The following is a 51,423-nucleotide window of genomic DNA, read 5'->3' on the forward strand; positions in this document are numbered from 1 at the left end:
GTACATCTGGGTATAGATTATCCATAAAAACAAACTTTGTTTTTAAAAGTCATATGATACATATACTACACCACAGTCTCACCCTGTCTCAGCTTTGTTGGCTGGCACATTAGGAGCAGAGCCAAGGCTCACCCTATCCCTGCCTGCCCACTGACTTTGGGAAGAAGGGGGAGTAGTGAGCATACAGTGCCTTCCTCCCCTGTGTATCTGGACTCAAGATTTGGGTAGCCATCACAGGAGTATAAGAGAAGATCTAACCCATAATGTGTAATGATAGCAAAAATAATGTGGATAAATGACTCTCAATAAAAATAATGTAGCACTGATTATTAGTTACATTAGTTTGTTGCTGTGAAGATGTAACATGATGGTACATTTTGTTTTATTATTACCAGACAATGGATTTAAATAGATTAAAACAAATTTTAAGCTATTTTTTTCATATTCTGCAGTTGTAGTTGCATCTGACTGATTTGAGGGTTCATTATGGCTACAGATTGGTGCTTTTACTATTATTACACTGCTTTTGATCTTGATTCAGGAAAACATCCCTGTTTAGGAAGGGTACTTAGGTATGCCCAGAGTTAAGTATGTGCTTCAGAACTTTCCTGAATCAGGACCTTTATTACTAATACTGTGGCTATGAGTCCTACTTCTCTGTTATTACTAGTATTGATCCATTACTGCTATTATTATTGCTGTTGCTGAGATTAACTGTTACTATTGCTTCTGCTGCTGTATTCTGACTACTACTGTTGCTATTTTTGCTCCGCTCTTCATAGTATTCTGATTACTGCTTTTCTTGTTGCTGTTGTTCCTAACCCGGCTGTTGCTTCTGTTATTACTACTGGTATGTTGCTGTTGCCAGTCTGGCTCTTGCTGTTCTGGCTACTACCACCCGTCCCGCTATCCCTGTCATTGCCACTGCACTGCTGTTGTTATCTTGCCTACTGCCAGCTCCGAGCCGCATCCACATCACTCACTTTCTAACTCTCGGCCCTCTCCCTCTGGAGGGGAGGCTCCGCCCCCTTCCCCTTTGACCCAAGTGTCTCAGCGTTCCGTCTTCCTGTTCCAAACCACGTGGGCGCGCTGGGCACTGCCGTGGGGTCTCAGCGGCGCCGCGATCGCAGCAGCGCTCTAGGGGCGGCCGGGCGGCGGCATGGCGAGCCAGCAGCACTCTCTCAGCTATGTGGGGTGCAACTTTTTGCGGCAGAGGCTGGTGCTGTCCACGCTGAGCGGGAGGCCGGTGAAAATCCGCAAGATCCGGGCGAAGGAGGAGAACCCCGGCCTCAGAGGTAGCGTGCGGCTTGCCTGGGCTAGGGAGGGCTTGCATGGGGGTGGCATGTAGAGGGGTGGATCGAGAGAGGAGTTCTTTTAAGGGGGCAGAGGGCTTGGAGCGGGGCGGGCGGTGATTTGGGGGAGGGTGGGACGGGTCTGTGTGATGGAAACAATCTGAATCTGGGATCGGTGTTGGGGGAAGGAGCCTTTGTTTTTTAAAGGAGGCACTAAATCCGAAGTGCGGTTTGTTTTCGTTCATAACGTGCATGGGAGGGGGCAGCAGATGCGGGTTTGTCCTCCAGACAGGGAGTATGGGTCCCTGCCACCCCAGCACGCTGTCAGGGATTTGCATGGTGTTCTTGGAGCAGGAGCTGAACCCCGTGTTGTTGGTTCCCCTAAAGAACTTGCCGTGACCCGAGTTCCACTGTGAAGCCCTTTCCGGAGAGCATGCTTGATGTACTGTATCTACCTTTGACAGAGTCCTAAGAGTACTTAGAAAAGAAAAAAACAACGCATCGGCAGCAATTCCATACCTTGTGCCAGTGAAGTTCTTTGAATTGAACTGCTCTCCCAGTGCTATACCTTCTAATAACAGGAGCATGTTCCCGAGGTTTATTGCAGATCCCAAAGTGAACATTGTTTTAAAGTTTGAAATAAGACTATCCAGGAATCTACTAACAGCCTGGTTGGAGCAAGGTTTGGCAAGCCAAGCAGGCCCATTTCTGAACTGATGGATCTGGATGGACCAGTTATGTGTCCAGTCCCTTTATCGATGCGGTGTAACAGGAGGCATTGATGGATGTACTGTCTCTGGCCCCAGGCACTGCAGTTAGTCTCTTGTGAAATGTTTTAACGAATTGGTGAATTGAGATGCAGATGCTGTGAAACATGGTGTAAGTCACAGGAAATAGATGCAGGCATCATGACTATTTGTAAATGACAAAAGCATTTTACTAATGATGTGAAATATAAAGGCCCTTAATCATGTGTTCAGTATTTTTACATATAAAGCTTATTTCTCCCATATGATTCTATTTAGTACAGATATAAGGAATTTGACCCTTAAATCTTATGCATCTTCTCTTGGACTTCTCTCCAGGAATAGAGGATGAACACTTATAGCTGGCACTGTGTTTTTGGCAGCTTCTTATCTTGTGGAGTTTCCTGATCTGTTAATCTGAAAGAGCTCAATGGAAATTATTTGGCTGGCAGGTTTCTTCTTCAATCTAAACCTCTTGACTTCTGCCAATGCCACTTCTCAGGCTGAACTGCAGTTATTTGCACACCAAGGGAGAGTGCTTTGTCATGACCAGGGACCTGTTAGTGGTGATGCCATACACATTGCTGAGTTCTGAATTAACTCTTAACCCCTTGGGTTAAGAGAGCTGGGTGTTGCTGTGCACAGTTCAAGGAAAACATCTGTTCAGTGTGTAGCAGTGCTCAAACACCCTCCCTAGCATTAAGTTGTATTTAAAATGAGTTATAAAGTAATCCAGAAAATGGTATACTGCTATTGAATAAGACTGGAATTTTTTGTAGGAGTCTAAAATACCGAGATATCCAACTTCAACTGAAATTCACTGGAATTAGAGCATCTAGGTCCCTTAGGCTTCTTTGAAAGATTTGTCCTAAATCAGTGGATGGCTGCGAATTGGAACACTGTGTTCAGTTCTGGTCCCCTTAACTCAAAAAAGATACAGAAGAGAGAAAAGGGACCAAAGTCAGGTGATGGACACAGTTTAAGGCATGGAAGGACGGTCCCTGTGAGGAAAAGAACAGGCCTGTGTAGTTTAGAGAGGCGATGAAGAAGGATTGGTCTACACTACAGAGTTATGTTGACATAAGGCAGTTTACCTCAACCTAATTATGTCATAGTCTACACTAGAATGCTGCTTCCGCTGAAGTAAGTGGCCTGCCGCACCGATGTCATAACTCCACCTCTGTGAAAGATGTAGTGCTTATGTCAGTATAATTATGACCAGGCAGTGATCTTATAGACACTGCGTTACTTACATGGGTTGTTGGCTGTCAATTTCACTCAGTAAGGCCTCACAACTGGAATTGTGAAATTGAAAAGAGAGGCTGGTAGGCTCCCTGCTGTGAAATTGAGCCCTACATCAGGCTGACAGCCCTACTTCAGTCGGTGCAAGTGCTCCCGGTGAGGACGCACACCACTGGCAGAGGGAATGTAGTGTGAACACCAACAGCCAAATGAGTTACTGCTGTGGCTGTAGGTCTACTTAAATTAAGTCAACTTAATTTTGTAGTGAAGCAAGCCCAAAGAGCTGTTTTAGAGGTGCTGTGCATTGTGTGGTGACAAAGCAGGAGAAAATGGGGAGAGGGAAAGAATCAGAGGACTTCCATGGGATGCAGGTGGACCCCCATTTCTCTGTCTCTCTTCTTCTTATGAGAATTGTCATAGGTGCACTTGAAGTGGGGAATTCCCTATGATTTTGCAATGAATTTGAAAGCCTTTACATTCTTCAGTAGGGTAGCATTTGACCCCTCTTCCAATGAACTAGTCCTTGTGGTTAGGCAAACTTCATGAGATTGCTGTCAGAACTCCCTGTCATCTTCCAAGCATCTTCATTCATAGACCAAATTGGAGCCGGGTTCCCCCTCCCAGTGACCTTGTTCGCTCTATCTCGCTGTGCTCTCCTCTGGGCCATTGGTTAGCTCTGGCTATGTAGGCAATGGAAGATTATTTTGTCTGTTCTGTGGCTTTTGCTGCTGCAGAGAGATCAATTGATACTGTAGAGGAAAGGGAGAAGATGCCAAGAGCGAAGTGGCATGGATGATTCTAACACCCTGATTAAACAGTACACAGATCTTGGGAGACAGACCAGTCCTCGCTTACAGACAGGAACCTATCCTTGCAACAAAGCCCATTGCCAACTCTGTCCACATATCTATTCAAGGGACACCATCATAGGACCTAATCACATCAACCACACCATCAGAGGCTTGTTTACCTGCACATCTACCAGTGTGATATATGCCATCATGTGCCAGCAATGCTGCTCTGCCATGTACATTGGCCAAACCGGACAGTCTCTACACAAAAGAATAACTGGACACAAAGCAGACGTCAAGAATTATAACATTCAAAAACAAGTCAGAGAACACTTCATCCTCCCTGGTCACTCAATTACAGACCTAAAAGTCGCAATACTCCAACAAAAAAACTTCAAAAACAGACTCCAGTGAGAAACTGCAGAACTGGCATTCATTTGCAAACTGGACACCATTAAATTAGCCTTGAATAATGACTGGGAGTGGATGGGTCATTACACAAAGTAAAAACTATTCCCCTATGCTAATTTTCCCCCTGCTGTTACTCGCATCTTCTTGTCATCTGTTGGAAATGGGCCATCCTGATTATCACTACAAAAGTTGTTTTTTTTTCTCCTGCTGATAATAGCCCACCTTAGTTGATTAATCTTGTTATAGTGTGTATGGCAACACACATTTTTTCATGTTCTCTGTGTATATATCTCTTTTTACTGTATTTTCCACTGCTTGCATCTGATGAAGTGGGTTTTAGCCCATGAGAGCTTATGCCCAAATAAATTTGTTAGTCTCTAAGGTGCCACAAGGACAACACATTCTTTTTGCTGATACAGACTAACATGGCTACCACTCTGAGTGCTTGCTCACTAGAATTGCCAGACCTAGGACTGGGTGCTCCAGGAGCCATTCAGATTCTGGATCTGATGGTCCCACTCATTGACTGCTGGTGCCAGCGCTTAGTTCTGCATGCCTATTGCTTGTTCAAGCTGTGCCTCTGCCTCCCGTTCTTAACAGTTTTAATTGGTCCTCTTTCACTGTTTGCTGTCATCTTCCCTCTGGCCAAATAGCTGCAGCTAGCTGCAGAGATAATGGAAATAAATCCATCTACTAAAGATTTCAAAAAGCTTCCCTCAATGTGTGTAGCTTTAAGAGAGAACCCGGAGCTGTTTAGGGCAGAAACCCATCTCCATTCCTGTACAGCACTATGCACATCTATGGCACTGAAGAAATGCATTGTTAAAACATCTAATTCCAGTTGAGTGTCTTAAGATTTCTTTGCATGTACAGTTCCTGAGAAATGAGTTTTCTGGAGAGTTTTTCAGTCTAGTTCTGGGTGGAAGTTACAATAGACACCATCATAGTTGTGCTAGTTAACACCCTTGCTCAATGAATGGATGAATGGTCATCAAGGGTAAGCCACCCCCTCTCCCAAAAACTCAGTTCGTCTTTTGTCAGGGTTCAAGTACATGAGCGGAACTGTGTGGGGAAGCCTGCACAGCTGTGCCTGACAAGTAGGAAACTTCAGTCTACAGGGTGATTTTAACCCTGTATCTGTCATGACCAACAGGTCTTAAACCTGGGTCAATTCAGTTCCCAGTCGGCTGTTGGCTCCCTACTCCCACTCAGCAGTTCACTACTGGCTGACTGCATGGAGAAGTCATGAAACCTGAAGTTCCTCTGGGAGGCCTTTCTGGGTCCTGACTGGAGGAACACCAGAACCTCTGATTGGTCAGGACTAACTATTTAAACCCAAAGAGAAGCCCAGGAAGTTGTCGGCACAACTGGGCTCTACCTGGTTGCTACATTGGTCTTGCCTGATTGCCTTGCCTTGCTCCTGATCCTTGGCTTGACTCCTGCTCCAACCACTGTACCCAGCCACCCATGTCCCAGCCCCAACAGTATCTGTCAAAACCACCAAATGCTCAAATATTAGTACTTAGGTTGAATGCTATGATACTATTTAACTATGTTATTGCCCCAGTCAGATGGTTGGTGGGAGGTAGAGCAGGTGTTCTTAACCTTTATCTTTCTGAGCCCCCCACCCCCATGCTATAAAAACTCCCCGGCCCACGTGTGCCATAACTATTTTTCTGCATATAAAAGCCAGGACCAGCATTAAGGGATAGCAAGCTGGACAACTGCCCGTGCCCTCACGCCACAGGGGCCCCATGAGGCTAAGTTGCTCAGGCTTCAGCTTCAGCCCTGGGACTTGGGGCCTCAGGCCTCAGCGGCTTTGGCTTCTGCCCTGAGCCCCAGCAAGTCTAATGCCAGCCCTACTTGGTGGACCCCCTGAAACCTGCTCACAGCCCCCCAAGGGCCCCCAGGCCGCTGGCTGAGAACCACTGAGGTAGAGTACGTAGCTTTTACCGCTCCTTTTAACAAGATACAGCTTTTATTGATTGGTTGGTTGCCAAGGTGGATTAATACTTGAATTGTGACTAATGCAAGAAAAGTGTTCAAATGAAAAACAGTGAATTTGCATTGGTATTTGCAACCCCTTTTATTTGATTTTCATGACTGAATATTTGTGCAAGTGAAATCTTGTCTGCAAGGCTGTTCTCAGAAAAGGTTGTAAATATTCACATAAACACACATTCGCCCTGGAAATCATCACAGTGCCATCTTGAAAGCTTTGTGAATGTAAGAGTCATCAAAGCTGAGAGTGGAACCAACACCATGTGACAGCAACCATCTACAGCATGTAAATATTGATTAATGAATGGTGAATAACTGGAACAGTAGTTGTGGCAAATAGTTAATGGTTTATGCAACCAGTTTGATCAGTGGATGAAATAATTCAGTAGAAAGCAAAATATGGTCGCAGTTTGAAAAGGAGCTATAGTAATTTAATAACTTGTGAGCTAGAATTGCACAGCCTGCTCACAATTAAGAGGATGCTTTTACTTTTTCAAACTGACTGGATTTTAAGTTTAAATTCAACGTAGTTTCAGGTTCTGCACTTGCTACTGAATCTCCCTTCATATGGGGTGAATTGGCTATATTCACTTTAAAAACAAACACTTCTTTCTTCCTTGTTACTGTTTAAGAGAGTCCATATATGGGAAATTGAGCAACTAAGTCTGCCCAAAGTGCTGTAATGCGTAGAGTAAACAAATGGGAAGTAGGTGGGAAAAATAAATATTTTTCTCTAATCTTTATTATTGTCACTTCAGGTGTTTGTAGAAACAGCAGATTAAAAAACTTTTCAGACCTGAATGTTGATGGTGTCTATTTAATAGCTCTTTAGCAGCAGCACTTTGCATTTTAAAGTCGTCTTCTGTAACAGAAAGCTTAAAAATCCTTTAAAAAGAGAACTTATAATTACAGGAAAAAACTGGTGGTTGTTATTATTAACTTGTGGCCCATAGGTGTCCTGGTCAGGGCCCCATTGTTTTAGACGTTGTACCTGTACATGTAATGCAGAGATGGCCATTGCCTCAAATAGCTTGCAGTCGAAATATAAATTGGGAGACAGCAAACTAGTGAAGAGTGGAGGAGGCCCAGGTAACAGTGAAATGATTAGTGTAAAAAAAGCAGCTCAGCTGCCTAGGGCTGGTCTACGCTTGGGGGGATCGATCTAAGATACGCAACTTCAGCTACGTGAATAGCGTAGCTGAAGTCAAAGTATCTTAGATCGAGTTACCTACCGTCCTCACGGCGCGAGATCGACGTCCGCGGCTTCCCCTGTCAACTCCACTACGGCCGTTCGCGTTGGTGGAGTTCCGGAGTCAACAGGAGCACGTTCGGGGATCGATATATCGCGTCTAGATGAGACACGATATATTGATCCCCGATAATCGATTGCTACCCGCCAGTACGGCCGGTAGTGAAGACATACCCGTAGACTCCCCTTTCCCACTCACTCACATGGACACATGTACTTTTTGTTTTGCTCTTAGCATTTTCCAGTGTCTTCAGTAATGGCTTTTCCATGGAGTCTTAATGAAAGAGGGTTCGCTGGCAATTTTGTGTAAATTCAGAGTTATGCCATTACTGGGATAACATCCCAGCTATTAGATTTGATAAATGTATTAGGAATATTTCTCTTACCAGTGTCCATATGCAGAAAGAGAGAGGAGGTCCTTACCTCCAAGTAGCAGTGAACTCTTGAGTTCTAGTCCCAACCCTGATGCTGACTTCCTCTATGACCTTGAGCAAGTCGCTCAACTTTTCTGTGCCTCTGTTTCCCCATATCTAAAATTGGGAGTAATAGTAGCCAGCCGTCTACCTTCTTCCTCCCAGGGGTACTGAGAGGAGAGAGAGCTTTATCGGCATGTGTCTCGTGAAGGCTGACTACTTTTCCAGAATAACTTCCTAAAGAAAAGAATTTAAAATCAGTCCTTTTTCCACCCCAACAGATTTTGAAGCAAGTTTTATACGGCTGATTGACAAAGTGACCAATGGCTCTAGGATTGAGATAAACCAAACAGGTAAACTCTCTTCTTTTCTGTTCCTTTCTTCCATGGTATGTCACTTGGAGCTGGGAGAAGGGACCTGCTTGCTGGAGGTAGACAGATTAGATGGTGATCTGTTTCCAGAGGACCAAGTGTTAAATACACAAATGCTTTGAGATGAGTCAGAACGAGCCAAAGCCAGGAAGTTCTAAAACAGTGATTCACATTCCATTAAGTTTGCCTTCTGCTATAATGCTGTGGCTCAGAGAAATATGAATCAGTCATAACTTGGAATTTTCTGGGAGGGGAATTCTTGGTTTGTGTCACAACTTGAATTAGTGGCAACGATTCACTAGGTGGTTGTAGTCCTTCTGATGGGTTGCCTGCATCAGGAATTGCTGCACTGGTGTAGTTACCCCAGCATAGCTACTACATGGGTGCTGTTGCTAGTGATTTTAGTTGAGATGAGATGACTCTGCTTAACTCAAGACTGTAGCCACCCGAGGTGAACCCTTGATGATGTAATATAACATCACTAAAATTAACTTTAAATAAAAATAAAGGCTACAATGCAGTTTCCTCTTCCTCCCCCAGTATAGAAAAACAGGGGTAAGTTGCGCCAGTGTAAGCCCCATTTAACATCCGTCTAGGGCATCTGCATTGATGCATGTGCACAGGTACAGAAATCTCTAATGTAGGGAAGCCCTGAGTTAGTACTGACTTTATGCCCAGTATGGTGCAAAGGAGATACAAGCATCACTCTTTTTGTTTTATGTCTCATATAAAGGAGTCCTTGCCCTCTTCTTGCTTTTGCAGGGGCAGCTACTAGAATATACCTCCTCTGGGTCAGTCTTGCCATATTAGTTCCTATTGACTACAGTGTGAACTATGCTTGCACAGAATCAGGCCTGCACAGAATCAGTAAGGCAGCTGACCTACCAGCGTGAACTCCATGCTGAGATTGCCCTGTCCTGCTGGGCCAGTAATAACTCAGTTGCCTTGGAAGGTGAAAGCTGCTAGTGTAGTGTTCATTGGTCTTGATGCTGGTAATTGATAGATCCATTGGGTAAAACAGATACACAGTGTTAAAACCTGGCCCTCCTATTCCGCCGTCCTGGAGTGCCTGGAGCTGCAGAGTGAGTTGCTGAGGTAAGTGGGGTTGAGAGGAGTGCATAGGAATTGCTGCCCGCCCCTGTTGTAAATTCCTCTGTGCCCAGGAATTGACCCACTGTGGACATCATTGTGTATCAGAGTGTTCCCCTTCCTTCGTTTCTAGTTGTTGTTGTTTTTTTTTCTCTCTCTAAAGGTACCACCCTATATTATCAGCCTGGCCTTCTGTACGGGGGGGTGTTGGAACATGACTGCAGCCCCAGTCGTAGTATTGGCTATTATTTGGAAAGTCTGCTCTGCTTGGCACCTTTCATGAAACATCCATTAAGAATCGTCCTCAGGGGAGTAACAAACGATCAAGTAGACCCTTCAGTAAGTAACAAAGCGTCATTAAGTGCCCTGACAAGTCTTTTCTTCTTTCCATCGACAGAAACCCCCACTGTATTTTTAAGTAGATTTCACCACACACTATGCTACGTTATGTCTCGGGAGCCATCAGATTAATCAGGAAGTAAATACCACATTTCAGTCAGTGTATTCTCCTTCAGCATCTAGACAAAACTGAATTGGGATCAGAGAAGCTAGAAATGGAAGAGATTTTTTAGATCTGTACCAGGGTTTTACTGATCCAGCATCACACCCTGACACTGCCCTAGTTTTCCCTTTTAGGGGCTTCTCAAAAACTACACCCAGCCAGCTGCAAGTCAACTATTCCCCCTTTTGGGGGTGTGTGTGTCTGGTTTATTTAAGCAATATCTTAGTTCAGCTATTAGCATAAATCAAAATAAATCTTTCCCCCACTCCACATTTCTTTTATCCCCTTGCTAGGCTCAACAGCTCTTTCCAAGACCATAAGAACATAAGTGCTGCCATACTGGGTGAGACATGGTCTAGCCCGGTATCCTGTGTCCCACAGAGGCCAGAATCAGAACTTCAGGGGGAGTATACAGAACAAGGCAGTTGGAGTGATCCGTCCTTGTTTTCCCCTCCTGGTTTCTGGCAGTCAGAGTTTTAGGGTTTCCCCAAGCATGTGTGCCCCTTGTGACAAGATCATAGGGCCAGATTTTAAATATGCAGATAGGCACCAAGTGAGATTTCATAAGTGCCTCGTTGGCTAACTTCTACTGATTTGGAAAGAAATGCAAGGAAAAACCAAGAGAGAAAGAAGAATATAACAAAGGGAAGTAGAGCAGACACGAGCAGGGGAACATGACAGAAGGTGAGGAAGAAGGGAGATTACAACACCGAGAAATAAGGGTTGGTGGGTGACAAGGTAACACTGCAGACAAACATAAAATGAAGGGAAAGACCACTGACAGACAGCGAGGCCAAAATACAGCAAAAGGCAAAAAAATAGAAAAAGTGAAAGATGGAAAAATCAAAGCGAGGTAGACAGGACAGCTGTTTACAGAACATCTAATGCCAAAATATCCACAAATGGTTTCGTTCTGTTTCTGCTCATATGGCTCTCTTCAGATTATTGCAGTTATGGCACTTGCCATTCCAGCACCGCTCTGCACCTTCCCCTAGCCCTGCATCCTGTTCCCATCGCTAGCTTCTAACCCAGTTTCTGACTTCAGTTCTGTGCTGTTGCTGCTTCTCATCCTTTCCCGGGCAATCCTTCTAGGCTTCACATTGGGCCCTACCATTTGCCCCCCCACTAAGTTTGCATTTCCTGATCTTAAGGATGAGAGAAGTTGATTCTCCAGAGTACTATTAAAAGAGGAAATTGTCTCTAAAGTTTTGAGGGGCTGTTTCTGTGAAGTAGGAATGCTTCTTATTGTTTGCATTGTGCAGAATTATACTGATGCTAAAGTGAAGCCCACAGTTCATTTGAAACAAAGGTCATGCAACAGTAATTCAATTATAGTAGCAAAAGTGCTGTACGTAATTTACTTAGCTGCCTTACAGTTACAAGCCAGTGTGCAGAAAGGAAACAGCCTAATTGTTCAGAAAGAAGCTAATAAGAACACAGGTTCAAATGGCTCTTTGAAATTAGCCACAGTTGCCATGAATTGCATTAGGGACAGTTCAGTGCTCCATCTAAATAGTCTTATTATGGAAGAGGGGTGAGGAAAACATATGGGTAAAAATGCTGAGGTAATGTCAGTTTAAAAGCTATTGGCTGTGAGAAAACTGGTGTTTTCTTTCAAATGTACGTTGGAGACTGCCATGCTTCCTGTGATTAGATTAAAGGGATGCTTTCAGCTGGAAATCTAACCAGTTTAAAAATGCACTGAGTACAGTTGCAGATGTTAGACTGGCCCTTCAGTCCCCAGCCAGTATTTATGGTTTACAACTACGTTTTCTTGTTATTTTAAAAAAATGTTTTATTTTCCTTGTTCCTTTGTAAGTATCCATACAATGGGAGGGGAAATGGAAAAGTGGGTATTACTGCTCTGTGGAGAAAGGTAATTCCATTTCATGGAGGATTTTAATCTTTTTAAAAAAATCCTATATGGAATAGGGAAAAAAAATTGAACTTCATTCTCCTACACAGAGGAGTACCAGGTCTGGGACAATACACTTGGTGGGCTGCTGCAGACCCTGTGAGACCCAGTCTACTGAGGAGAACTGGTCTTTGGGAGTCGGTTGTTCTCAGCTCCCTGTCAGCACACCAGATTTGCTGCTGAAGAGCCAAGAGCCTGAAAGGCTAAGCTTCTCAGCAGGCTGCCAGGCGGGTGAGCTGCCAGGAAACCTGGAACATTGTGACTCTGGAAGAATCGCACAATCTCCACAAAACATTTTAATTTAGACAATTTGGCATTCTCTGACGGAAGAACGTTCCATCAGAGAATTTCCAAAGAGCGTTACTACTTATACACAACGGGCTGTCAAATGGCACAGAATTAAAATGAAAAGAGAAATGTTTTTCTCTCATCTTTCATTTTCTGCTATTTTAGATATTCGTCAAACCAATAATGTTTAAAAAAAAAATCAAAGGCAATTTTATTTTTAATTGCCCCTCTTTAACTGTGATGGAGAAAATCTTCCCTGTAGAATTCACTGGGCAAGAGCACCCAAACTTGAATGCTGTTTTCAAGTAAGCTTTGACACACATCTAAACATTTAGGCCTGATTCAGGAAAACACATCCTTGTTGAGATGGGACTTAGGCCGTATCTGTAACAGACATTGCACCAGTTCAACTAAAGTTGGTCTAAAAATCCAAGTGCTAGTTAAACGCATGCAAACCCCTTGCATGGACACTCTTGCATTGGTCAACTTACTGGCATAAGCCAGGTTTAAGAGTGTCTCTGCAAGGTTTTTCACTTGTTTAACTAAAATTATTTAAAAATACCCCTCTTGTCACACCAATGCAATTGTGTGTGTGTGTGTGAACTAGATCTTAAACACGTGCTTCAATGCTGTCCTGAATAGACTTCTTTGTGGGTAAATATAGTTTTAGTCTTAAATGGACTTGGTTTTTGATTATTTTATAAGCAGATGGTGCCTGGAGCTGTGCATGGAAAAGCTATAGTGGACATTTGTCCAAAAAATAGTGTTCTAGTTTATCCATCTGCATGTCTGTCTCCAAGACTCAGTCTGTTTATTAAAAAGAGCAAATTAACTTTAACATATTATACATAGTTTAAAATTTGCTTTTAAAAAATGCTTTCCCCAACTGTAATTAGCATGAGAAGAGAATCTCTCCATCACAGTTTAATATGTGGACAAGAAAGAGAGCAGCCTCTGTGTATTGAGGAAGCTTTTTCCATTGTAGTTGTCAATGGGATGTTATTGTTTTTTGTGCTCTAACATCTTTACGCTGGGGTCGGCTGGCCTGAGCTGAGTGGGAAGCTTCCCCAAGTGAGTAAAACCAATCTCATCCTCACCTGCAGAATCTAAGCTTTCATTGTAAAAATCAACTCCCCCAAACGCCTTGATCGCAGCATTTTCAGCTATGAAGTAAATCTTAAAACATTAACCAAAGGTCACTGCTGTGGCGAGGGCAGTTGCTGCTGTTACACTGTCAGGCCTGTAGGGGAAACCCCACTCATTCTATCTCAGTTCAGCTGCAGAGCAAGTGAGTCGGAGGAGCAGCTGCAACAGTCCCTGCTGTTTCCTCCAGCTCTCTACACTGGGCAGGTGAACAAGGAGAATGAAGATCATTTGCTCATCTGGTTCACCTCCCCTGGGCCAAGCTCGTTCCCTCCCTGCCCCTTGCTATCCTCACATTGGTTGGCCCAGGCCAGGCCTGGAGCACTACTGCTCCTGATACCTTTCAGTTGCCTTCCGTGGCTGACCCGAGCTGCAGTCTCTTGCTGAGCTCTAGCTGTTTTCTCCCTTGGCCTGGGAAGGGGAGCAGCAGATGCCTGGCTTCTTATCCCTCTCCAAGGGAGGGCCAAAGACCTCACCATATCCAATAAGTCTTCCCTAAGCAAGGGGAGAAGGGGTAAAGCAGAAACTCCTCCTCCTGCCAGGGAAGATGCTACTAGTGGAACTGATGGGAGGAGAGGTGACACCTTCCATAAGTGGAGGACTTGTGGAAAGACTCCCCTGGGCTATGGATCTGGCCCATAGTGCCTTGGATGCAAAAGCATCTTTCTGACTGTGCGCACACACATACCCATCATCCACCACAGGGGTGAAACAAACAGCTGTTTCGCAGCAGGCAGCAACACTGTCTAACCATTGGCAGGAAGTGGAGGATACTGAAGCCAATTGAACGGCAGGGAAAATGTTCCAGACTGGATGGGTGCTGAACCCAGATATTTACACCCCCAATGTTGCAAGTGACATGACTGAGAGTTTTATCTAAGTTTTACATGTTGCCAGAAAGACAGCATCTCTAGCTGCAGAGTGCTCCTAACACCATGTTGGTGTATCAGAGAAATGGAAGAATTTCCCTTCCCATCCCCTCTCCTGGGTCACCCAGGCTATGCTCTACAATACTCTGGATTTTGCACAGTGGTCTGACCAGGCCTGCCACTTCTTATCTTGTGAGATTTGCCAAACTCACATCTAGAGTTGGTGTAGCTACAGACCACTCAAAATACCCCTGCACAGCTCAGATGGGCAACGTGCCTCTTTATGAAGTGGAGGAGATGGCATCTCACCAACGACATTCAAACAAGGGGAAAACAGATTGGGATTATCCTGGCGTACTGCAGATGTATCGTGGCCTCAGTAATCTGATTTTAAAATATATACCCATAACAATTCCTTAACCTCATCTAGGCTCTTGAGTGCTATCATAAGATTTGGGTTCCAGGACTTCATAATTGAAATGTTGTTCACACTGGCATGAAGTTGATTATACAGGGTTCTAGCTGGGGAGCAATTAAAAAGCAAACCCTCCAATAATCTGTTTAAATTCAACAGCTGTTTGTAATTCCCTCTTAAAAACATAAAAACAAAATTTTTCCCTGCTGACTTTTTGTCCTTTTCTGTTTTCTAAATCCTGTTTTCCTGTGTTTCTATTGCTGCAGGAACCAGTCTGACTCTCTGCCAGCATGCCAGCATTATCTGTGTTAGCAGAGATAGGCACTGTGTTGAGGAGAGTTTTAACTAATGGCTGTCTAGAAGAAAGAGGATCGCCTATTGTTGGGGGTTACTTTGGTTGTCGTCTCATTAAAATGATATTTTTTTAAATGTTTCTTGGCAAATGAATAGCATTTTAAAATGATTTTGCTTTCTTAGTACAATAAAAGGAAAAATGACGAAACATTTGGTCTCAAATGCTAACCTGTAAGTGTAACCACTGGAGAGAGGTATTAATTCTGGCAGCATTTTTGTAATGCAGTCCTGAGTTTTGTTATGGCTGCCAAACCTTGGTAGAGCATGACAGTGTATTGCAGTTTACAACTAAGGCTCTGGTGATGGAACAGCTCCCATCCAGGGGTGCTCTGGAGGAGGGATGGCTGTGTGATTAAGGTACTAGACGAGGATATAGAAGATCTGGGTTCAGTCCTCAGCTTTGCTCAGACTTGTGTGACCTTGGGCAAAACCCTTAATCTGTCTATGTCATGGGAATAATAGTCCTTCTTTGGGCCCCATCACTTGTCTTTTCTATTTAGATTGTAAATTCTTTGGGAGAAGGACAGTCTATTTTATGTGTTTGTGCAGTGCCCAGTACAGTCCTGATCTTGTTTGGGGGCTACAATATTACAATAATTCTTGCAGTTGTTGAAGACCAGCCAGGACTTTAAGCTGATCTGGTCCCATGGTGTGGTCATAACATGCCTTCCCCATAGTTACTTCCCCTAGGAAATATTTTATGCCCAGTGGATTGCAAAAGGGGGTTTCCTAGTTTGCACAGTGGAACTGTTCTTTTTACTAGAACTAGAACACTTTCTTAAAAGTGAAGCATTGTGTAACTCATGTAACCCAGATAACTTGTCAGGATTTCAAGAGGACTTTCAGAACTTTAGGCACCTATGTGTGTATACATAAACAAAACAATGCTAAAAAAATCATATTTGATATCTGGATCATGATGTTCATGCACAAGGGGGCTGAACTAAGGGTCACAGGCAACCTTAATTATGTCATTTCCTAACTTTAGTCCTCGGGTTTTCAAGTCTAACATTCTTTTATTATAGTTTTTTGCATGTATCATCCTAGGTTTTTAAAAAACAAAACTCAAAAACAAATTCCATCATGTGGCATCATAACAACACCCACGTTGCTCAGAAATAGGGTTTGAACCTTTAGATCCACGTGGAAAATGGCTAGCATATTCTGATAGCCGAAGTAGGTTGCAATCATCTATGTGGGCCAGCTACTAGCTGGAGATGGGGTGCTTTTTTGCTAGTGGATTTCACAGATATTTGCTGCCAGTCGAGGACTGGGGAGACTCTGGAATCTGGGTTCCATTGCAGATTCTGGAGGGGAGTGGGTTCTAGTGGTCACAGACCACCTGGCCTGTCCTAGTTGTGTCTTTTCCAATCCCAGTGTCACTCTCCTTACCCGAACAGTCCCAGTTTTCCTCTGGGGGCTTCCTGTCTGAATTCCAGTCTCCCCTCATCCATCTCTGTCATTCTCTCTGCTGCTCTCTGAGGTCTGGCTCTTGTCCTCTCAGCATTCCATTCAGGTAGCTTCCTCAGTGTTGCCTGAGCGCCAGGAGGAGGAGCTTTGAGAGCGAAGAACAGATGGTCTCGCTGCTCTTAATTCTGGTGCCCAGTGCTACAACGGCCAAGAGCAGCAATTGCAGGGAAGATCCTGCTCAGCCGTCGACTTGGAGCATGCCCATTGCAGACAGACTGTTCAGAGGACTGCCAAACTCTTAAGTCTCTACTGAACATATCCAAACTGAAACTATTCCCAGGCTCATAACTTGGCCAAAATGGGGGTGTTTTCACACAGAACCAACAAAAGGAACATCCCGACACCAGGGTGAGCTCCCTGCCATCTTCCCCCTGCCTCATTTCAGGTCCCTGCTCCAAAGTCTGAAGGTGCTAAGGTTTCTTAAAGAAATGGTTGTAAGAATTTAACGTGGACAAAACATGTTTTTCTTTAACCCCATTCTGAAAAGCAGCTACATTGTTTTTGCTGCAACTTTCAAACAATTGAAAGTGCACACATCTGGCATGGGAAATTTCAGTCCAACCAATTAAAGTTTGGGCAGAGTTATAAGCAACTGAAAACATGGTCTTATAATGAGAAGTTTCAGGCAACCTTAATAGTAGGCAGCATCATCAGCTGTGCCTATAATATGTATGTATTGCTTAGTCTGGAGGGCCCATCCCTGTTAGACTGCTCGTAATTGACTATCCTTTAAAAACCTTTACATGGTTCTTTAACTCTCTTTGAACATAAATATTGCCTGTTTCATTTCATGATAGTAAAGAGGTTGGCTTTTTGTGCTTTATTCTAGGTGGATGTACTTAAGGCAACAGCTCTGCCCTTGCTGAAAAAATTTGGAATCGATGGTGAAGGTTTTGAACTGAAGGTAATAATTTTTAACGTTGGCTGAAATGACATTTTGCCCTGGTTCACACAGGGCTATGTGTTTCCTGCCCTATTCTGTCTTCAGGAGAGGTACTATCATTACTAGGTTTTAGTAAATGTGTTACTAGAATTTTTTTGCCCGTCTTGTTGGCCTTTTAGTTCTTTAGCAAATCCAGACTCCAGGAGTGTGCAGTGGGGGAGAAATGCCAAGATTATTAAGTGGGAGAGGTTGGAAGGTCGCAGTAATAGTCATTCTCCTTCCTTTCCATGTTCTCCTGCCTCCTCCAAAAAGGTCGACATCATTTCCTCCTCTTCAATCCATTCAGTTTCCATCTCCCTTTGCTTACATTTCTGACCCCTAGGTACTGATAGTGGGATTCTCTCTCTCTTTCCCCCATCCCTTACTACTAGTGCAGACAGACAACCACTGAATCCACAGTCTTATGCAAATTCAATGCTGCCTCCAATTTGGGGAGGCATTTCCCCCACAATCCACTAATTATTGTACCTTTGGCAGATCCCAAAATGTGGGTCTGAGCTGGGTCAGGGATTGGGTAAGGAGAAGAAATTGTGGTCCCTCCAAACTTAACCTTATTTAAAGAGAACAAAACAAACACCCTTCCTCACTGTTTCCTGCCAGACAAGAGTTCCTAACTATTAGCTGACTTTTTTTATTATCTACTTAGTGTGCACGCCAGTTAATTATTTAAAATATTTGCTGTTTCTGACAGACTGAAACATCTGTATCCTTGTTGCTTTCTGTTTGGTTAATGAGGATGAGTTGGGGATTTGATTTAGTCCTTTGCGTGCTCAGTATCTGAGAATCTTCATTAAATTCCTTCAGAAGCAAGTCATTTCTCCAGCACCAGTGCACAGAGCTGCTTTTATTATCCCTTTCACTTAATGTTCAATGGAGATTTCTCAGTGGCAGGCATTGTCCATCCTATTTTAAATTAGACAGAGAATGATCTTTACCTCTTGGTGTAAATTAGCTCTAGCATCACCGTAGGTGTTAGCGTTGCCTTTCCTGGATTCATGTGACACTGGCCTCTACTGTTAATGTTCTAGTATAAGTGGAATAGAAGTCATCTGTTTGAATTTGTAGATGTCGTCTTTCATTTGTTTGCTAACCTGTTGGCTCCTTTTTTTTACTGTGGTGGCCAGATAACTAGAAGAGGAATGCCCCCCAAAGGAGGTGGGGAGGTGACATTTGCCTGTCCAGTTAGGAAAGTCTTGCAACCCATTCAGTCCACAGACCCTGGCAAAATCAAACGGATCAGAGGAACAGCGTATCTTTTTTCCCCCCCACCTCCGTGTTTCTTTTCATTAACCTTCTGCGGATAACAATTTATCATGTGGTTCAGCGTATCCCAGAGTAATATAGATATGTATTGTTGTACTTATCACACAGGTTATTGGATTGCAACATAACAGTATGAAGTCCTTATCCAAAACTCAACAAGAAACAAGTAAATAAAAAATGAAAACAGATGAGAAGGGTGGTGGTGGGTTTTTTTTTTGTTTTTGTTTTTGTTTTTTTTACCAGAAATGCTTAAGTAGCAAGGAAAATAGAAATGCTTTCGCATCACTTACTCCTTCTTCAGCATGGAAGACTGGACGAGATGACCTCTTGAGTCCAACTCTACATCTGTATGATTCTGTGTCTTGTAGCAATACCAAAAAGAGAACCTCACTATTAGATTTTAAAAAAACAAACAAACAAACAAAAACCTTAGTTGGTTTTTTGTAAGTTGACCTGTTAGGCTCCTTTCTTTTAATAATGATTCATACTAAATGTGTGTAGGGTGAGAGCCTAAATTTAAGCTCAGTTTGTACTGCACAGCACACACATTCATTTATGCCTCTTCTGTGTTACTAGTATAGTCTGTTAACTATTAGACCTCGAATAAAACAGTGAGGGATGGAAGTGGATGATGTGTAATGCAAGGGAAATGGTACACTATGGCAAAATACAAGCTCATACTGTGCAAGCGTATGGAGCAGACCCTCATGTTTAGGGCTTTCTTTCCTCTTGTTTTTACACTGTATCTTTCTCAAACCTTCTGTTCCTGTCGTATTAAGACGACAAGAAGTTCATTCAATCAGAACTGTAGTTATTCTCTTCTCTGTGGGGGAAACAGTGTTGGAGTTCACTCCCATGAGCTCCTGCTCTCCTTGAGTATTGTGTAACTTGTAGCTCATATGTAACTATAAATTTAAAAAAAAAAGGCCCCAAACAATCCACTTTCCAGCAGCCTGAAGGGAAAACTGGAGGAGAGACAGGTTTCCTGCCAGAGTCATTAACTTACAGTGCATTCACCTTTTACTTGTGGCACTTTCTCGTTATCTCTCTTGTGATGTACACGAGAATGGGTCACTTTGTCCAGTATCTCAGATTGCAGCATTGGGATTGGTACATTCTCACCAGACTAAAAGAGTCTGTTGATTCAGTCATATACTGTAGGATCAACAAGGATGCAGCTAGGTGTTTGATTGCATTCTATTCTTTGTCACAGTCTTTCCAGAACAGTGACTTGCATGAAGAGAACAGTTTCTCTGTGCCTCTCTCACAGTGAGAAGCTGTTTCTCCGGCATTTTGCTTTCTATCCGTCGGGAAGAATATCAATATTCTGGGCTTTTGAACATGGGTTTCTCCCCAACATACAGTGGGGCAGTATTGCTTCCTTGAAACTATGGATAGAGCGATCACTGATCACTGTTACGGCTTTAATGGCAAAATCTGAAATATTTTAAAAAGCATGGAAGGAGGCCTTTGAGATGAACCCCACTTCCATGACTAGGGATCATTTTGGAGAGAGGTAGTCTTTGTTTAAAGATTTGGTACCCCACTTCTGTAACGGTGAGAGAGATCTGAAACCCTCTCCCCTAGTGGAGGTCGTCCAGCAAAGCCCGGGAAAACCAGAGTTCACTTTGTTGCTGTTTCTAAAGCACAAAAACAAAAAGAACCCCACCCACCCCACCAGTCCTTTAAAAGGGTAGGACAAAACCACAACCATTCAGGCCTGCACACATTAAAAAAAGTAAAAGGTAATGCAGCCCTTTTTAAAAAATATCCTTTGAAGGTCACCTTTTAAGATGAGTTTGCTTAGTTATAATGCGGGGGAGGTCTTCTGTGCAGGCTTCACTGTCAAAATCAGAGAATTATAAAAAGATGTGTAGAAAGCAATAGGTATGCATGCACCTGTAGAAAAGTATAAATTCAGGTTGAAAGATAGGCTGGCATCCATGAGTGGAGGTAGATTGCAAAGCCAAATATCCAAAAGAATGTATTGAAACCTCTTTGTGCACTAGCCATCTTTCTGGTTTAAAGTACCTTCCTATTATAATAAATTCCTTGACTTGATAACATAGGTATTCTGTCAGAGTGTCTCCACAGATAGCAAACAGAATCGTGGATTCAGCAAGAAGCATCCTGAATAAGTTTATACCAGATATTTATATCTACACAGATCATATGAAGGGGACCAGTTCTGGAAAGTAAGTATTGAGAATTCCAAGGAATCTAACTTAAAATCATACTAATGTTTTTTTAAGTTTGATAGTTTGGACTAAAGTATGCTGTCAAGTTTGATAGTGCATTTAATCTTCAGGACCTGGTCATCTCTTTTGCTGTTTAATGAATGAGTCTTTACAAGAAAAATGAAATACTTGATTGTGCAAGTCCTCAAAATATTGTGTCTAGATTTACATAGTGTGCTTCTTAACTATGCAATGTTACTTTCATGGGATGTACTGTAATGTTTCATTTCCCTGAGTGCATTCTTGGGTGTTTAATTTGTTGTTTTAGTCTAGCACTGTGTATAAGGTATGACAAAAGTTCAGTGAATGGAGTAGGTATGGTGTGAAGGCTCCAATTCGAATCTGATTATAGCCTTCTTGTTGGAAATGGTAATACCTGCAGGGTGAGACCAAACAATTTAAATAAAACAAAACTCATTACTGGCCTATACGTGGTAACTTTTTTCCCCATACGCACTTCAATTGTGAAGTCTGATGCCTAGGAACTGAATGAGAGAGATCATGTAAAAGTCATTATACTAATACATTTTATTGATCTGATTCATTAGCAAAACGTGAACGTGAAGCAGGGTGGAGATATTGTAGTTCTGACATAGCATGACAAACTGAGGAACTGTTTTGTTAAGACCTGCCAATTTCCAGTAACTTGTCATTTGTGGGTGAAGGTGGAGGAAACCTTGAATAACTGTCTCTCGCCTTTCCTGTTTCTAATATGCACAACACCCCAAACAAACACTGTTCCAGTCATTTTCTCTTTCAGTTGCTTAAACAATGCACTTTTTTTTTTTAGTTGTTGGTGACCACAGGGAAGGGGAAGTGCTTTAATTGAAAACAGGCTGGTAATTGGAAGACAACGGAATGAAAGGGTATTGTGCATGGTTTTGTGGTGGCATGAATGATCACCTGCAAAACTGTTTCTTTCTCCAAAAGATTCAAAAGGCCTGTGTATTGTAAACACTGTAAAGGACACATGAACTTTTGTTTTAGCGGTGACGCGTATTGTACGTCATGAAAACTGTTCCATGTTCTTGTATGCATGCCCAGGAGTCCTGCTGAAGTCTAAGGGAGCCCTGTACATGCATCCAAGGACAGAACATGGTCCTCACACTGTTCTGTAGTACAGATTTGTAGTTGGTAAAATAGCATCATCACAATAATATACTTAATATCGTAGGCAGTGTGCCCTGCTTGCATCTCTTCTTTAACAACCAGGTCTGTATTCTAGTGGCTCCCTTTTACCTACTTTCTTGCCAGAGCTTGCATTCTTAGAACTGCTTCCCAATTAATGTTTGCCAAGTACCTTCCCCCGCCACATCAGAAAATTCTGTCCAGCTCCAAAAGCCAACAATTTGCTCTCTTCTGTGATTTCTCTCTGAGTCTTCTATTGCAAGTGCTTTGGGGCCCAGAGTCTGACAAGTTGTGGGTAGGAAGGGTGGCTTAGTGGATGGGGCATTGGGTTGGGACTTAAGAGAAGTGGGCTTTGTTTGCAGCTCAGCCACAAGACAGCCTGTGTTTCCTTGGGCAAGTGATTTGATCCAGTCTGTGCCTTGGTTCCCCACCTGTAAAATGAGGGTGATACTTCCGTAGTTCATAAGGGTGTTGAGGATAAAATCCGTAAATGGTCTTGAAGCTCTTAGATATTGTGGTGATGAGGGCCATAAAGGGCCTAGCTTGCTGGGTGCATTTTATCCCGCATTTGGCACCTTGTACATGTAAACTGCATGTAAATCAAATACTTTGTGTTGGCTTTTCAGAAATGTTGAATATCCACAACTCCAGTCATAGCTGCTGGGAACTGCCAAGGGCTCAGCAGCTGAAAAGTGAAGTCCTTTGTATTTACGGTGCCTTTGAGTCAGAACAGCTCAAAGCTCTTTACATTAGATTATGGATAAAAATTCAAAAGCATCTAACAAGGTGCTTCTAATGAGTTAGGCTGCTGTCACCCCTGAAAATGGAATTTAAGTGATTTGGAAAATGTTACCCTATAGCTGGTTATGTTTGCAAGTCTAAAAATATGCAGAGAATAGTTGTTGACTATAACCTACTTTATGTGAAATGATTGCTTGTTTCAGACAGTTCCTTAGAAACTATGTTGTTTTCAGTCATTCCACCATACTTCACTTAACACTCCTGGAGACTAGGTATTGTGGCTCAAGGTATTAACAGTAAGCCAAACTTGTGAACCCTTTCACTTCTGGGGCAGGATTTTACCTGACAGCAAAGTGGTAAAAAGAAGTGAACGGAGACACACTCCTTTTAGACAGGTCTGCATTGTAAAATACTATGGCATTTGGCACCTAGGTTGACAGCCTTTGCAGAGAAGGGTTAAGGACTTAATGGGCCTGGATACTGAACTCCCCTCATTCTTACAAATGAGGTTCCTCAGTCTTGGTTTGCACAAATTAGCAAGGTAGCATGTGGAAACCTGCCCTGTCATTTCCAGCATTGTCCTTGTCTTGTGGATAAATAGGATTGGCAGTGACTAATCAAGCACATGTGCACCATCCTGGATTTTGACTTCCAAGGTAAAAAGGATTGCGGAGTCCCTTCCTCTATGCCAGCATCTTCAGGAAATCCATCATCTTAGCCTCTTTCACAACCTCTATAAAGCACCTCTGAGAAGGGGAGCAAGAAATCCTTTGAGTTGTATTCCTCTGTTTATGTGTCTGGGGGCCTGCACCAGAAAGTTCATCAATGCAAATGGTAGCAGATGCCCTTTGCAACTACAGGAGGAATCAGATCTTCATTTGTGTGAGCCAAATCCATTATCACCCTGTGCAGGTTTTGCTAATTTATGAAAGCTAGAGAGCATGTTTACTAACAGAGCATTGTCATGGTTGCTAGCCACCAAGAAATGTCGTCCTTTGGCATTGTTCCCATCTTACTTTCCAGATGGTCTTTCTGTCTCTGTTCCAACTAGAAGGGTAAGAAGAAAGGACATGTCTTAATATACTTCCCACATCGCTCTGCAAACACAGATAGTTAGATATGGGTGGGATCACTACTGTCGTGCAATTCCTTGTGCATTCCACACACTCTTGAAACTCCCTTTTGGGAGGATCTAGATGATGCTATTCTGCAGAAGTGCTGTCAAGTAAGCTTTCGTAGAAAGAAATGGACCTGCTCCATTTGACTGGGTGGAGAGAATTAGGAGCAGAGTGGCATCCTGCGTAAGTCTCCTAACTAGCAACAACCAGAGAATATATTTGTGCAGCTTCAGTGTGTAGCACTTCCTTTGTTGCAGTAATGAGCAGTATTCAGCTGGCCAAGAGTGCATCAGTTTAATTCTACATGGGCTGCTGCGATCTGTGAGGTTGTGGGTGGGGAGAAAGCAATACAGGTGCTTTCTCCTGGGGGGGGCTAGGGTGGAGAAGCTGAGCAGTGGTTCAGCAGCAGTGCGTGATAGAATGGGGCTGACTTTACTGCTTTGCTCTTCAGGTCAGCATGGGCTGGCAGTACCTCATTGTGCTCGTTAGGGACCTGTCCTCTTGTGCTATGGCCGCCTGAATCCTCCACAAGTTCTTGAGGGAGCCACACCTTGTCCTTCTCAATTGAAGGGATTACTAGGGTGATGCAGGGTCTCTGACAGGCAGAAGTAAATTAAGGGTCCTGTCAAAGAACAATCCCCTCACGGGGAGCAGGGACGGAGTGGGGAGTGAGTGAGTAGCTCAGCTAAGAAGGTGAGTGAGGTGAAATAGGGGGCAAAAGAGGTGTGTTAAAAATCCTGGAGTGTAAAATTCAGAGGTGGAGATGAGGCTGGGGTTGGGAATAGGAGCAAATGAAAGGTGGAAACATGGATTGCTTAACTCTAGGAGGAATTTAAGTTTGCTAATTGACTCCAGTAATTGAAGGAAATTCAAATGGCATCTCTCCTCCTTTCCTCACACCCTAGACAAGCAATTAAAACTGAACTCCCATTCATACCAGAGAACCCTTTCCTCATTGACCATTTACCAACCAGTCTCCATATGGGGGCCTCTCTTGAGCAAAGATTGCCACTGAGGGCTTGTCTACATCAGAAAGTTGCAGCGCTGGTGAGGGAGTTACAGCGCTGCAACTTTGAAGGTGTACACATCTGCAGGGCACCACCAGCGCTGCAACTCCCTGTTTGCAGCGCTGGCCGTACTCCCGTTTTGTCTCGGGTGTAGAGGATCCAGCGCTGGTGATCCAGCGCTGGTAATCCAATGTAGACAGTTACCAGCGCTTTTCTTGACCTCCGTGGAAGGAGGAAGCCTCTGGTAATCAAGCTGGTTTCCTTTCCCGGTTTGCTCTCTCGGTCCCGGAGCCACCCAGCAAACCGCAGGGAAGGAGACCTGCTTGCTCGGGGTTCCGGGACCGAGAGAGCAAACCGGGAAAGGAGACCAGCTTCGCCGCGGTTTGCTCTCGCGTTCCCGGAGCCACCCAGCAAACCGCAGGGAAGGAGACCTGCTTGCTCGGGGTTCCGGGACCGAGAGAGCAAACCGGGAACGCCGCGGTTTGCTCTCTCGGTCCCGGAGCCAGCCAGCAAACCGCAGGGAAGGAGACCTGCTTGCTCGGGGTTCCGGGACCGAGAGAGCAAACCGCGGCGAAGCTGGTTTCCTTTCCCGGTTTGCTCTCTCGGTCCCGGAACCCCGAGCAAGCAGGTCTCCTTCCCTGCGGTTTGCTGGCTGGCTCCGGGACCGAGAGAGCAAACCGCGGCGTTCCCGGTTTGCTCTCTCGGTCCCGGAACCCCGAGCAAGCAGGTCTCCTTCCCTGCGGTTTGCTGGCTGGCTCCGGGACCGAGAGAGCAAACCGCGGCGTTCCCGGTTTGCTCTCTCGGTCCCGGAACCCCGAGCAAGCAGGTCTCCTTCCCTGCGGTTTGCTGGCTGGCTCCGGGACCGAGAGAGCAAACCGCGGCGTTCCCGGTTTGCTCTCTCGGTCCCGGAACCCCGAGCAAGCAGGTCTCCTTCCCTGCGGTTTGCTGGCTGGCTCCGGGACCGAGAGAGCAAACCGCGGGGAAGCTGGTTTCCTTTCCCGGTTTGCTCTCTCGTCCCGGAACCCCCCTTGAAGCCGCCCAACAGCGCTGCAGTGTGGCCACATCTAACACCACTTGCAGCGCTGGTTGCTGTAAGTGTGGCCACTCTGCAGCGCTGGCCCTATACAGCTGTACTAATACAGCTGTAACAACCAGCGCTGCAAAATTTTAGATGTAGACATGGCCTGAGAAATAGTGCCAGGCTGTGGCATAATTGTCTGCAGCAATTAGGATTGAATGGCATGTAATTTACTCACACTGAATTCAGAAAAGATTAAACTGTTAGTCATTTGATTTGTCTTGTTGTATTCCTTCCTTTGAGCAACTGTTTACCTGTTTCTATACCTCCCACCCTCAAGATCTTCTTTTGAGATAACGGTTTAAAGCAAATTGCATTCATGGCTAAGGAAACAGGCTTTTGATTTTTGTCTCTCATGTGTGAGATGCGGTACCACAAGTTCTTTTGTGTCTGTGTTCATGAGCTTTTTCTCAGCCTTGTGATTAGTGAATTAGCAATTGGAGACTTATAGCTTGTGAGTTCATCTTGCTTGACATATGTGAGCCATTAGAAACGAGAACAAGGCAAAAGTTCTCCTTTTCAGACCCTTAAAGTGATACAGAAAACTGTCTCCAAACTCTGAGCAGAGTAAAAGCTATGAATATGCTGGTCGGTGGCAGAGAATGCTGCTTTATTTGTCACCCTTATGAACACACATACTTTGGGATTCTTAGGAAGTTGCTATCAGTGATGTCAGGTGGCTTGTGCATTCATCTACATCAGCATTTCTCAGCCTTTTCAGATTGGTGATCCCTTATTCAAAGGCAAAAATTTTCACGATCCTCTTACTTTTATAGTAAATATATCAGTGACATCAAGTGTATATAATTTATTTGCCTTTGTGTTTCAAGTCATTAACAGAGAATACTTGATCTTCAAGGGGAAGAGTGTGCAAGGAGTGAGGGATCGAGATTGGCTTTGCTTGAGGTTGCAGTACAAAATTTCAGTGCCTCCTGACCCCCCAGATTGCCCTTCATGACACCTCTCCACCCCTTAAGTTGCAACCCACCAGTTGAAAAACACTGGTGTAGACAATGCACTTTTTTGTGAGTTTGCTGCTAGAATTCTCCATGGTGATCATGTATGGGGTGTTTGTTGTAGATCATGCATATTCTTCTGAAACAATAACTTCTTGCCATCAATCTGAGCCCTGGGAGTTTCGGATGCAAAACATCCTTAGTGCCATTTTTGTGAACGAACTACATATTTTGACTGTCCTACAGCAGTCAATGGTGCTTTCTTTTCCTAGCAGAACTACATCTTGTCAGGCATTCAGGAGCCATAATAAATCTCAGGGGCATTAGAAGCATTGAGGAGGTGCACAGTGTGTAGTTTGCCTTCATAGCTTTCATGCTCTGTGTTTGGTATGGAGGTGTTCCTTGCTGTTAGGTCAGTGATAATGAATTTAGATTTACACCATTCTGATGAAAAGGCCTGAGTAGTGGAGAGGGAGTCCAGTGGCACTTTCCCTAGTTCGTGTGTTATAGGAAAACTTACACATTGAGGAGAGTTAGGCTAAGTTTATTAACAGCCATTTGCCTGTTTTCTTCTAAAGTTTAAAATGAGACAACTGTATGAATAAAAGACAAAGGATATTATTTGGACTTCTCAGTAAACTGTGCTCAGCTATCTCTGGATTTCTTAAATAAGGTGGGTGGGGTAATATATTGGACCAACTTCGCTGGTGAAGGGGAAACAGGCTTTGAGCCACACAGAGCTCTTCTTTAGGCTTTCTGGTAAGACAAACCCCACCTTCACACCTGCAGTAAAATAAAGTAGCATTGTATATTGGCATTATTCTGGGCTTCGTGGTAAGGGGATTCTGCCACAAATAGAAGTTATGGAATTCTTCTATATAAGTGATGCTTTGACCTGTTGGCTTAAAGTGGAAACAATCAAGGAGAACTGGTGAATAATGCAGAATTAAAGTATTAATTACTTGCATCTGGTGGCACATTTGTATTTTGATCTTGCCAAATCTGGAAGCATTCTTCCAAATAGAGTTTGGCTCCTTAGGGAATGTTTGTTTTGTTTTTCATTGCAAATGAGTGGAAGCAACAGTAATCAGAGAGATGAAATGAACATATAAAGACTATTCATGTTAGGCTTGGAAATGGCAGCGATCTAACCATCATAATAGCAGGCAGCTTTTGGCTTGGTTTAATCCTGAAATGCTGTTAGAGTAACCAATTATTCAGTGCAAGTCAAGTAGTCTCCTGGCAGAGAGATCTGTATGAGAGAGTTAAAATAAACTCGTTTCTTCCTTTTAGCTCTTCGCATACTGTAATCGGATAACACCTTTCAGTTCTGTCACTGTCTTTCAGGTCTCCAGGTTTTGGCCTGTCCCTTGTCGCAGAAACCACCAGTGGCACTTTTCTGGGTGCTGAACTGGCATCTAATCCCCAGGGCCAGGGAACTGCTGTACTCCCGGAAGAGCTCGGCCTGAACTGTGCAAAGCTGCTGCTTGAGGAGATTTACAGAGTAAGTAGCCAAAGTATTCTCTCTTTCACTCTCCTGTGGATGTAGCTGGAGGAAAGGTAGTGTGCAAGGGGAGTTGCTTTCATTTGAAGCATGTTTCTGTCACATCTAGCCTTTTGTTGGACTTCAAGTACCAGTTTACTGCTCTTTAAAAACACAAATTGAAGGTTTTATTTTTCTAGAATAATAAGCGTAGTTAATATAGAAAGTATATTAAATTGCATTCAGACAGCCATTTTCTCCCCTGGATTTATTGAGGCAGCCATCTTTGTATATGTTCATGTACCTAAACGTGGGACAGTGGCTGATTCAGGTAGTTGGTAATCAGATATAGAACTGCCTGCTTTGCATCCAGCCGAAGAAGTGACCTGTGTCTGTTGCTGTCTTAATCAGTGTGTGAAGAACGTTGTTGGTGGATCTTGTCCTCCTCACCCTGTGGTGGACACCATTCAAAGTAAATGACTTGTAAAAAGTAAAAATCACAATATTGACTATACTGCGAGATGTCCCACATTTACAATGTGTACCAAGCTGAGTCATTTAGGGGACAAAGCTTTCTGACTGCGGGCCCCAAGTACTCTCCCCTCTGTCCAAAAACAACTGGGCTGCTTTCATTGGACTGACTGTAAAAAGCTTGTTGTCTCTGTGTTGTCATGAGCTTTTTCACTTGAGCAAATGTAATAATTCTTTTTAGTGAGAGAATGAGATTGCTGCAGGGTCAATGCCCAGAAACAAACAAACGAAAAAAGTCTCTCAAGTGTGAAATGTTGCCGGAGATACAGGAGAGTTTTAATGTGCATCCTAGCAGAACTACTACACGCTGTATTTGAAAATCCATCTACATTTTGCTTTAAAAAAAAAAATTAGTTGCTTAGCAGTTGAGTCGACTTGCCCAAAATAACCACAATGATTAGGCCAAAGGATGACATCTGAGATGCACAAAATTGGAGTCATATCAGGCGCAGCAGAAAGCCTCCCTAGACTGCTTTGTGCGAGGATTCATGTTTTCCCTTCCTGTGCTCAGGGATCCTGTTTGAAAAAAGCCTAGAAAGCACTTAGTGGGATCCTTTTGAGATATAGCTGTGTCAGACTGAAAGAGGACTTCAGGGCCATTGGGTTGGTGGCCTAGTGTCAGGGCTTCCTCTCTTCAGTTGGACTGGAAGCATTGGGCATCTGGCTCCCTCAGCCTCTTGGGGCCAAGGTAAAAGGAAGAAGATACGATATGTATAACGTGTTTATAGTGGCCTCTATGCAGTAGTCTCATTAGCAACTGCCTGAACGATGGGTCTTATTTGTGGTTAATATCAGCAAAATAAGTGAACGGGAGGAGTGGAAGGGAGTACCTGAAAGCTTCAAGTGGCCTCATTTGGAATATCTAGATCAGTGGTTCTCAACGGTGGGTCTAGGGTTCTCAACTGGAGGACCACAAACTGGTTTCAGGGGGGCTACAAAGCAGGGCCAGCATTAGACTGGCGGTGGCCCGGGGCAGAAAGCTCAGAGCCCCAAACTCCCTGCTCCTACCCTATGGCTGAAGCCCTGAGCACCCTCCAGCTGACACCCTGAGGGCCCTCCCCCTCTCTGCTGGGCCCTGGCATTTTTATAGCATAGGGGGGCTTCAGAAAGAAAAAGGTTGAGAATCCCTGCTCTACATCTCGGTTCTAGTCGCTAAATCAGAGATGCTGGCTTCACCAGTGTAATAAATGGCGTTGCACACTTGTCGTCAGAATTGGTTTGTGCACTGTACGGCAGGATCTTCTTAGTCATCCAGAACATTTTGTGTATGAATGGTTTTGAGTATCTGGATCATAAGGGGCAGATACTGTATCTTGCTGTCTCTCTCTTATTGATTGATTGATTACATGGTACTAGAAAGGAAACGGCTGTTTTAGAGAGGATAGCCCTCTTAGTGTGCTCTTTTTCTGTTAGAGTTGAAAGGCTTAGGGAAAGACGGTGCTTTGCCTGGCATCCATGCTCTGTGCAAGATAAAGGAGGACCTTTGTTATATCTGCCTAAAGTAAGATAATATCTTATCTCTATCTGCTTTAGTCAATATGTTTTTTGGGGGAGGAAATGAGTTTACAGAGTCGCTCATTTGGTACGTTTAGGGGGTGGAATTATGTATTATAAAGTAGCCAAGACAGCATTTGAGTAGGTAAATTGTGTGTATTGCAATCTACCACAAGCATATTCTTTGTGTTAACTCTAGAAAAAACTTGTTTGTTAAACTGATTTTAAATGACTACTGTTCAATTGTGCTGAATTCTCATGTGGATAATGGGCTTTCAGTCTTACAAATGATTCAGCAATTGCCATCTTATTTATAGTTTCTGATTAACAAAAAGTGGTTATCCACTTTAAGTACTTCAAATGCACTCTGAAATGAGAGAAGAAACTACTGATGTTGACAAAATTTAGCCAGCTTTTATGAGGCACACATGTACAGATTGTATTTAGTGCAGAAAATTTAATTTCATTGGAAATAGCTACAACTAATGTCACTGTGAGTGCTGCCAGGTTAGATAAAAGTATAATTGCTGTGATTATAACACAGTAAACTGTCTCTTGAATATATTGCTACTCATCTTATGCTATAAACTTCAATTTTTCACTTTCTCAAATATCTCCTTTTAGGCTGAAATCTTCCATACTTGATCTCAGCTAAAAGGTTTTTTTGGGAGTTGTTTAAGTTTGTGAAAAATCTGTTCATTCATATGATTTAGGCAAATGGGCTAAACTTACTTTTTCAGTTTTAACATAATACCTTAACTGTTCTCTTCATATGACTGAACTGTAAAACTTGCAGACTTAACCTCTGGCTAGTGCATAATGAGGAAATGACTCAGTATTGTATGCTGTTGATGGCACCACTGGTACTCTTATCACCTAGACTTGTATTCAGGAGGTCATCCATGACACCTCCCTTCAAATCTGGACTGCAATTTAATCCCATTACTGCTTTTCCATAGTGTTTTAAAAAATCTGGTCCTTAGTGTCCATGCCTATGGTTAATCTCTCATCAGCACCCCTATCATTTCTTGTCTTTCCTCCTACACACACTTCTGCTTCATTCTTCTGGTTCTTCACCTTATCCCTCTCCAATGCATCAAAAATGGTATTTCTTGTCCCTGTTTCCGTGAGGTACCTAGCACATACTTGACAGCTCAGAATATTAACAGATAGCTGGGGAGGGGAGGAATAACTGATTTTTCACACTTACCTAGCATGGACAGTTATCAGTAGCATTAAATACAGTGTTGGCTAGAGGCTGGGAACCCATGTCAGAAATGCAGAAGATTGGACTTCACTTGTATCAGGGGGTGTCTGAGTCTGCTTGCCTGTCCACTGCACTGAATCAGGTCTCAGAACTCACAAGTAGTTACAGTAACTCCTCACTTAAAGTCGTCTTGGTTAATGTTATTTCATTGTTATGTTGCTGATCAATTAGGGAACATGCTCGTTTAAAGTTGTACAATGCTCCCTTCTAACATCTGGGCAGCCGCCTGCTTTGTCCACTGCTTGCAGGAAGAGCAGCCCGTTGGAGCTAGCTGGTGGGTGCTTGTAACTAGGGTGGACCGGCAGCCCCCCTATCAGCTCCCCGCTCTGCTAAGTTCCCTGTGCTGCAGCCACCCAGCAGGCTATCAATTGCTAGACAGGTCACCTGTCCCTCCCCCCACTGCCATGTGCTGCTCCTGCCTCTGCCTTGGAGCTGCTCCCAGAGACTCCTGCTTGCTATGCAGGAGAGGAAGTGTGGGGGGCTAATGTCAGGATGTCTCCCTCCCCCCTCCTTCTGCACCCCACTTACCACTTCTCCTTACAGAGCAGGGAGGGGACACCCACAGAGAGAGACAGAGAGAGCCATGGGACAGCAGCTGCTGTCTCAACTTCCTGATCCACTTAGAAAGACAATATACTGAAGAGTGGGTCAGCTTACTTAAAGGGCAGTGTGCATCTATCTCTCTCTCTCTCTCTCTCTCTCTCCCACACACACAAGGTGTGTGTCTGTCTCTGTCTGCTATGCTGTTTCCCCTCTCCTGTGTTCATGCTGCCTTGTGTGAGAGGCTACATTAACAACAATGTTTTAACCTTTGAGGGCTCAGCTGAGTGCTAGTTCATCATTTAGCAGCAAGGTGTTCACTGGGAAATATCCCACACTCTTCCACCTCAACCAAACTTCACTATCATCATAGCTGTGAACAGTATTAAATTGTTTGTTTAAAATGTAAACTGTGTGTGTATCTATATAATATACAGTTTTTTGTCTGGTGAAAAAAATTTCCCTGGAACTTAACCCCCCCTTTTACATTAATTTTGATGGGGAAATTGAATTTTCTTAACATTGTTTCGCTTAAAGTTGTTTTTCCAGAAACATAACTACAATATTAAGCGAGGAGTTACTGTACTCTACTTTATTCCAAATGGCTTAGATGCAAGGGGGAGTATGCAGTCTCTATCCCCAAAAATGATGGTCTTGTGAGGGATGTTATGAGCCAGACAGTTATTGGGGTACCAGGCTCTGTTACCATATTGGCTTGTTTCTACTGAGTGCACAAACTGGGTGCTAGCCTACAACATACTGATCTCAGTGCACATATTTTTGACAGTGCAGCAAAGGCCATTCGTATTTTAAAGCTTGGCCCTTTGTAAGTGTGTTTTTCGGGAAGGGGGAGAGTCACAGCCTGCTGCTATATGCCTCCAGTAGCAATTACCTACAGCAGCAGCCACTTCCAGCACTTTATTTACAAAAGCTGAATTGCAAATCTTACTCCTCTGTTTAAATTCTTAAAAACCCCACTCTGAGTCTGCTGCTCCATGAAAACACCCTAGAGCCCTTCAGATGATAGGAAGAATCAGAAATCCAATTTCCTATCAAACCCTTATTTCCACATGGCTTCCCAGCAGAGGTGGCTATTTTTTACTTAAAAAGCAATAAAAACACCTAGCTCTTTGTAAATTAAAACTATATGTTATCCAGCCACTAGGAAGACTGCTATGTTAATCATTACACCCTTTTTTTTTTCTTTTTTGTTAAGCACCCAAAAATGTACCAGATACCTTGCAAAATAAATGGATATGGGGCTGGCCTGAAGATCGTATGTTCTAATGGCATAGCTGGCAATCAGCTAAGTTTTAAGAAAGAGGCAATGCCATAAGGCAGAGTAGAAAGGTAGCGAGGTTCTCAGAGCAGCAGATCAGATGTCTGTGTGTGATGGCACTGGTGTGAGGTGCAAAGCAGTGTTTGAGAGAGGAATGGGACTGTTGGTGGATCAGGTGACCCCTTTTTCATTTTACCCATTAATGTGCTGATGTGAGCTGTGGCTAAAGTGGCTAATTCTGGCCTGGTCTAAGATGTGGGGCTGTTAGCTAACGCAGCTTTAAAATTCTGTTTTCTAACTTAGTTATGCCACCAGTGTGGATGGCGCACAGTTCTAGGGAATCTTTTGAGACCGTGTACTGACCCAGGGCATGATTCATCCCTGGGTTACTCTGGCCTGCGCCTTCGTAACCCAAGGATCGTGGCAGAAAGCCTTCTATAAGAGGGACTCCAGTGGCACAGCTCTTCTCTGGGGGCCCTCAGCCAGCTCAGTCCAAGGAGTGGTTGGTACCTGATGGGCAGCGCACTGAGTGCATGCCTTCTCACCCACCTGGGATTCTTATGGCGCCTCAGCTACATGTTAAAGCTGCCCACACTCGGGAAAGGCAGCAATGCAAACACTCTGCTCTCTTCTGAGGGGAAATTTCTTTCCTCTCTACCCTAGATGGGTGCATCCTGCTTGATTAGGGTTCAACCGAGCCTCTAGACTCAAGCAGTTTTCAGAAGCTGTTTTTAAAAAATCAATCCCTGTCCACATTAGTTTGCAAACCTTCCAAGGGACATAAATTGGTGTCTTCTGTGATTTTAGCACCATTGGACATAGTACTTCATAGAAATAATCATTGAAAAGTTTCATCAATAGACAGTACTCCCGACAGCTGCTTTTCCCCTGTGTGTCTGGGTTTCTTAAAGTGGGGGAAGCACTGGACTGGGGCTCGGGAGGGTGAGGTTCTAGGCCAGCTTTGCCACTGGCTGCCTTTGTGGTGCAGACAGATCATTTCACCTCCCTCTGCTTTTCTTTCCCCTCCCATCCTTTGTCCATCTTGTCTATATAGTTTTGTAAGCTCTTTGGCACAGGAACACTCTCTCACTGTGTCTATCTGGCATGTAGTACAGTGGGGCCCTAATTTAAGGTGAGGCTTTAAATGGTACCGTAATACAAATAATGGGCAACAATAATCTTGGTGACCTTTAGTAGTGATCTTATTGCTTTCCCCATTATTTTGGGGAGAGTTTGGATTTAATCTGAAATTTTCCAACAGAAGAGGTCTCTCTTGATTGTAGATCCATATTCAAGTGGTTATAGAGGGGAGCTAGAGTAGTCATGACCATTGAAGTATAGGTACGTGGCATAAAGTTTTGTCAGCCAGCCAAAGTAGAAAAATCAATGATCAGAAGATGTGTTCCCATATTGAGTATGGGTATAGCAACAAGCATGTAGAGAGCAAACAGCATTCTCTATGGAGAGGAAGAGGAATGTGCTGAGGAAAGAGAGCCTCAACTATACACCCCCATGTGCCCTCCAAAATATATATCCCAACAGTTATCTAAGGCTCATGCTGTATTGAAGCCCTCTTCTGCTGCACAGATTGTTTCTAAAGCAAATGTTCATGGGGAGATAATACACCATCTTGTTCTGTCTAAGAAGCTCTTGTACACAGCTATGAGTTGAACCAGTTGAGGGGGAAACTCTGAGTTTTTCCTGTCTGTGGATCAGGTGTCTATTTACTAAAGATGGCCATCTCTGCGTACAGTTAACAAGAGAAAAACTCCACGACTTTTGACTGTTTTCCTAGCTATACTACTTAGATCATGCAGATCAGTGACTAACGAGCAATTGATCTACTGTTTGCTATAAGCAAGCTGTTGCTGATAGACTAATATATATATATTTTTAAAAGCTTAAATAACGATAGTCAATCGAATATAGCTAGAACATCTGGGAATTACTTGAAAATAAATAGTGCAAGACAAATGCCACGTACTCTTTAAACTTTTAGTCATCCAGCCTGCACTTTGTTATTTCTGTACCATTGTAACTGCAATAATTGAACTTCAGGCACTTGGCCTTTTTTCTGTTTCATATTACCTTTGTACTCTCCAGGCTGAATAAATGCACTTTAAAAAGTTAACAATAAACAAAACCGTGTGCATTGGTCAGCAGTGATTGGACAGAAGTCAGTGAAGTTAAGGGCAGAAATGTTCACTGCTTTGAGAAATCATTCACAGGCAAAAGATAATCTGGATAGAGGAGTTGGGCTCTAAACTGAAGTGAAAGGAGCAGCATTTCATTGCTTCTCCATTTTACATTCAGATTAGTTGTAAATACTGATGTAAGACTGCAATCACCAACTACCAGGATCAGTGCAGGACAATTTCAGAGCTCCTTACAAAGCATTTGAATGGGGCCCCACAGCTGCATTTTGGAAGGGTCAGTGTGCAGTCTTCTTGACATACACTCTCAAGTGCCCAAAAGTCCAATGCCCCGCTAGCTGTGGGGGGTTCAGCACCCCAACTGTAGGGCAGAGGAATAAGTAATGTCAGCAGAACTTGGGGTCGGAAAGAGTGTTTATGGAAGGAGTCTAGTATAGGAATGAAGTTACACCCTCAAAATCTCCAAATCAAACAGCTGTCCATGAGCATGTTGTCCCAGTCTCTTGCTTTCTTTGCATTCCTTTCGGTAAAGAATCCAAATCAAGGCCTCTGTGCTGATGTTCTCAGCCCTCTATGGTACTGCATCTCGCCTCTTCCTTCACAGCCATGTCCTTCCAATGTTGTTGAACAATAAACCTTTAGTAACTCTTGTCCCTAAAGGTTTGTAAGGATCCTTCCTTCCACCCTGTCATCTTGACTAAGCCAATTCAACACAGAAGTCATCCCATTCATCAGGGGGGAGGGATAGCTCAGTTGTTTGAACATTGGCCTGCTAAACCTGGAATTGTGAGTTCAATCCTTGAGGGGGCTATATAGGGATCTGGTGCAAAAGTCTGTCTGGGGATTGGTCCTGCTTTGAGCAGGGAGCTGGACTAGATGACCTCCGGAGATCCCTTCCAACCCTGATATTCTATGATTACTGTTGTCTACTTTGGGTATTTTAATTGTTTGGATGGTGGTGGTAAAATACTTCCTTAGAAAAATAAAATAAAATGAGCAGATGTTGCTTGCCATGTGACTGAACAGTAATAGCTCTAGTGTGTGATTACATGTACAAGTTTTTGAAATGGTTAGTTTGGTTGGCTCGAAAAAACATTTTGGAGAGCCTGTTAAGGATCTGATCCAAAAGCCACTGAAGTCAGTAGAGTCCATCCACTGATTGATGTGAATTTTCAATCAAGCTGTCTATGAGAGTCCAAATTTAATTTCATGCCAGATTTTTCTTTCATGTGTTTGAGTAGCTTTATTTGGTAATAAAAAAGCTAGTGTCTCTTCCAACTAAGCAAGAAAAAATGTATCCCCTTGCTCAAATGCAGAAAGCTGCAAGCAGTTGCAGGAATGGCTTGTTGCTATGTAATCGTTATAGTTCAACCCTGTTTGTCAGAAACATTTCAGGGCCATCTAAAAGTAAGGATTGAACAGTCAGTTTGCAATTTCTGGATAAACTGCTCATGCTAGGAGGAAATGTGATAGTAGGATAAATGGAGTTTTACTGTGTAATCGGGTTTGGTGTGTATCCAGAACCATGTTCCCTACTTTCTAATTATCAAAAGAGAGATTTTTTCGTAAGTAAAGTTGAAAGGCTGCAATTGTTTCCAAGCCATCTAGACTGTCTTGATTAAAGGGATACTGTTAACTAGTTTGGGAACAAAATTTAGGTTATTTTAATTATTATTTTTATTTTTATTAATAATAAACAAAACACATTTTGTAAACGCAAGTCTTTACAGACTTTCTCAAAATGTCCAATCAATTTTTTGTTTGGATTTAAAGGGGCAGTGTCAATGTCAAAATGACACTGCTGTCTGAAATGTTTTTGCTTTTGTTTATAGTAACTGAAAGATACAGGAGACAAATATAAAGTTCAATTATATTAATATAGCATCTTAGCTTTAGAACAGAGCACACAGTACAATACATATCAGATAAATACGAGTTTTAAAATCAACACAACTCAATAAAATTAAAACCAGTGCTTTTAAAAAAAAACCCAAAAAACAGAAGTTCAGCCTTGCCCCAGAATCGGTTACAACTTTAAAGTCACAGTCCCTGCAACAATATACAAAAATAAACTAACAAGGGTTAGAAATGCATTATTTCATTTAGGTCATAAGGAGTCTCTTTTTCATATATTTGTTTCAGCAGTCTATCGGGCAAATAGGTCAAACCCCTATAATAGAAACATTTTCACTGCATAGCAAATATTCTTACTTTTGAGCCAATGCAGTAAAAGGCATCTGAGCCAGAAATGGGACTAGACCTTTATTTTCTGAACAAGCTACCAGAAAGTAAGTAGTGTGGTAGATCTTCAACTTCGCTAAACCTGCATGGATGAAACTCCTCTCCCCCAAACAGGCTATCTTCATAGTTTGAAAACAGAGTCAAAAATGCCCTCCTCGACATATTTGAACAAAAGTATTTCTCCAAACTATGTCTGCTCTTTTGAAGAAGAAAGCCATGGGGGCAACTGCCATGTCCAGTTGTTTCCATTAAATTTAGAGCAGAAGATATTTGCAGATACCACACACTTGCTTACATGCCTAGCCAGGTCAAGTTGCAACAAGCACAAGGAATGGAGAGAACAACAGACTTTCAAAAGCCAAAGGCTCTCTAGGGGTTGTGTACTGCTCAGCTGTTCCCCCAGACATAACCTTGGACGATGCTGTAGATTCATATGCTGAATACTCAGCCAATAAATCAATATAAAGGCATTGAGCTTCACTGAAAACAGCTCACTTCCCTATCTCTGCCCTAAGTAAAGCTGCCAGGGTGTAATTTGAGAGGCAGAGCCTCGGAGAAAAATATTATTTTCCCACAAGGTTTTTGTTTTGTGCACTTGATAGCATTTTGTGTAGTTCCACGTAGCCTGTGTTACTTGTAGTTCTGTGGATTTTTCACATAGCAACATCAGGAGAGAGAAATGTTCTTTGAAAACAGGAAAATGTGTCTGCACAACTACAATAATTGGCAGCCGGGGGTTGGGCAGATGTAATACCTGAAACTATTTTTAACTAAGTTTTTTAAAGTTGAATAGCTTTCAGGTTGTGTCCCATTTTAAACATTTACCTAAAGAGCTATAACCCAAGCATTTCAGTAATCTGTAAGTGCACATGAACCTGAAAGAGACTAATCTATTTTCACTTGCCCCAAATAAGTGAAATGCAAAGTAAATATATTTTTCCTCTATTTATATTGTTTGTTAAATTTCAGAGATTCCCTGGGTTTTCATAATCAATAGTGTTAGAAAAATAATTTTCTTACTATGGTTTTTAACTCAAGTCCCTTTCTAAATATGCCCTGTAAAGTTAGTTACTATTACAAAATCTGGATTTTATCTTTTGACCCTTGAAATGTGAGAGCTGTGATAGATCTGTGTTTTAAGTAAACGTTCCTTCATCTTTTTTTCCTATTTTCTGGTTTATATAAAGATTAATAATTAAAATGTTTGTGTTTACAGGGAGGCTGTGTGGATTCAACAAACCAGAGCCTAGTTCTGCTCCTCATGACCCTTGGACAGCAGGATGTTTCCAAAGTCCTACTAGGACCTCTATCTCCGTACACGTAAGTTGTTCTTTTTAACTTCAATATCACATCTTGTTTAATTTGCAATTAATAAAATAACAGGTATTTTTGTGCAGAACATTTCGTTTGTGGCTATGAACAGACGCACTGATCATTTAATGATCAGCACATCATAAGTTACCTAGTGTTTATTTGTATATTCTGGAAGAAGACTTCCTTACTTTCCTATTTTCCCTCTGATTCCTAGGCAATTAAACTTTCAGAGGCCAGTTTGTTATTGGTTCTTGGTCTTGGATTGTTTACACATCAATTACATTTTTGTTGCCTAGCATAAGCTGTCTTATTTTGCCTAATGACCTCTGTTGTAGTTGTGCACATAATGGAATGTATTCTGAATTGCTGACTAACACTAAGATTATATCCAGCTCATGGCAGGAGTGTCAAAGAGAAACAGCTCAAGGGTGTATCTTGTTGAGACACTTGGGACCCTGGAGTCTTAGAACTGTTATGGATTGCATTTTATTTTTGCTTTGGCCTTTTTTCTAACAGTTTTTCAAGGTCTGTGACAGTTACCAGTCTGAAGAGAAAGAAGTTTCCCCCATTGTTGGTTGGGATACAGAAGGGCAAAAGGCATGCTGCTTTCCTGTTATCATAGCTGGCTGATGAACAATTGACTAGACCAAAGCAGTTACCAGAGACTGAATTGATCAAAGAGTACCCCTTTAAGGGAAAGGGGAGAGAGGTGCATGTGTGGGCATGATATCAAACAATTAGAACATGAACTGTCCTTTTTCGGTTATCATGGTACCGGTGCTGTATACGTGAAAGGTACAGTACTGTGATAACTGAAGAATGATGGTGCCATCACATGAAAATTACAAACTGCATAACTGCTACCAAACCCTGATACCTCAGAAACCAACAGATCCACCAGAGTTGTGTGGAAGGGGGTTTGTATGGATTTTGAGGGAAGCAATGGAGGATTATCTTTATGGAAGGGGTGAAGTAGACCATCACAAGGTGAGTATCTACTTAGTGTTCAGTAATATCACCCAACGTCAGTGATTAGACTATGCCGTTAAGAGTGTAATAATCTGATATTTTACAGTTTCAAACCACAAAGTTTGTAAAGCGTTAATTTTTAAGTGGACTGATTTCAGCTACTTTAGTTATTGACATTCTTGTAACGGTAGTGCAGGGTGGAGAGGTTTGGCAGTGGAGGAGGGTTATTATCAAGATCAGCATGTTTCATGTGAGATCATGTAAGGGTTGTTGGGTTTTTTTTCTGTTCGTAGCTTCTGTGCTGCTAACATTTAAGGGTTGAGAAATCTGTCTCCACAGCTGCTGAGCATAGATGCATGAGATATTTTAAAAAATAACAATGAGAAGCAAAACACTATTGAGTTCCACGCCATAGGCTCTCACCCACCCACTCTTGAATAGACTCCTAACCTCTGGCTCAGTTATTTAAAAGTTGTCACGATGGAGAATCCACCATCACCCTTGCTAAATTGTTCCAATGGTTAATTACTCTCACTGCTAAAGATGTACACCTTGTTTCCTGTCTGAGTTTGTTTAGGTTCTACTTCCAACCATTGGATTGTGTTATACCAGGGGTTGGCAACCTCTGGCATGTGGCTTGCAGGGGTAAGCACCCTGGCAGGCCGGGCCAGTTTGTTTACCTGCCACATCTGCAGGTTTGGCCAATTGTGGCTCGCACTGGCTGCGGTTCGCCGCTCCAGCCAATTGGGGCTGCAGGAAGTGGCGCGGGCCGAGGGATGTGCTGGCCACAGCTTCCTGCAGCCCCCATTGGTCTGGAGTGGTGAACTGCGACCAGTGGGAGCCGTGATCGGTTGAACCTGCAAACGCAGCAGGTAAACAAACTGGCCCGGCCACCAGGGTACTTACCCTGCCGAGCCGTGTGCAAGAGGTTGCCAACCCCTATGTTACACTTTTCTGTTTCAACAAAAAGCCCATTATTAAATAGGTGTTCCCAATGTACCTATAGACTGTAATCAAGTCACCCCTTAACTTTCTCTTTGTTAAGCTAAATAGATTGAGCTCCTTGAGCCTGTCATTACAAGACATGTTTTCTAATCCTTAAATCACTCTTGTGGCTCTTCTTTGAACCCTCTCCAATTTATCAACATCCTTCTTGAATTGTGGGCATCAGAACTAGACACAGAATTAAATCAGCAGTCCCACCAGAGCTCGGTACAGAGGTAGAATAACCTCTCTGTTCCTACTTGAGATTCCCCCATTTGTGCATCCTAGGATCTCATTAGCTCTTTTGGCCATAGCATCACACTGAAAGCTCATGTTCAGCTGATTATCCACCATGACCCTCAATCTTTTTCAGAGTCATTCCTCCCCAGGATAGAGTTCCTCATCCTGTAAATATGGCCTACGTCTTTTGTTCCCAGATGTATACCTCTACACATAGCCATATTAAAACACATATTGTTTGCTTGTGCCCAGTTTACCAAGCAATCCAGATCTCTCTGAATCGGTAACCTGTCTTCATTATTTACCACTCCCCCAATATTTATCATCTTCAGACTTTAAGTGCAGATTTTGTTTTCATCCTGGTCGTTGATAAAAAACATTAAATAGCCTGGGTCCAAAACTTATCCCTGCTGGGAACAGAGTCTATCAAGGACAATTCCCTGTTTACAGTCACATTGTGAGACCTATCAGTTAGCCAGTTTTTAATCCATTTAATGCATGCCTTGTTAATTTTATAGTCTAGTTTTTTAATCAAAATGTCAGCTGAAACAATTTGACAAAATCAACACAAATTCACAAAATGTTTCAGTCATGGGGGAAAAAAGCTTTGGCTATAAAATGTCACCCAGCTTTGTCAAACACTTCCTGAGATCATCTCATTGTTTGGGATTTGGGATCATGTTTTAACCAGAACAGCCTCAAAAAATAAGAGGGTGTGTTTGTCTAGTGGCTCTATAATATGCACAAGGGATCATAAACTGTAATTGGCTGGCTGATGTCTGGGAAATGTGTATGTATAGACATTTAAGTGTTGAGCAGACTCTTATCATAATTGTGTGGTTGGGGAGTAATTAAACCTGGAGTGAAAAGATCTGACAGCAAATTCTGTAATAGATCTGCCTTCTTGTGAAGGCAGCTGTTAGATAGAAGCTATGTTTGTGCAATATACCAACACTTCTTATTGGTTAGGCCACTTTAGCTAGCTTTGGGACAGTGTGTCACTTGGAGTATAAGGATATGTCTACACTACAGCTGCTACAGTTGATAGAAGGGGTTTTTCTGTCAATATAGTTAATCCATCTCCCCAAGAGGTGGTAGCTATGTTGACGGAAAAATTCTTCCATAGATGTAGCTGTGTCTACACCAAGGGTTAGGTCAACTTTGCTACAGTGCTCAGGGCATGGAATTTTTCACAGCTTGGAGCAACCTACAAGGTCGAGCTAACTTTTAAGTGTAAAGTCAGCCTAACTTTTCTGCTTGAAGTGTAAATCAATGTCAGTGAAATGACTTTTGTGGCAGCGATAATTTAGTGAACTACAGAACAAGCTGCTTTGCCCATAAAAAAAACTTTTAAGTGCATGTGCAATTGATGTATCTCACTTCATTTCAGTTTGCAGTCTTCTGGAAAAAGATGCTGCTTCTGTAAACACTGTTTGTTTTGTTCAAGGCAGTGGTTTTTGTTTGAAATTCTGGGAGAAGTGGAATGCTGCACACCATGCTGCACTCTGCTTCCTGCTGCAGACTGACAAGGCTGCACCTGGAGGTGGCTTCCATACATTAGGAACTGCAAGTTTGTGTGGACACCGACAGCCTCTCCACCTCCCTCTTTTCCCTGATTTCCACCCCTCGTACTTACGTGACAAGACAGAGGAGGATTATTAAAGACTGTCCCAAAGGAAGACCACAGTTCTCTGCCATTTCCTGCCAAATTTTGTTTGCTTTCACTGCTCTCTGAGCTTTCTGTATGGAAGAATGGCCTGCTCTGCTCTGCCTCCTCCATTCTCCCACAGTGTGCTCCTGGTGCTGCCCCCATTTCTGGACCATCCCACTATTGGTGGAGTGCCTTGGGACTTTCTTAGGTCTTGTAGTGCTTCAGCAGTGATTTTGTCTCTCTCTTGCCTCCTGCATCCTCTGTGTCAGGAACTATTTCTTAAAATAGCATCGGGGGCACAGAACTGAAAAAGAATTTGATCTCTAAAGTGTGATCAATGTAGTATTAAAGCTCTTAGGACAGGCTACGTGCCAAAAGAAGGCTCCGGAGTGGTGTGCATGTCCCTCTTTCCATAGGCTAAGCTTACCTGAGAAGAGAATCTTGGGAATGTAGCAGTTGTCCCAGTGAATTAAACCAGCAGTTCATCCACTTCGGTGTCTCTCTAAGTGTGGCTGGTACCAGCTCCAGAGGAGAGGGCAAGCGTCGCATAATGAACAATTATCCATTTTCCATTTTGTTGTCTTTCAGTTTCATTTACTATCCCCCAGGCACATCCCATTTACTTTCTTTATACTATTCATTATTTTTTCTGTCACATCCACTCCAGTTTGTCTCCTCTTCAGAGCTGTTTTGTCTCTCTTCCACAGAGAAGTCTCGTCAGACCTGTAATCTTGAAAAAATACATTTTCAGGTGTAAACACTTTTTCCAAAAGAAGTCTGGAATCTGATTTTTTTTTTTTAAATACTATTAGATTCCAAAGATATTTTAGCAGTGGGGAGCTTATAAAACTGATCAGATATGTGCTTTTCAATCTGCTTACTGTATTCACACACACACACACACACACACACACACACACACACACCGTTTTGAATTTCTTTAGCTACCCTCAAAAGTATTTTTCAGAAATTCCAGTAAAGTTCAGTACTAAACATTTTGGGGGGGCAGAATGGATAGGGAACTGGATTGGGAGTCATGGGAACTGGATTCTATTCTGATTCTGCCACTGACCTGCTGTGTGATCAGGTTATGCTACCTCTGTGTCTCAGTTTCCCCTCCCACTCTTTGTGTGGTCTATTTACATTATTAACTCTTCAGGACAAAGACTGTCTTTCTGTCTTTTTTTGCAGCACCAGGCTCAGTTGGAGCCTTCATCTAGGCGTTGCTATAATACAAATAAGATCTTTTTCAAACCCATACACCCATTTTCCTACCTCTGTACCAAGCAGCTAGAATGTGAGCGAGAGAAGCTTTCAAGCCACACAGAGCTCAAAAGCGTCTCTCTCTCACCTACAGAAGTTGGTCCAGTAAAAGATATTACCTCACCCACCTTGTCTCTCTAAAATCCTGGGACAAACACAGCTTCAGCTACATTGCATATCTCATTGAATGTTAGTCTGTGCTCTACTTACTGGGGAAGACCGCTGTGTTAACTAAATGAGTAACTGATTTGTTGAAGATAGTTTAACACTTTTTTTTTTAAAGAAAAAGAAAACTCTCTTGTCTTCTCTCCCTTTCAGAATTGAGTTTCTGCGACATTTGAGAAGCTTCTTCCAGATTATGTTCAAAATTGAAACCAAGCCATCTTATGAAGAGCTCCAGGGTGGAGAGAAAGTCTTAATGACGTGTGTTGGCATTGGATTTTCCAACCTTAGCAAGACAATCAAATGATAAAATATTAGCAGCTTTTACGAAAACGTGACATCAAAACAAGTACAGCATAGATGTGGTTTAGCATCTTACATACAACATGGTTGAGCCTCTTCTCCTTCTTTTCTCCCCAGACTAACGTGGTGGTTGCTGTATGCAACTGTCTTTAAAAGTATTGACAGGTTTACATTTTTATGGAGGAGTTAAGGAAGGAGACCTTAACAAAGGTGACCAAAAAGAGAATTGCAGAGCAAATAATTTCTCAAAATATGTGTGTGTAGGGCGGCGGTAATTACAGAGCCCCATCTAAGAAATACCAACATTGAAATAAACTGAACTCAAACTAGAACAATAGTTGTTGTTTTTAAGTTGTATGTATACAGAATTTGTCAAAGGCCTCAATCCTGAGAACACTTATGCACATAAAGTTATGCATATGAGTAGTTGCATGGCCCTTCGTGGAACTATTTGCATTTATGATGTCAAGTGTGTACATAAGTGTTTGCAGAATCAGGGTCTGAATCTTGAGTGGGCATTAGATAAGGACCACAAAGACAGTGGAAAGTCTCTTATTGATGTTATGGGCTTTGTTCAAGCTTAGTGAACTGCTGGGTGTGGGGATATAGAAGAAATATCTGCCATTTAACTTTTCTTAAAATTAGAATATGTAAAAGATGTTTACCTATACTGATGTAATTCAACTTTCTTGCTCCCGGAGGCAGGGGGAGGTCTTTTGACTAGGTATCTGGTTTGTAAATTGTTTTATTTCAGATCCTGTATTTTACTGTTAGAAAAATTGCTCGGGTTTGTTTGTTTTTACAGTATTCCAAACACTCAAAAACTGGACTGTTCTGATCATTTGGGAAAGGTAGCCACAGGGTTTTGGTGGATTAAATGTATCACATCTGGGTATTGTCTTGTGTGGATGCAATCTTTGTGAGTGAGGAGTTTGTTTGGGGTTCTTTTCTTAATGTCTGTTGGGTATCTTTCAAATTTCCAAAGGATGAAACATACCACCAGGAAAGATCTTTTTAACACAGCAGAGGTGAGTGGTAGATGCTGGTGCGCACATGTTAGAGTTTAATATTGTACTGCTCTTACACAAGGAAAAAGTATTAAGCACATAGCCACAGATTGTCATACTGAGGAAAACTACTTCAAACAATGAAGATGACTAATTTAAAATAAAACCATTTCAAACTGTGTCACTGGCTGTTACAGTGGTCATAATTCTTTATAAACTACATTGATGCAATATGCTTTGATTAATATAGTATTACGCCATTAGGAGATTGAGAATGCATCCTTATACATTACCATTGTAAGAAATGCTTACACATGTTACCACTGTAACATGACAGGTACATGTTGGATCCATGTAGGAATTTGACAGAAGACTGTGTATATGTGCTGTAAATTATTGGAGGCAACAATACTCAGTATGTACTGTACTTGAAATTCTGTGTTTTTGTAGCAATCTGCCTACACATTTATTTAGAAAAATAAAATTGTGTTTTTTCTAAAATGAGGCTTTTTCCTCTTTTTTAATTTTGTTTTTCCCCAGACTAGCACTCTGAATTTTCAGAAGATAAACAGCTCCTCTAAACTGATACGAATGTGCTAATTGTCACTTCTAAAACTTCTGGGAAGAGCAAAATAGGGGTGACTTTTTCATCTGTTTTTTTTTGTTAATACAATGTGTAGAAATTACTGTGAAAAGTGATAAAACTGGAATATTTTGTACCCTGTCGTACACATCAGTGAAGGGAGCTAAGATTTAGTTTATGCCGTGCATAGCATAGTTGATATTACTATAACTAAAAAGCATGTCATGCCTTCATTGATATTCAGGACACATATCATAAAATGCTGCAGCGTGTGTCACATGATGTAAATCATGTAACTCACCGTTTTATGGCTGGGCTGTGTAATTCATTATGTGGAATTGTGTCCTTACTCTTCAGAACTATGATGGGGCACTAGAGTGCTATGTAGTCTGTGCAAACTACGGTCAGTGTAGAAAATACAGCACCACTCCTATGTTGCAACAGATGGACTTTCTCTTACATGCTTTTAGCCCACATTTGCAGTCTAACCTTTCCAGTAATTGATGGGGGAATAAGATCTCGGATTGACTCTTAGCACCTGAATCTTTAATCACAATCAAATCTTTCAGATAATGCTATTTAGAAGACTGTGTTCCTTCAGGTAAGAAAGAAACCCACTATGCTGTAAAGCCAGAAATGGGTGCCTGAAATTACGCTCAGAGCTCTTAAATGGAGTCCCAGAGATGGGGCTCAGTATTGGTTAAATTTTGACTGCGAGTTTCTGATGTGCAGCTCTGCAAACCTTTTCCATGTGTAGAGTCGTGTTTGTAAAGGGTGAGGTTGTGACGCTCTTAAGAGCTGCAGCTTAATTCTGCACATTAACATTTTTTCCCCAAAATCATCACATTATCCTTGGTGTCTTGATAGTCTTCCGTCATAATATAGAGCAAATGCCCTAACTACATATACGCAGAGCCTCTTTTCTGCAGCAGTCGACTTGCAACCCAGTGGTTGAAGCAGATCAGAGAATGAGGGGAGCTCACCAGCACTGTCATGGGTGTTAACCCCATATGGTGAAGTATCACCTATGTCCTAGTGTGTGATAGGCCAGAGTACAGGGAGTAGAATGGAATGAAGGCATTAATGTATGTGAAAGGAGTACATGTTCCCAAGCACTCTGTTGTGTATGTGATTGTGGAATATCCTTTCGGCTCCCATCCCACAGTCCTCTGTGAAGTTCCAGGAGAGGAACAAGACTGACAAGTGATTCTGTTTCCCCAGGATTCTGGCTGGGGGAGAGGGTGTTGGTGATGGGTCTCCCTGAAGCGGGGAGAGAATTGGAGGTGGAGCCCCTCTTTTCTCCCTGAGGGGAGGGGAAAGCAACAAGGGGACAGATCTGTCCATTAAAAAAAAGGAGAGTGATGGACTGCTTTGGACAACTGCTGCTTCAAGCCTTCCCATCAATAGGTAGAGCCTTTTAAAGGCCTCAGCCAGACTCTTTACTCCTGCTTCCACTTCATATTCTCCTGCCTGATAAGTTGTCATTCATCAGCCACTGAAAACACAGGAGGAGGAGGAGGATTGAGCTTACTCGTGAAAGGAAGAGGAGGGGAACTCTTCGGTCTTCAGCAGACGATGGAAAGTTACACTCCCACGTACTGAAGCCTCTGCCCAGTTCTAGTTTGCTGGGCAGAAGCCGAAGCACTGGCTCCTGGGAGGTTACTGACAAAATATAAGTACAGGGTTAACTTGCAGAGATAACATCAAGGAACAGGTTCCTTTGAAGTTCCATAATCAGTCATGTTGGGCTGATGCTGAAGCACAGACCTCACAACCTTTATCTTCTGCTCTGATGTCAAGGCACAGGCATCTGTGAAATGGCTGGCTCATCTGATGTACACAGGTGGCATAAATTTCTCTGAGGTTTTGCATCTCTATCATGCTGAGCTGATGTCAAAGCGTAGGCACGTAACACACACCATTATTTTATGTGGCAGCCACTTAGTGCCACAGAAAACTGTTGCTGCTAACTCTAGCACTCTCTCTCTACTCTGAGCATTGTTTCTAATGTTAAAACTACTGATGGGAAGTATCAGATGAGAACTTTAGTCACAATTAATCTTGGGCCACAAATCTCTCTCAAAAAATCAAGTTAGCTAGCAATAGTTTAATAACAGAAGTGGATACAATCAAATAAAATCCCTGTCAAAGTAACTAGGGTTCCCCCCATGTTTGTGCGTGTTGTGTGTTTTACACAACCACCAGGAAGTACAGATATTTTGGTTAATTAAGAGATGGCAAGTCTAATTCAATGAACACTAGAATCCAGAACTCCAAAAGATTAGTCCTAGCCCTGCTACAGGCTTGCTATGTAGCTTTGGGCAAAAACACAATCTCCATCTGTAAAACCTAAATATCTGCCCATCTCATGGCTTTTGATTATTTGTATAATATCTTGAACAGCTATATAATGGTTACATATTATCCCGTTTGCCTCTGGGAAAGACACGCAATATTCTCATCTCAAGGTGCTGTGGGTTTGCCACTCCTCCCCCTAATGAAAATGGCATTCACAATGAGATATATTCCCCCTAGACTGTCACTTTTGAATATACTGAGAAACTCTAGTAGAGATGGCCGTGAAATTACTTGGAATTACTGTGGAGGGAGGTGGGGGGTTGTGACAATGAGTACATTGCTCATTTTGCTTAATATAGGTAAAGAATGGGAGGTGCTTGGTTTCATTGTGAATAAGAAGCTTTCAAAATTGATGCTGAAAAATGCATAGAAGAATTATACTTATTCAAACATCATAAGTCTGGCTTCTGATAATTTCTGTTTGTCATCATGATTAATCTTTCCTACTTATGCAAACCGTTACAAGACTCCCTGTCTTCTTTAATGTTAGTGAGTTTGTTGCTTCTAACCTGATCAGCCTCCCTGAAAATATTAGAGAACACGATCATACATTGTTTATATCTCTTTTGTAAGTATAGTGTGCCCAATGCTCTTGTGCCCCAGTGTAGCCTATAGGACTAACCTGCTTGTGTGTGTGTGTATATATATATAATCTTTTATTTAATGTTTTGTATTAGGTTTATAGATTTATATTAAAATAAGTTTGGCTGTAATGCAAGAGACCTACAGGCCATATCCTGTATGTTAAGCTAAGGCCAAGTTAGCATATCTAGATTAAGACCTTTTACTCAGAAAGCAAAGTTGACCTATATCTTGTTACCTGAATAGATGAGTACCCACGCCTATGTCTAAATAAAAAGTCATAGACTGATAGACAATGACGAATGGCATAGGGGGGTTTCCCACAGACTTAACAAGTACACCACAAGAGACTGATGTGCGTATTGATGACAGGTATGTACGTACATACATACTAGCCTATGGTGTAAGTGTACCCTAACATCTCTGTGGGTGAGCAATGAAATTCGGGCATAAGAAAAAGGAGGTCCGGTATTTGCCCTATAAAAGAGGTAACCACCTCAATAGATTATCTCCATCTCTCCATTATCTCCAGTTTCTCCATTTTCTTACTAGTTTTAGATCTCCATTTCTCTTTATCTCCATTTCTCACTTACTTCTTCCACTCTATCTAGCTACAATGACTGTTACTATTTGTAGGCTAAACTTGTTCTTAAACTTTAAGTTTCAAGGGAACTAGGCTAAGCTTGGTTTCCCTGTTTTATTCTTTATTAGGTTTTGGTTTAAGTTTAAGATAGTCAAGTAAACCCTAGTCAGCTTTAAGCATTTTCTAAGCACTGCATCCCTCCCTCAAGAATTGAGAAACCTGAACTGCAAGGCAGGTCCTGTGTCTCTTACCACCAGGTTATCAAGGAAGGGTGTGAGTATATTAACCAAAGCTCTGTTGCATATAATACTATATTCTCATATGTATCTTATGAATAGCAGTAATGCAATTGTAACTTTGTAACTCTATATCTGTCTCAGTGTGAGCTTCCTGTCACCCCCGAAGGTCCTTTATCAATTCTGTGAAGCCTGATTCAGGACAAGAACTTTTATCTTCTGATCAAACAGATTGGCGAGCCTAAACCCATACTAATTATTGTTATTAATTATTAATAATATTCTTAAATAAAAGAATTACATTAATAAACTAAATTCCCATATTATCCAAATTAATATTATCAGCACACCCTAAATCAGGCTACAGGCTGGTGAGCCAGGCAGGAGTCTTGAGGAGTATGTGACAGGAATTTTCAGGGATTCCAGGCATCCTTAGACCCCTGAAAATCTCACCTGAGGCATAAGTAAAGAGTTAGAGTTACAGGGAGTTAGAGAGCAAGATGTGTGTGTCTTGCTAACTCACTCTTGAGAGCACAGGAACCTGATTTCCTGTGGCTGCAGCTTGGCAGCAAGCCCAGTATTTCCATTTTGTATTATGGTTTAACTTAAAAGTTTTGACTTTATAAGTTTTGAATTTAATCTTGCAAGATAAAGTAATAGTGATGTTATTTAATGTGTTACGCGTGTTTAAGGGGCTTTGTTGGAGGTTGAAGTTGTAACAAATGGTACCAATAAGATATAAGCAGTAGCATCGGGCCCGATGACCCACACTGAGTGGTGGCGGGGGAGTTGATAAATCTATGTATTAATTTTCACCAAGAGGCCGCAATAACTCAGAACTTGTATAGTTCTTCAGTCCCCACAACTCTCCCGGGCTGCACCTCTGATCCGTCTGCCTCAGTATCCCCAGCTGTTTGGCAGGTCCTGACAGAGGGAAAAGACCTCTCGCTCAGCAACGAGCCATCGAGGGAAGACGGGAACGCACCCCCACCCCTTTATCATTTACTTGGGACTTATTGAACTAGGTAGAAAACCAGTTTGGGGTATTATTTCCTGTTGTTTCTGTGAAAGAACGCCTTCAGTTACAGAGTAAAGCAACAGAGTATTCATTATAGTTTATTACATAAGCTAGTGAAGTGTTAGAATTCAGATGAGTTCTATGTTATGT

At 42.5% G+C, this 51,423-nt stretch overlaps 1 protein-coding gene across 1 annotated transcript; it reads left to right on the forward strand.

Moving 5' to 3' along the window:
- Positions 1-1,092: 1,092 nt before the first annotated feature.
- RCL1 (RNA terminal phosphate cyclase like 1) lies at positions 1,093-46,414 on the forward strand. The gene is made up of 9 exons (XM_030566660.1): positions 1,093-1,295; positions 8,427-8,498; positions 9,769-9,944; positions 17,391-17,465; positions 18,629-18,753; positions 20,837-20,962; positions 28,380-28,536; positions 39,237-39,340; positions 44,760-46,414. Exons 1-9 carry the CDS (start codon positions 1,160-1,162, stop codon positions 44,908-44,910), a joined length of 1,122 nt encoding a protein of 373 aa, XP_030422520.1. The 5' UTR covers positions 1,093-1,159; the 3' UTR covers positions 44,911-46,414.
- Positions 46,415-51,423: the final 5,009 nt, after the last annotated feature.

The sequence above is a fragment of the Gopherus evgoodei genome, chromosome 6 (assembly GCF_007399415.2).
Source record: "Gopherus evgoodei ecotype Sinaloan lineage chromosome 6, rGopEvg1_v1.p, whole genome shotgun sequence".
Classification (NCBI taxonomy): Eukaryota; Metazoa; Chordata; order Testudines; family Testudinidae; genus Gopherus; species Gopherus evgoodei.

What these genes read in the sequence shown, in the direction of transcription:
- RCL1 (XM_030566660.1), top strand. Translation starts at nt 1,160, where the DNA reads ATGGCGAGCCAGCAGCACTCTCTCAGCTATGTGGGGTGCAACTTTTTG. An exon ending in GATTGAGATAAACCAAACAG is followed by an intron (nt 8,499 to 9,768) that starts GTAAACTCTCTT and finishes CTCTCTCTAAAG; the next exon opens with GTACCACCCTATATTATCAG. An exon ending in AAGGGGACCAGTTCTGGAAA is followed by an intron (nt 20,963 to 28,379) that starts GTAAGTATTGAG and finishes ACTGTCTTTCAG; the next exon opens with GTCTCCAGGTTTTGGCCTGT.